Source organism: Triturus cristatus, chromosome 9, assembly GCF_964204655.1.
Source record: "Triturus cristatus chromosome 9, aTriCri1.1, whole genome shotgun sequence".
Classification (NCBI taxonomy): Eukaryota; Metazoa; Chordata; class Amphibia; order Caudata; family Salamandridae; genus Triturus; species Triturus cristatus.
The window spans coordinates 618,875,586-618,947,674 of record NC_140592.1 but is presented as its reverse complement, the minus strand read 5'-3'; positions in this window follow the sequence as shown (position 1 = coordinate 618,947,674).

Below are 72,089 nucleotides of genomic sequence, written 5' to 3'. Positions count from 1 at the left end.
TCTTTAACCTATCACCTCTAAGGGGTTGTTTGGACTGGTGCAAGGTGCCCACTATAACTAGTGGACAGCATATACCAAGCCAACCTCTCACAAAGACGTTTTAATGTCATCTTGACTTCAGTCCATTCTTTTTTCTTCACCACTATCATCATCATTTGGTGTTTCAGGCTCTTCATCCCCTGCGATGTAAGGGATGTTCAGTCGTAGGGAAATGTGGAGCATGCAGCAGACGCAGGTGAGAGGAAAAGGGCTCCCCCAGTCTTGTCCAGACATCTAAATCTGGTTTCAGGAGCCCAAATGCCCGCTACACAGGCTGCTTTGTTCTTCCATGGGCCTCATTGAAGCTGACTGCCCCTGGCGTAGTAGGATTCTTCAGCGGTACCAACAACCATGACTGGTTGGGATACGCTGAGTCTCCTAGATGGAAGACAGACAGAAATGAAACAATGAGTTACACACTTTCAGATTATACTACTTGACATTACCCACACAAAGTTAGGATAGATCACACTTACCTACAAGACATGTCCTATCTGGTAGTAGTTGTGACATCACCTGGGGTATGGTGCTGTTCTGCAGTACAAAGGAAAAATTTGCAGATCTTGGGCACCGGGCTTAGACGTTTGAGATATACAAATCCAGTAAGCAGACAACTTGCACGTTGATAGAATGGCAGTGTTTCCTGTTGTGGTACACTTGTTCCCTGGCTTGCGTGGGACTAAGGCAATCTGGGTGCCATCAATGGATCCATTCACATGTGGGATACAACCAAATCTATAGACATCAACCTTCATAGTGGCTAAATCCTCACGTCTGAGGAACTGGATGTAGCTATCCACGTGTCTCAACATTGCTTCTTAGCACCTCTTGGAGTACATGATTAAACATTGGTTGCGACAAACCACCAGAAATAGCGACAGTGAATTGAAAGGAAACTGTGGCCAGAAAATGCAATACTGACATGAGTTTCACAATTGGTGTGATTGATATAGGATAAGTGATGTCAGGTAGTAGGTCAGGCTCCAACTGATGACACAAATCCAGTATTGCTTGATGATTCAATCAAAATTTCTTGATCACATGTCTTTCTTCCATGGTCTGAAGGACTGAACATGGGCGGTACACTGGAGGCTGGCATCTCCTTCCTCTCCCAGGGCACCTTTGTGAGGAGTAAAAATAAAATTGTACCTTGGTCATAGTGTCTAGAGTAACATATATGAAGAGTAAGGCAAAAGTAATGTGACAAAACATAACAGCTTCATGAACACATATTTCACATCATCATTGTGTAATGTTGAACATCCTCCAATAATCCCTAATGTGACCTTCACATGTCTGTAACCGAACTGTGCACTTCCTCAATTCAGAAAAGTAAATTTTGCACTATATTAAGATTTTCATGACATTTCATGTGAAATACTGTCAACTGCAGTGTAGAGTGCACGCCCACATTTTGCCTATATGTACAGTAATGCACTACACAGGTGATGTTTTGTTCTGGACATGACATGTGAAGGGAGTTTTTCAAATGTAAGCATGTTAGGCTTCATATGTAGTGGTAGTGACACACTTAACAGTCACAATTACGGTTGTTCCTGCCGCTAAAATGGCAGATGCCTGGATTCACATATAGGACATTTGGGACAACTGCCGGCAGCGAAAGTCAACCTTGCAGTGGGTGGTTTCCACCATGTCAGACACAGCCAGAGGCTAACATTGGTGACAGTGACAGTCGTGGTCAAATCACTGTGTGTGTCTACGCTGATGACCGTGTACATGTACGCCGCGGTTTGAAAAAAAACTCATTTGCCTCCTGACACTGCTGCTATAAACACCCCCTCGACTTTAGCTGCTGTTTTCCAACTCTGGGAGCAATCATGCCAGGGTAAGCAGGCGACAGAGCCCATCCTTCTCTCCACAGGAGCTGGAGACCCTGGTTGAAGATGTCCTTCCCCTGCATGACCAAGTCTATGGCTCACCAGAGGAACAGGTAACAGTTTTTTCCTTTCACTTCCCATTGGGTACAATGTGCCTCTGAGCTTCAGAGTGCAACCACATGGTGCTGTTTGGTGAAATGGAGTGGTTCCTATATAGGACATCTTGTAATGGATTATGAGGCACTGTACTTTGTGGAGTTGTAATGTCTGATAATCCGAACATTGTACTTGTGTTAAATGCATATATATGCATGTCTATATTTCATTATCCCTATCATGATTTCCCACATTACATCATGGTATGTGTGCAAAGTAGGCGCGGGTGGAGAGCTCCACTCTGCCCACGGAGTGTGCAGAGATTTTCCCACTCTGCGTTCCGCGGAGAACACTCCGTAGTGGAGCGGAGTTGACTAGCCCCCGCCTCCACCCCACTATTAAGAATGAATAAAAAATATATTTAAAGGTAAAAGAAAAAAGACTTACCTTGACTGCGGCGTCCCCGGGCTGACGGCCTCCTCTTCCTCGCGTCTCAGGGTCATTTGCGCATGCGCGCGCCCGCACATGTGCATTCCTTGTGAGAAATGCGCATGCGCGGGCCTTCATTCTTAATAGGAAGGGTGGAGGTGGGTGGCGGAGCGTAGTACCGCTCCGCCCAGGGTCAGTGCAAAGATATGTATTGGCTTTACACCATGGGATGTGTCTGTATCCTGTTAGGAGCATTTGAGTATGACGTTAGCCATGTGTACAGTCTCACAGATCACTCAGTTCACATCAGGCATAGCACACTGTTGTCTGGGAGGTAGCTATACCTCACGGCCCCCTTCAGAGTACCACACAACCTTATGGTCACATATTAGATGGACAGAAGATTCAGTTTTATGTATTGAATTTCTGGAAATGTGAGGTTTATGTGGAATCAGTATGCTGAGCCTGCAGAGAGAAAGGCCTGCCAACGAGTTGCAGGCAGTCTGAGCCATGGCCCAGGCTGGGGCAGAGTTACTGTGGCATTACAACTGATGCACAGAGTAATCTCCCTGTAGACCTGCAGAACCATAGATGTTCCCAAAATTAGTTTTCTTTATCACTAGTAGCCCTGATATTATGTTATTAACATAACATAACATGGACCATATATGGAATGGTGACTGAGAAAGCCCCCCTGACCTGATACTTCTTTCCATTGATCCACATTGCCAATGTGTGCGGTTCACTTATGTAATGTAAATGTAAATTGATACTTGTATAGCGCACTACTCACCCGCAAGGGTCTCAAGGCGCTTGTACGAATACCCCTGTGGAACCCATCCTGGCTTTCCCTGTGAGGAGTCCACTCCTGGGCACCCCCAAGGTGGAGGCCAGGCATCCTTAGCGTTGTGCGGGCCGTTGTGGAGATTAAGCAAGCTATTGCCCAGAGTTGCAGAGTAGGACTCCATGATTGGAATGGCACCGAGGCGAGAATTATCAGGTCCGTGGAATTTTTGTAGCCCAAGACCCGCCGAGGTGGGGAATTGAACCCTGATCCCGGGCTAGACCGCTGCATCAGGGTCTGCCGCTCTAATCATTGAGCCACACTTCTCCACACTTATGACACTCCCCTTACTCACACAGGTCTGTTGTCACTTTTCCATACGTCATGCTTCCACTGTACAGATTATTGCACATCTGACACATGAACAGTGTAGCTAGTTGGTTACTTCTGAATAGATTTTTAAATGTGATTTGTCAGCTTTGTCACATTAAATCCAATCACAAAACACATACAATGGTATGTTGAATGTCATCCCTGTTACAGTGCAAAAAGGTGTGTCCCATGATAGCAGTACATACCACAAAAACCTATTCTGACGTGGAATGATATCACAATAAGAAGTCAACATGTACTATGGTACTCAGCCCTATGGACCATCTGCAAAGGTGTCTGTACAGTCATGCACAAGTAGTTTACACATCAGAAGGTGAAATGGTGTGTTGTGTGTCATGATACCTCACATCACATTGTAGGATGGCTCTGGGCTACATGATGTTAGTGGGCTGGTTCAGTCAGTGTAGGTCATCACCAGGGTTGAGATGAGTCATCAGATGACCACAAAAGTGTATATTCATGCTTTAGTAGTGTTTAGCATGTGACATTTACACATGTATTGTGTTGACTCTTGATGAATGTTTGTTCTAGCTGTCTACAAAAGGTGTATCAACCATACAGACATCCTAAAACTTTCAGTTACAATCTGTTTCTATTTGTATTGCATCCATACAGGTCCATGCCCATCAGAAGCAGGCTATTTGGAGAGCTATCGTCTGGAAGGTGCGGACCCTGGAGGTCTCCAACCGGCGTAGTGTCCACTGCAGGAAGAGTTAGGAGGACCTGAGACGCTGGACCTGGAAGATCATGGATTTCCAGCTGGGAAAGTCCTCCCTTCATGGAAGGGGTGTGTGCCGAACCCTGGCCCCCCTAATGGCCCACATACTGGCAGTGACCTTCTCGGAGCTTGATGGACAGTTAAGGGCCAGACAGCAGCTACAAGGGAGTGAATCCTGGCTAGAGTCATTCATGCTACTTTGTCAACTTTGTGTGTTACAGGCATGCATTCCCAAACAATATTTGTTGTAGCCCATGTGCCACACTCAAGATGAGCCATTGTTTGTGTAGATCTGGTAGTAGGTGCCTGCTGTGGTTCTGAGACTATTGCCTTTCTGACCAGGAACACAGCAGAGTCCTGGCTGAGTGAAGTGAGTAATAATCTCATGTCCCTAGTTGTTGTGGGTGACAATTGCACCACACAGGCAACTTTTCTTCTTTGTTTGAGAAGTGATGTTACCTCACTACTGTCTCTCATGTAATGGTGGCCCTATAACATGTGACACGACATAGAGTACACAGTGCAACAGTTCCCATTGGTAAGTACTGGTAATACAGAGAAAAGAGTGTGCAACCATCACTGGTGCCATCAGCATTAGTGCCTACATGTTGGCCACTGTGCTTTTTTCAGTTGATGGTTCATCAGCGAAAGTGATTCAAAACACTAATTCGCTGACTGGCGATGTGAGGGAGTGAGATGTAGAACTGCAGAGATAATATGTGAGTGTCTACATGGATCCTTATAAGGCAATTTGCATTTGCAATACCGATGTATGCTGTGAAATGTCAGCCCATTGGGACTCTAATGATTCCACATCTTCGTGTCATAGATATTCAGGGACACCCAAAGGCTTCAAAGGTGTATTGGTGTGTAGGTATACAATCTATAAATGGCGAGATCACCTGTACCAAGCAGGTTGGGGATGTTCATATAGCTATATCAAGTATTGTGGTGTGTGAATTCTGAGTATCTACCTCGCAATTGCTTGGACCTCAATGTTTTCAGGCAACATTATATGGCACATGTGATGCAGAGCTAACTACTTCTATACAGCTTTCAATAGACTTTTTAGGTAGTGGGCATGTGATGTAATTTTGAGTCCAACATCTCATCAGTGTGCAATGAACATTTGCATGTGACATGATTTCTGTCACAACACTAATTGATGGTACATTGGTGTTTAACTTGACCTTCATGATATCATGATGTGCTATGAGGAATAGGCAGACCTGTTGAACTCTGAGACTTATGTGAGCACTGTTTAAACCTCAAAATTGTTATCCATCCTATTTGGTTCCATAATTTTACAATGGTATAATACAAGTGTTAAAGTATGCAAGACAATCAACTATCCTAATATGGACTAAGCTTGGGCGGAGCTGGTGGAGTTTCACTCAGCGGAATTCCACAGATTTACTTAAAAACTCAGACGAATTTCACGGAGTTCCGCCCGCATGCGTAGTATTGCTCGGCGCCACACCCCTTTGCACCAATCACAGGGAAAATGTTCACATATACGTGTGTCCCAGCGTTCGCTTAGCCTCAGCTGCCCTGAGGGTGCAACTAAGATAAAAAAACTCAAGGCAGCACTAAGGACCCGTTTTTAAACTCCACACTCAGCCGATCACTACAAGACAAACAAGACCAGAGCCTAAATTGTTGCACACAGAAGACTCTTTGTGGGTTTGGTTGTATGACCTGACTGGGTCTTTTTATTTTAGGAGTATTGTGGCAAGGTGGACGTTTGGGTGTACTGGGCTCAACTAATGATGAGAAAAACTCCTGGGTCAGTACTGCCTAAAATCAAACTTGTCTGCCTGTTCTAGCTGCGCAAATCTATTAGTCACTGCCACTGTGTAGATTTCCTAAGCCCCTGGGGCACCAATATTATTAGTACTTCAGAAAAGAATAAATGTTCTTTAGGGTTACCTTTATGATTACTCTCGGCAGATGATTCCATACCGGTACTTCTCTGGGATACTCAAAAAATGGAACGGAGGGAAGGAGTCTGTTTTTGGGGTATACTAAGCTTGAGGGACTTACCGGGACTTTAACCCTTGTACCTCTCGCCAGCACTGAAACTCCCTCTTTCTCTTTCTCACTCTTGTTAGATGTTTGTGGCATCATCTGTGCATTGCCTCCCTGAATTTGGTTTGGATTACAAGGATGAATATATGGACGAGACCCTGGTCTAAGCTGGTACCTCCCTTGGGCTCTATTAACCACCGGGGCCCCCGACTTTTCACTCCCTCAGCAGGACTTACAACCTTCCTTGTCCTTCTCCTTTGATTGATTCAGTAAAGTTGTTTGCCAAAAGCTCTCTGAGTTTGCACCCTACTCTATAGGAATGCAACTCACCGGGACAGTGAAGCTCCTACTAAAATCTGTGCAGGCAACACTGCTCTGAAAAGCCCCCCAAACGTGTTAGGAACCACACCACCCTGCTCAGCCGGCCTCACCGTGTCTCCAGGCTGCTCCAGATCATGGCACAACAGGCACCAGTGCTAGCAATGCCACTCGGGAGAGGGTGAATTTTTTAGCAGGTGCTCCAGCGGAAAGGGCAAATTTACATATCCTCCTTGCGTCACAGAATCGTTATCACACTTTGCTCATTCACGCACACATTCACTGGTGGGGCTCATAATACCAACACTCATACGTCTCACTCGAGTCTGCACACAGGAGGAAGGAAATGCTGGACATGTGGGGGTACCTTATTACCTATAGGAGGAAAAATTCTTTATATTATATACACAATATTTCTTAGTACTGATAGACTCCTAACCTTAACATCAAGGCACTCTACCACTTGGTCGATGGACCAATTAGTTGGACTGGTTGATGGTGATTTAGAACCAGCTAAAACACATTTAAAGCCTCAGAACCTTTAATCAATACCTTATTAAAAATCCCAAACTCAGTTTCTGTTAATAAATGTTTAGTTTATCAAATTAAATTCACCTTCATTGGCATAATCAGCATTTTAATCAAATCAGAATTTTCAATAAACATTTGGAACAAATCAGCATTACAATTATATTGACCTAATTTCTGATTCTGGCGACCATTTCCCCGAAACCTGTCAGCCCCACATAAATCAAATCCCTTCTGGTATAATCGTCGGATCAAATGCAGGCTAAGAACCAAATCAGTCCGGAGAAAAATTATTTTCGCTTGGTACGACACAGTCCCAAAGGTATCCAAAGGATCAGAAAATCGTGCAAGCAAATCGACCAACGGAGATTTGGATCACACTTTTGGAACGCACTAGTCTATACTCTCTTCTACAGTTCCCCTTTTATAGTAATTTCTAAAATAATTGGCAACATTTTCTAAAATCTAAACACTCGGATTGGCTAAGCCCCTCAATTTTGTAATATTGGTCATGATTCTCAGAGTTTTCTTGGTTCACATGGAATTGGATAGGTCATCCTTTAGATTGTACAGTTCTCATGCAAAAGGGTCCGAAGTATCAATATGCAGGCCTCTAAGGACAGGTTGCCATTGTCTTTTCTGTCATTCACACTAGTTGAGTTTTGGCAGTCCTCCACGTTCCTATCCTTGACGAGGAACACTGTGCCCTGGTCGTAGGACACCTGGAAATCTTCAGAGCCATCCGAGTCTGCGCAGTAGACATCGCGCTCACACAACGGTGGCCACTTCCGAACTCCATTTTGAATATCATGGCCTAGTAGGCCCAAATGCCAATTTAAGCAAAACTTACATAAAGAAAATAATTAATATACGGAAATGAAGATTCTAATCTTTAAACCCACACTAACCCCTTTTATATATTAGTATTTTCCTAGCTTATAGCAACATTTAAAGCAATAATACTCCCCATTTCGCCATACCAGGAATGGAAAACCATTACAAAAGCAACACAAACCATGCAATTTTCTATATCAACACATTCTAACGTCAATATGCGTACCACAGTTAGTCATTAGAGTTATTTGCATTGCAATTAGCATTTAGTCCCGCATGTCATCCGTGTTTATTAAGGTGTAATGTTGATTAGTGATACCACTGCAAACAATTAATACAGGTTAATATTTAAATTGATTACGTAATTAGTGTTTTCATGCAAAATAGAGAAGGTATACACATTTTTGTTTTACCTGCTCCACCAATGGCATTGAGGTTTATTGCACCAGTGGAGGGAGACGAGAGAGACGGAAGACTTATTTCCCACGGCCAAGGTTCAGCCCGCCGCCATGTTCTGCCAAGTCTTCACCCCTAAAACCCATGCAACTTGTAATAAGGGGCATTGTGGTATACACGTGGTTCACATGCTACGCCATAGGGAGGGACACACTTTCAGAGGAATATAATCCATTTCTCATCAGTGACACACATATGCGAGAATATTTGTCACTAATCTCATCCATAGAAAATCAGCTAAATGAAGAAGCAACCAGAAGGTTTCTCACATCTATCCCTTCATCCCTTTGTCCTGCCATACAAAAGGATCATGAACAGAGCCCAGATTTGTGGTCAGTGTACGGCCTTATGTAGTGTGATACTCTGCATACCTCAACAGGTCCATTAATATTGCACGCTACTTCTAGGAAGTGAACAAGGCGTACCCGCTCTATTGTCAAAGCATCTGAAATCTTGGTGCCAAATTGATGCTCAATGTTGCCTCGTATTTGGATGTGTGCTTCTTTGTTCTGTTCTTGCTTGGAGTGAATGCCCAACAATAAGAAGATATGGAGTGAGAAGAGAGGTGGAACCACATGTGAAAAAATGTTGCCTTAGTCACTGGCTTGCATTTGTGCTGCACTCTTGGGTCAATGACCATGCCGTTGGTTTCTGGTGCACCAATGAATGTGGCATTGACATGTGTAAAGAATCCATAGCCACAGAAGGTGCTTCGCACATTAAGGGAGTGTCAACATTGTCAAAGATGATACACATGTTCAGTCTGAAATGCCATGTGTGCAGTGAAACTGTCCCGTCTGAATTAACTAATAAATGAGGTTGCCCGGGCACCCCAGACTTAACGTCAGTATCTCTTATTTGTAGCTTGTTCCCCACACTGCTGGCACAATGCGAGTATTGAAGATTGACATTCAGACTACAACACTCAAGCTGAATGCTGAGCGTTCAACTGCATTTCCCATCATGCGTTGTGACGCTCCCCACGCAAAGCCACGGCGGGGCAGCGTCACTTCTGGTCCACCCGGAGTAGGCGTACTCCGTTTCCTTACTCCATGACGCCAATAATTTGTTTAAATACCGGCTCTCTCGTCTCATTATTCGCACGAGCCGAGGACCGGGACCACAACAGGTTGAAATGCTGGGTGAGAACTCCAATTGAAGTAAGTGCGCGAACAGCCTTGTGACACGCTCAGTGTCAGTATACTCGATCCTACGCTATTACTTTCGGGGAATCCTTCCCCCATGCTGCTCCACCCCTCACCACCACCTTCATTTTTTCAAAACACCAACAATAGGACCACCCACATTATCGCTCCGGTCCTACGTGAAATGCGCAGCCCTCCCGCAATTGGTAAGTCTAAATTACAGTATGAAGAGATGGTGAACGCAAGTGAATGAGTGTGTCTCTACATGCATGGTGTTCATTTGGTCATTTATACATGCATGATGTTTATCTAGCCATTTTTAAGAAACGGTGCAATTACTACAACAATCTGAGACTGTTTTACATTGGTGCAATACTGTTACTGTTTAAGAAGTTGCGACTAACACGCAGATAGTGTTAGAATGCGAGTAAAATCGCCACCTCACTAGATCTGTCAGATGTAATTAGTATGTCACTGAGCTATACAGGATGAGTGGCACAATGAGTTGACTTCTCCTCTACCGGAGGCATGCACATAAAGGTCAGCATGCAATCACCATACACCTAATGGGTATGACACTGATTGAACGTTTTTTGAATGGTTTTTTACGGTGTATCTATCCCCTTTTGTAATTTTTCAGATGGAGTCTGGCTATACACAAATACACATACACTAATCACACAGCGAGGAGTAGCTACTCTGCCCTCGCCTTACAGAAAGTACAGGGAATCCCCTTTCTGTTAGAGCCCTCACATAGGGGGTCACCGTCTGCCCTGAAGAAAGTCCTGGACCTTTGTTGGCCACTCTGGACTGAAAAATGTCGGCACTAGGGTTTTAGGACCATAATACTCCATAAAGACCCGTTTTTAGATTTTTTACTGACCCAGACAGACCCAAGAATAAAGGGAAACCGGGGGTCTGCCTGAGGTATTTTATCTTTAACCCCCTATCTTCATTTATCAAAAGTGCTCCCAACACTGTGGTTGAGCCCACCCCGACTTATAGGGGTCGGGGTGACCCGATGATGAAGCATGACACCACTAGGGTGTGTGAGGGTAACTAAAACAAGAAGCGTTCTCTCCTTCACACAAGATTGTGCTTAGCACAACTTTTCACTAGAGAGGCACCACGCCATTCCCCCCTTTTTGCTTGTTCACTGTCTCACGACACAAACAACATAGCAACATTCCCGACCATCTACTGGTCAGCTGGAGTATTTTTTGTGTAATATATGCAGTGAAGTGCACCAAGCACATTAGCTATATCATAAAACTGCTGCACCATTTTCCCTGTCCTGCAGCAACTGTGTGATGGTGATGCATAGCTGCACAACTGGTGCAGCCATTTGTCTGGGCTTGGCAATGAGATGTCACCATTGTTGCCAGTGGTCTTCTGACAGGCAGAACAGGCAGCAATGGACCATAATCCCCGGATCGCCTCTGCTTCTAATTATATTGCCCCGAGACAAAGGTCAACTTTCCAGTGGACATGACATACAACCCTCTAATATTCGGAGGAGAATTCAGACATTAAACGGCAAAGTAAAAAATTAGAACGTACCTGGAGACTGCCTACTGCCTGATTGCTAAAGAAAATTAAAGCAAGACCATTAAACAATATAGAACATGTTACCATCTTTACTACCCCTGAGTTGGAGGCAGGGAAACCTACATTAGTTGAATTTGATTTAGTGTCCACCAATTATATGAGAAACATTCTTATAGATGTTAAATCAGGCTCTCCTTGTGATCCCTGTCCACAATCTGTTCTAGCATCTATTGCTGATTTTATGGTAGATTATTTTGTGCAGCTCTGCAACCTCTCACTGACAATGAACACAGTTCACCTTGCTGCCCTCACTCCCCTTCAGAAAAAACTTTTTGTAGATCCCGGTGTACTGAGTAATTACAAACCTATATCTCATCTGCCTTTTTAGTGTATGCCAATGGAAAAATGGATTAACACTCAACTGGTTAACTATTTGGAGAGAAACAATCTGCTTGACATAATGCAATCAGTTTTTACAGCTCATCATAGTATGGGAATTGTGCTCTTAGCCATGGGAGATGAGTTAAGATGCATCTAGGACCAAGGAGGCACAGCCGTCTGAGCAGGGGCGGCTGCTTTGTTAAGGCGAAGGAGTGTCCCCCCACTTTATTTATTAACATTTTATTTTTCCTAACCCCATCCTTAGCCGAACATCAGGATGGGGGGCGGTGCTTTCTGGTTTCTGCTGCTATCAGTTAGGCAGCAGCAGTAAACAGTGATAGGCAGGGCACTTAGATTTAAACTGCACATGTCTTTTTGGCCAGCCATCTTGCGACGGCCAGCCAAACATGCGCAGTTTAAACCTCTCTAAGCCAGCTATCTTAAAACAGCTGGGTTAGAGACCGCATAGGGCTTCAGTGCCTTAGGGAGTGGCGAGAGAGGCCACTCCCTCCAATCCTCCCTCCAATCCTGGCGATGCTTTCATGCTGCATGAAAGCAGCGCCAGGATTAGTTGCTGAAGCTTCCTGGTACTAACGTGTTGGAGTCTGCTAGCCTGCCTGGACCTGAGCGAGGAGTACATTGTGCCAGGGTCCAAGGTAATTGTATTTGTTTATTTATTTGTTAATAACTTATTTTTTCCCTCCCGCCCCACTACCCTCCTTACATGCCAGCCGCAACTGTGTGAGTCCTTCTTGACCTCTCAGCTGCATTCAAGACGGTCTCTCACTCAGTGGCGGCCCGTGCAGGTAAGCACATTGATGCGGGGTGGTGGTGGGGGGAGGGAAGTGACAAATGATAGACTTGGGAAAATAAAGTAAATAAATAAATAAAACCACTTACCTTGCGCTCGCCGCATCACCGAGTCGACGATGTGACGAGCGCAAGGTAGGTGGTTTTATTTATTTTCTTTTCACTATTTCGTCGTTTGGCACTTCAACCCCCCAACCCTGCCCCGCCTCACCGCACTTACCTGCATGGGCCGCTACTGCTCTCACTCCACTATTATACAGTGAAGGGCCTATATATAATTCTGTAACTTGCCATTGATTTGATGAAGATCCCAGTCCCATACTTTTACTTCTATTTGCAGTGATTTTTCTCATTCTTTCCTGAAGCCCAATCTTTTAACATTTATATAACATTGTTATCTGCAATCATAATATCATTTGGTTTTGACGCTATCTCTTATGCAGATGATACACAGCTTGTAGATTCAATTTAAGATTATGTAAACTGTACTCATGAACGCTTCTCTTCATGTATGCCAGGGGTGGCGCGTTGGAGGAACAACAATAGCCTTAAGCTTACCCTGATAAAACAGAGATGCTCTTATTTGGCAAGCAATCCTCCATTTGGTCCTCATCTTGGTACCCGGCTGAACTGGGTGTAACCCCCTACTTGTCCATTGTATATTAGAAACCTAGGGATTCTCTTAGATGCCTGATTATCTTTTGCGCCTCAGAGTATGCAAGCAGCCTCCCTCTGCTTTATGAGAATCAGAATCCTCTGTAAAGTGCTAACATTTATACCACTGTCTTCATGGAACACTGTAACGCAGAACCCAAATCCCAGTTTACTAGAATATCTTATCAACAGACTGCAGGTGGTACAAAATGCTGCAGCTAGGACTGCTCTGAATCTTCCTCGCCAAGAGTCTGTATGGGAACACCTTATGGCATTGCACTGGCTCCTCATTCGAAAACATAGTGGGGCAGATTTACAAGCCCCTTGCGCCACTTTTGCGTCACTTTTCCCATGTTAAAAGTGATGCAAAAGTGGCTCAAGGGGTTTGTAAATCTGCCTCAGTATATTTAAAGCTCTATGTATAGCAGAGCTTATCACAGATCAGGTCCCTCATATTTAAGGAAAGGGCTTAAGGGTCAATTTTATTTGGGCGGACTGAGGTATTGCAGTCAGGGCGACGGAGTAATGCTTTTTGCAGCTGGATGCAGGGCTCCATCAGCATGACCTGCACCAAACTGTTTTCTTTTTCAGTTTCCAAAGCGGATTTCCTTTTTGAAAAATAACAATGACGTCAGTAAGAAAACAGCTGTATGTCTGCCCATCGAAATAGGGTGGACGGACATATAGCCAAATCTCCAACCGGCTCTAAAACCATCAGGCCATCGGAGCAGTTTGGTCATGGCAGAGACTTTACACATGAACTTGATTAAAATATGTTTTTACACATGGTGGCATTGACCATGTGTTTGTATGAATGTGCTGACTAGTACACGCATCAAGCACATGTAACATTCAGTACAGACTGAAAGTTTCTTGATATACGTATTGACGGCCGTTCATCAGTGCACCTACATTCATGTCAAGTACATTTCCATTAGTCAAAGAAATATAACTTATACGGTGGGGACTTTACTCAAAGGACAATGTATTTAAAGACTGCATAAAAATGAGAAATGAGACTTTGGGGCATATGTATGAAAGGAAAAATTAGTCGCAAACGCTGCGAATCGCAAAAAACAGCGTTTGCGACTGATTTTTCGCTATTTCATATGTCCACTTCCACTTCCACTTCCACACCGAAAAATAAGAAATCGCTAAATTAGCGATTTCTTATGCTGCGAAACATGAAAACAGCGAATTACCTTGCGAATACTTAGTTTCGATTTCTTAGCTTAGCGAAAATCGCTAACAAGAAATCGCAAGCTAAGAAATCGCAAACACATGTATGAAAACTTCGCAAATTGCGATTTCACTAATTTCGCAATTTAAGAAATCGCAATTAACACCAATTGCTTGCAGGTGATAAACTGGTGCAAGGTACATAAACCAGCCCACAATGCAACAAACACACCCACAATGGCTGCAATGGATGTGATAGCCAGGAGGCTGCGTATTCGGGCCCTTGCTCACAGGAGAATGAGACAGGAAGGTATATTCAGGCTGCACATCACCCTGTTCCAGAACACTGAAGAGGACATCTATGACAAGTACAGACTGCACCCACAGACCATAATGGACCTGATTGAGGAGCTGAAACCCCACTTGGAGCACCCTACACGCAGGACACAAACAATTCCCACACATGTGCAGGTCCTGTGCTCCCTGCACCTCCTGGCGTCAGGGAGTTTTCAACGGGTCATAGCGGAGGTTGGCGGGGTGTCACAGAGTGCACTTTCGCGCTTCTTCCATGCCTTCCTAGATGCAATGCTACTGAGGCTCTCACATCACATTTACTTCCCCACCACCCAACAGGCATTACAGCAAACGATACTGGACTTCTACCAGATTGCACGTTTCCCCCACGTCATTGGCTGCATTGACGGGACCCATGTGGCCATCACATCCCCAGCAGAAACAGAATATGTCTACAGGAATCGGAAATGCTACCATTCCCTCAACATACAGATTGTGTGCAACGCTAAGTATCACATCACAGACATCGTAGCCAAATACCCCGGCAGTACACATGACTCCTTCATCTTCAGACACAGTGGAATACACAGACGTCTGAGTGCTGGAGACTTTGGGGAGGGGTACCTGCTTGGTAAATACATTGCACACATCAATACATCCACTACATCACTTGAGGGGGGGGACATTGACTCACCTATTGTGTTTTTTTCCATACAGTGCCTATGCTGTGCGCAACTTCATCCTGACCCCATACCTGCATCCTGCAAATGCAAGTGAGAGGAGCTACAACAGGGCACACAGGTCTACACGCTGCGTCATTGAGCGTACCTTCGGAATCCTGAAGAGCCGCTTCCGGTGCCTGCACAAAAGTGGAGGCGCACTGCAATACAGCCCTGAGACCTGCTTTAAAATCGTGGCAAGCTGTGCAATGCTACATAACATGGCAATGAGGAAAGGCACCACAATTGATGTGACCGATACAGACACATCGGATGACGAGCGCCCTGCTCTCCCTGCCAGACCAGCACCAGGAGTTGGGGCAGCTGCTGGACGCCAGAGACGGACTGAGATCACACAAAACTACTTTTAGGTGAGTATGGATGAAATGAGACAACAAAGCCTGATGAAGTGTCAAGTGTTTAATCACACTTGACATGCAAGAAATAGCAATTGTCCCCAGCACATGTTGTACACATAGTGCAGAGAAGGCACAAGTAATAGGGCAAACAGCCGTTTTGGGTTTATGCACCCGTGTTGCAGGCAGTGTCCCCGCAGATGATCACCTCCGTCGGTGCCGTCCAGGGTGAGTGCCCCCCATGGTGCTCCCTTGGCCTGCTACCTGTCTGCCACTGCGGCGTCTTTCACCTGGCAAGGTTGGAGTGATGCTGCTGCGACTTGATGTGTCCTCACTCTCAGCAGAGGCCATTAGTGCGCTGCCACCAGCATTGGCTGTCTGCAGCTGTTCCACAGCAGTGGTCACCTGCGCAAGCTCTCGTGCAATGTCCTGGCAGCAATGTGCCATGTCCACCTGCATTGTTACGCTTCTGCGTGTGAGTGCACTGGTGGTGGTGCAGAGGCGGTTGACTGCCTTGGTATAATTGTGTAGGCGTGCATTGGCACGTCGTCCAGCCCTGTCATTGGCAGCTTGGGTGTCCCTCAAAGTGGCACAGAGCTCATGTATTGCTGCCATGTTCCTATTGTCCTGATGTATGCGGCATAGCTGGCGATTTATTGACCGCATTGCCTTGCTTTGCAGGCGCTGTTCCTGCAGCATGCACTGTTCCAAGCCGGAGAACACGGACCCTTCTCCTTCTGTTGCAGTGCTGCTCCTGGGCCTTGATCTGGATGTGGCCTGTGCCCTTTGCCTTGATGTCTGTGCGTCATGACGGTGCAGTTCTGTCACACCCTGACTACCCTCTCTCCTGTCGGTGTCATCGCCTGTTGCTGTGAATTCCTCGTCAAATGGAGGCAGTGGGGGCACATGTGCGCGCTTCCTGCGCTGAATTGGCTGCTGCTCTGTGTCATCGCTGGAGTCCGCAGGGTCTGCAGGCTCCTCTCCCTCTGCGCTGTCTTCTTGTGGCATGCCATGTGCTGTGGATGTAAATGGGACTACATGAGTTTGTGTTACTGTCTGCATGTGGCACTCAATAAAGTTACAATTCTTTAAAGGCTAACCTCTGACACAGTTTCATTCACTTATCCCCAAAACACACATGTTGCTTTTAATTTTGATGGTGTCATGGACACACAGTCAGACCCAGTACTACGAGTCCCATGATGCATTGCTATGTGTGCTGTAAGACCTGGCCTGGATTGACAATTTGGGAGTTTACTATGCGCATTTGGGGGAGTGTGCAAGGGATGGGGAGGAGTGCAGGTTGATTTTGCATGCATCTTACCTTGTCTGCTGGATGAGGGGTCGGAGCTGTCTATTGCAGCCACACCACCAACGCTCTCAGGCAGGAGGGTAGACTCCACGAGCTCCTCATGGGGGGTTGGCTGCTCTGCAGTGGATGGTCCTCCTCCAGTCTGATTGGCATCCTTGAGTCTGGCTGCCACCCTCTCCTTGGACCTCTGGCGCATATCGTACCACCGCTTGCGCAGCTCCTCGATGGTACGTGTGGTGACTCCAACAGCATTCACCTTGCTCTGTATTTCGAGCCAGATTTTCCTCTTCCTGGCCTCTGGGACTTTGAGTGCCTTCTTCCCAAAGAGGAGCTCATGGCTGCAGACCATCTCCTCAATGAGGACCTCCTGCTCCTTTTCAGAAAACTTGTGTTTTCGCTTTCTTTTCTCAGCATCCTTGCCCTGCTGTTGTTGTTTGGGATCCATTGCTGGTTGCTGTCTCCAGGAAAGCCTCCTTACACTCCACAAGCAGCCTCTGGGTGTGGCTCAGGTGAGCAGGTGCAGGCAATCACTCCAGTTTCCTGTTTGTGATGTCATCAGCTTGCACCAGGCTTGCAGATTCCCGTTTTTGCGATTTCTTAATTTGCAAATTTCGCTATTAAGAAATCGCATAACGGGATTCTGCGAATTATTTGCGACTTTTAAGTAATCGCAAATGATTAGCGATTTATTTCTTACATCCCGTTTAGCGAATCTGAATTTGCGAATCGCAAAATTTCGCAAATTAGGATTCGCTAGAGGGGAGTTTGATACATATGCCCCTATATTTCATGTTGAGTGTGTTTTATGACATACAAACATGTAGATCAATACATTGATTGCATTAAATGAGGGACTCTGCAATGTTGGGAGAGGGCATTACACTCAGTTTATCCACTTACAATAAATAAGCAAAGATTGCAGCAGAGAATGCTCTCCACAACTTATGATTGGATGTGACATATGTGGAATATAGTTACATCTCTTAAATGTTTTTATCATAAACATGCACTTACGCGTTTTGTTGACTCCTGTGCATTTATATTTGTATATTATTTCATGTTGACACAAGTGACTAAGGGTGCTATTGTGGATCAACAATATCTATATCTTATCACTACCGCTCATAGGTCAGGTGGTTTGCACTGAACACAGACAACGGAAAATCATGTGATGGAAAGAGCAACCAGAAGGTTCCTCACACCCAACTTCACCCCTTTGTCCTGCCATACCTTATGAACCTAATGTAGGACACAGCACAGGGCTGAGGTCAATATGTTCTGCCTTATGCAATACAATATTATGCAAACTTCAATAGGTCAATACAGTATTGCATTCTACTTCTAAGAAGTAGAGAAGTGCTTCTATTCTTTTTTTTCCAAAGCATCTGAAACCAGGCATTCGAAATCTTGGTGCCAAATGGATCCTTAATGATTCCATCACTTGTATGTGTGTTCCTTTGTTCCTCTGTTATGGTACAGTAACCGCCAAGAGAAACAGTCAGGAGATATGGAGTGAGAGGACAGGCAGAATCACATATGTGAAAAAAGTAATCCGTTACCACATGTGGGTAACAAATTCAGTCTGATTGTGTTTATATGCGGACATGCTAATAGCTGGTTACTATGCAGATACTCTCAATCAACCGCCACTCTCCATACTCAGTGGCTTTTATTTGTGCTGTAATCTCTGACTTGCAATGGATGACGCTGCCTTGTGTTGCACCAGGGAATGTGCTGTAATGTTGTATACCTGCGGCCACAGGTGTAGTCATCAAACAGATTGAGCCACTGGTGGTATGTACTTTTAGATCTCTGCTGAGAGTGTATGCTGGGAGTTAACATCAGGACAACAAGTCAAATTACATTGAAACCCATTTGGCTCTAAAAGAACGACAGAGGATTGTTTCCAAATCGTGAAGGTTTATTAATGAATCAGTCAAAGTTCACTGGCTGTACGATAGAGGCACGCAAGGCTCCACCACACGTGCCTCTGCCACGCATTCCGAACCAAGAATGGGACTTAACCACACATTCCTTTACCACGCATGCCTTTACCATGCCATTTCAGGATAAAGGCATGAATGGTAAGGATGCATGCATTGCTAAGTTTTCCACTACTCCGACCCCACTCCTCGCTTCCTAAGCCTTAAATTATAAACCCCCTACCTGTCCACCACCCTAAGCCCTAAATTACAAACCCCCTACCTGCGCCCCGCTCTGAGCCCTAAATTACAAAACCCCTACCTGTCCCCACCCTAAGCCTTAAATTTAAAAAAAAACTCCTGCCCCGCCCTAAGCCCTAAATTACAAACCCACTACCTGCCCAACCCTGCCCTGAGCCCTAAAAATGCTCCATTCCTTAAATATTCCCCCAAACCCAGCCCTTAAAGCTATCCCAATCCCCTTCTCCTGCCCGAGACCTAAAAACTTGCCCCTCCTTAAAAGTACCATGACACCCTCTCCCTCCTTGAGCCCTAAAAACTTGCCACCGACCCCCCCTGAAAGCGACCCCCAGATCCAAGCCCTAAAACCTTGCCACCGATACTTCCCCCCTCCCGCCCCCGAAAGAAACCCCCAGATCCGGCTCCAGCCCCACTTACCTGTCTGTGTCCGCTTTCCGTTCCGTTCCTGTTTTGAGTCCCTGCTCATCCAGAAACACTAGAGCGCATGTACATTAACCACGTACATGCGTGGTTTAGGCAAATGCTTTGTTTGGGCAGGCGTGGTTACACTTGCGGACTTCCGGAATGCGGGGCTCTGGCCACGTAGTTCCAGATGTTTCCCAGGTTCACTTGGTGACTCATTGTCAGTTAAAAATAAAATTCCATAAAATTAATCAATCAAACAGAATAGGGTGAAGAAGATGGTAACATAAATTGTTAAAGAGCACGAAATGCAAAGCAGAGAAAATATCAGTTACATAAATACTCTTCCTTAAACTAAATAAAGCATCTAAAAATGACAAGGATAAATTATAGGCAGAAGGTGTCAGTTAGTTCAGTTCATAATGCTTTATTCGGTTTGTTTGCACAACCATATAGCAGACATAAAATATAAAACAAACAGCAATCATATAAGGAAACAGTAAAAGACGGGGAAAATGGACCAAATACATTAAATGTAAACAAATCAGACTAGCTAAGATGCAATCTCCTCTAACATACCAATACATATTGGAATTGTCGATAGAAATACAAGAAGAGGAGGCTCTGATAAACTCAATAAATTAGCATGTGCTAGTTGCTAAAGTGCTAGGTGATGTGCAAAATACGCTATATAAAGTGCAGTGCTCATGTCAAAACATGTACAAATATCACTGTACTTAACAAAAATAGCGAATGCAACTGGCTAAAATACCAAGTGATTAAATAACAATAGAGTTTCTAGCGACCATACATTTTAAAATATAAGTAGCTGCACTTCCCAAAGTAAACATTAACTGCATCGCATTCCTAGTAGACCTGACATTATACTTTAAAAAGATAGGTTTTAATAATTTACAGAACAACATAAAATGACAGCAACTCTGTTTGGATATGTCGTCACAGGGGCATAGAGTGTTACTGTGCTGCCTAATAATAGGGAAGGACACAAGGTGATGTACTATACCAAACCGTAAACGGGTAAGGACAAAACGGTGAGAATTTCTTGAAACTTCCGTTAAATATGGCTGAAAACCTTCACTCGCATTATTTTCACGATAAAAAACAAAAGTACTTTGTTTTGCGCAATCAGGTTCGCTAGATTTTCTTGAATGGCATAAAAAAGTCACCTTGAGCTCTGTTTTAGATATACTGGCAGCTTCGTCCGGCATTAAGAATGGGTCCAGATTAAAGAGAAGCTTATACCAGTGATAAATATATCTGAGCCAAGGAATGTGCAGATGATGGTCCAACCTTAGGCAGTCTCTAATTACTTTTTGGGTAAATATGGTTTCGGTTTTTGACCAAATAGATCGCCATAAGGCTAATGGCCGTAAAGCTACAAGATCTTTAATATAGTCTAAGCCCACTTCTCTGTGAATTAGCTCTGTAGAGGCAGATGCAGGGGCACACAGTAGACGTCTCAAAAATGAGTTTTCGTCAAGTTGAATACGATTGCCACAGAGGGCATGGTGGCCCCATACACCAGCCCCACACAAAGCGGAGGATTGACATCTAGCTTTGTATATCAAAATCATTTCCTTAATTCTCCTATTCCCAAGCTTAGAGGCAAATCTAAATACGCCATTGTTATTCCTTGCCATTTTCAGGCGCACATTCTCGCACTCATGGTCCCATCTCCCATCACCGGAGAATGAAACACCAAGATAACAAAATTTATTGGTGGTTTGAATTTTTGCCTCATCCAGATAAAAGGTCCTTTTTGCCCCAATCTTCCTCCCACAAGACATTACAAATGTTTTTTCTTTATTGATTAGCAGCTTCCTGCTATCAATAAACCGCAGGAAGCTGTCGATCAAGCGTTGGAGGCCGATTTGTGTTCGTGACAAGAGGACGGCGTCGTCCGCATACAGCAGTATTGGGATTGGATCGCCATCCACTCGGGGGGCATCAGCTGGGACCTGTCTAAGGATTATGTCAATTTGGTTGATGAATAAAGAGAATAACAGGGGGGCTAGCACACAGCCTTGTCTGATACCTCTAGACACTCTAAAAAAAGGTGTAGATTCCCCATTAGGCCCGAAACGTACTTTACTGGATAGCCTTTCATATAGTCTAGCCAGAAAGTGTATGATGTCTTTTGGTGCACCCATCTCCAATAATATAGGCCATAAAATTGAGTGTTCGACCAAATCAAAAGCGCTGCTAAGGTCAGCAAAACATAAAAATAGGTTCCCTTTTTTGACCGTAGTGTATTTATTTATAATGAGGTCCAGGTTAAGGCACTGCTCCATTGTACCTAGTCCCCTCCTGAACCCATACTGAACTGGCGATAAAATGGTATTATCCTCTGCCCATATTTCTAGTCTGTTTAGGAGGATTCTGCTCAGAATTTTAATTGATGAGTCCAGGAGGGAGATCGGGCGATAGTTACGTGCCTCTGACCTGGACCCTTTTTTGAATAAGGGGACGATTATAGATTGTCCCCAGGTCAAGGGAAGATTGCCCTCAATAGCAGCATTAAAAATACGGGTTAAGATTGGTGCCCATAAGTTCATCTCCTGTTTATACAGGTCCACGGGAACACCGTCGGGACCCGGGGCTTTACCCCCGCTACTCTTTAACAGCCCCAAATAAACCTCATCCAAACTAATGGATAGAGGTGACGATAACCATACAGAGTTGTGATTCATTACAAAATCTAAAACCAGACTATCTGGGTTAAAAATGTTAGTAAAATGGTCTATCCAGGCATTGCACTTTACGTGCGATGTTAGTTCAGGAATGTTGTCATTCTTTAGGAAGGGACAGTTAATGGTCTCCCAAAATAATCTAATGTTATTTGTGTCTGCCGCTAAACTGAGTTTATGCCATAACTCCTCCTGTATTTCTTTTTTCCGGACTTCCAAGGAAATCTTATACTTGAGGCGTTCGGCCTTGATACGTGTAGTATCCCTGGGTTTGGCGGTCAAGACGGCCTTTAATTTAGACAGGGCCTGAGTACAATTACTGTCAAACCAGCCGACTAGCCTAGTTTTCATTGGCCTACTTCTGCCAGTCAATAAACCCTCAATAACAGTGTTAATTTTATAAAATTTAGAGAGCAATGTGGCGGGTAATATCTCGTTACTTAAACAATAATCAATTTCTGATGTACATTTAGTTATAATCTCATTCAATAGTACAACATAATTGACATTGGCCCACTTAATTCTTGCCCCATTTGGTCTCACTGCAACTATATCTCTGACACAACTGCTAGGGTCTAGATGTATGGGCCCCCAGGTCAGTAATGTTACAGAGATACTGTTGTGGTCGCTTACTGCTTGCTCTGTTATCCAAAGATCAGAATACGCAGTATTTGAGGAGACAAGGGTATGGTCAATGTTGGAGTGGGCACCCCTGCCTTTGAAGGTTGGGCATTTGATATTGCCCTTTTTCATAGAGCTGTCAAGTAGTTCTAGGTCCAATTTGGCTATCAGGTTATTAAGTGCAGTTCCATAATTGTTATGTGTGAAATGGATATATGGAATACTAACATTAAGGTCTGGTTCCCCTAAGAAACCGCATGTCGTATGTTTTGCATGTGGGCAGGGCTGAATATTAAAATCTCCTGCCAATAGGAGGACCGGTTGGCTCCCAGATAGGGCCAACATCTTATCAATCTCTCTCCTAATTTCATAAACTATCGAACCCCTGCGTACATCGAAGATATTATTATAATAATTAATTATAATTAAGTCCTTGCCCATAACATGCTCCAGGCGTAGTAACTGGGCATAGGGGGCCACCTCATGGTAAGTGTTTAGTTTGAACTTGATTAGCTTGGTTGATGTTAGGATTAAAAGGCCGCCTTTCGCCCTTCCTGCTGTTGAGTTCACTGCCAATACCCAATGGGATGTATAACCTTCCACATAAATTGGCTCTTTGTGCCAAGTCTCTTGAAGACATATAATGTCGGACCCTTGCAAAATGAAATCGTTCCAAAAAGGGGTATTCAACTTCGCACTGAGACCGGCTATATTCCAGGTCGTGATGGTAAGCCCTGCCTCTGGTAATGTGGTATTCTTAAATATAATTTGACTAGTTGTCGAATTGACAACACCTACCTCAGGAATGTCTTGTTCTACTGGTAATGTCCTCAGGGGTATTTCAATGGCCTCTGCCTCAAGGATGTTTTGTTCTACATGGGGTTTTCTAAAAATTGCACTTGTTCTAACCCCTGATAGTGCTTCCCTGTTAGTGGTAGAACTATTATGGTTGCCAATTTCCCTAGATAAAATAGATAAATTATCAGATATACAACAACCTAGGGAGGGCAGGGAACTACTTAATTCCCCTTCTCTATCCCCAAGTCAATCAACGGCCTCTAAACTGCTAAACCGGTTTTGCGTAAAAATGGGATCTAGGTGAGGAGGGGGTCTAGACCAACACCCTTGTCGCAGTCCCCTCCTGCCAGGGGGATAAAAATAGGTCAAGGGGAGGGCATAAATAGAAGCACCTGAGTTAGGATGACTCCAATTGCAAATGTAATCAACTATTTTGGGGTCATCAAAGTTGATTAAAATACAATCCCCCCTTATATTTTTCGCCAAATGGCCAACCCATGGCACCCTCCTTACCATGAGTATCTTACAGGTTTTGTGCAATGGAAGTGGTCTATTTTTATTGATCCAGTGCACAACCCTGTTTCTTAGAGTTGTGGGGGATTCAACTTCGTATTTACCCAATTCAGGGACCCCTGTTAGGATTACAAGTGGGGAAACTTCAGGAGTCAAATTGTGGATGTTTTCTCGCCTTGGAGACTGGGAAGTGTGAGGCCTGGCATCCTGTTTGGGCTGAGTTGTATTAGACTGAGCAGGTTGTATATGGTCAGGCACTACTGGGGGTTTATTGGTTACGATTAACACCTGGTTGTTAGAAGACAGTGCTGGCTGATCGTGAAGAGCAGCCAGGGCATTTTCTGCTCTAGAATTGTCCAATAGTTTAGACGCCCTGAGTTGGTCGGTGTTAGTTACGGAAACAATATCACCCCAAAGCCCCTGTTCAATCCTAAGTAGGTGTAGTTCGATCATATGTATTCTTTCTTCTATAGGGTGGAGAAGAGACCTGATTGTATCATAAATAATAGATAGATCAGGAATCCTTCCCTCGTCCCCATCTATTACATTAGACCCCCACTAGTTTCTTGGCGCGCCGTTCTAGCAGGTGATGTATAAACTAGGGGTGCGTCTTTGTTTGCTGGTGCGATCAAAAAAAGCTGCTCCGAAGGAGCGGAGGGCATTCTAGGATTTCTCGGATGGCACACCGGTTTTTGCTTTCTTTTCCTTATCTTGCCCTTCCCGCCATTCATGGGAGTACACCCTTGCTTATCTTTAGGGATAGCCCCAGGATGCCTCTCGCGCAATTGCCTGGTGCTTGGCTCCGGCATTGTGCTATGAACAGACGGCAATGGACAGGGAGAAGTCAACAATGAGTCATAGACCGTTGATTGTTCTTCCATAGTAACAGCAACTGTCCCGCTGGAAAGCAAATCCGGAGTCGAAGAATCAATGTCGGAGCATAGAGTATCAGGACCTATAGGGGCTTGTTGTACAGGGGAGCACACATTGGCAATATGGCCCATAGAGGACCTTCTAGCTGCCGCAAGGTCCTGTGAGACGCGACGTTCCAACAATGTAATTTCATGGTCGATCACACAGTTAACCTTAGTAATAAATTGATCCATAGTTCCGGAACGGTGGATGTTTGGCACTCTACCCTTAATGTCTTTGGCTGGCATAATGAAAGCATGTATTCACAATAACGAAATTAGGCACAGTGGGCTTCACAAGTCAGGCAGGAAGTGAGCAGGACAATTGAGACCAATAATACAATTTTACTCCCACAAAGAATCTTTTGCAAAGCTCTCATACAAGGGCAAAGAAAGCTACGATACCTTAATATATGTGCAAGAGGTACAGCGTTAGGGGGGTCGCCCAGTCCGGTCCGCTCCTGGCAGTGACGGGCAAGGACGGGCCCGCCCTTGGCCCGGGCTTCGCCCGGGCGCTGCCCGCGCGCGTCCCGCGCTGCGGGAGGCGCCCCGGTCTTATGAGGGCTTCCCCCTCGGCAGACGTCGTGCGTGCTGACAGCGCTAGGCCCTCTGGGTAATGTAGTTTTCCATGCGATGCCGTTCCCCTCACGGCTTTGGAGTTGCTGATGCTGGACAGGTCAGGGAATGAAGCAGGTCTACCAGCAGCCAACCGTTCCCCTCACGGTATGTAAAACAGGCTTCAGCGCGCGTCCCGCGCTGCGGGAGGCGCCCCGGTCTTATGAGGGCTTCCCCCTCGGCAGACGTCGTGCGTGCTGACAGCGCTAGGCCCTCTGGGTAATGTAGTTTGCCATGCGATGCCGTTCCCCTCGCGGCTTTGGAGTTGCTGATGCTGGACAGGTCAGGGAATGAAGCAGGTCTACCAGCAGGCAACCGTTCCCCTCACGATATGTAAAACAGGCTTCAGCGCGCGTCCCGCACTGTGGGAGGCGCCCCGGTCTTATGAGGGCTTCCCCCTCAGCAGACGTCGAGCGCGCTGACAGCGCTAGGCCCTCTGGGTAATGTAGTTTGCCATGCGATGCCGTTCCCCTCACGGCTTTGGAGTTGTTGATGCTGGACAGGTCAGGGAATGAAGCAGGTCTTCCAGCAGCCAACCGTTCCCCTCACGGTATGTAAAACAGGCTTCAGCGCGCGTCCCGCGCTGCGGGAGGCGCCCCGGTCTTATGAGGGCTTCCCCCTCGGCAGACGTCGTGCGCGCTGACAGCGCTAGGCCCTCTGGGTAATGTAGTTTGCCATGCGATGCCGTTCCCCTCACGGCTTTGGAGTTGCTGATGCTGGACAGGTCAGGGAATGAAGCAGGTCTACCAGCAGCCAACCGTTCCCCTCACGGTATGTAAAACAGGCTTCAGCGCGTCAGTCTGAAGCAAAAAAAATTAAGGTTCAGGGTAAGTAAGAAGCATAAGAGTTCAAGAGTCTAACTCAAGAACTGAAAATAGGAAATCTCAGCAGTGTTAGGGAAATGTCTTCCCTTAGCAGAGACAGGACAGGATCTCCTAATTACTATTCTAAGACACATACTTAAAACATTGCATTCCCTCTCAAGACTTCTTCCCACCAACTACTCTGAACCGGAACCCATCAGGCTGCTCCATTTCCTTGGAACAGGTAAACACCCCTCGTTACCATTCTTGAACCAAAGTGCTCACAGCTGCATGGCCTTGGATGAATCATCGGTCCAGACTGCATAGTACTGTAGGGCCTTTCTCATTCCCATCCACGGTGTAAATCAGAAGAACTTGCCATTAATCCTATCTGCTCTAACATTTCTAAAAGCTAAACAATAAACTACTCTTCAAACTGGCATAGGTCATCTTGCTCCTGCAACCAGAAGGAAAATGTGAGAGCACATTTCGAAATCAACATTATGTTGGATAGTTAAAGGCTTATGAGCAGCTGACACCCACTCGCATTTAGGACCAACGTTAAGAATACAGATTTGGCTAACATGAATGTACTATAGGTTAAGTGATTAAAGGTCAATCACAAAAAGTGTGGCTTCTTGATACGTGTTTATCTACGCATTAACACATGGATTAACATATGATTAATAACGTTTGTAAGGGGGGAGGAGCCTAGCGCGCAACCAAGATGGCCGCGTAGGCTTGTGGCTCCCGAGGGCCTCCGCAACCTCCCACGTCTATCCTGTCATAATCCTGATTTGTTCGACGGGCTTTTGTCTATGATCTTACGCTAAGGTGCCACTCGTTTTCCAAATCGAAATTGGACTCCGGGAACCTGGTTTTTTGGCGACCTGAAGTTTGCGGCCTTCTCCGGCTTTGGTCCCGGACTCGGGTTGGTGAGGTGCCCCGCTGCAAAGTGAACAACAGCGGCATGCCAGGCTGGGCCTGCCCTGGAACTCTTACTTTCACTTTCGGTTTCGAGTTGACCGACCGAAACTGTTGAGGAGACATCGGGAGAGCTGCACCGAGTGCGGAGTGCCAAGCCTGGACATCAGCTAGCGGCCCGGATCCCCGGGCCTTCCTCCGGGTGCTGGAGGGTGCTGACCTTGCTGATCGCCAACGATGACGACAAGAGTGGATGGCGACAAGCTAAAACCCAAATCTACCCGGAGGGGAGCCTATTCTCAGGCCAACAATATGGACCGCTATGCTCAGCCAAAGGGATCCCCTAGTGGATCACGTAAATCGCCTGAGCCGCCCAAGGAGGCCTCGGGCGCATCACCCGAATTGACTCTGCTGGATGTCATGGGGGCCATCGAGGAGATGAAGGTGACCGTGAACCAGCAACTGGATACTCTGGCCAACAAGTTGGACTCGGTGCTGATCGATGTCACCTTGGTCAGAGCAGACCTGTCGAAAACCAACGACCGGGTCGACTCGTTGGCCCAAGCGGCGTCGAGCCTAACGGTGGATGTGGCCGCTTTGCAGACGACGGTGCGGAGGTTGCAGCTCGCAAGCGACCTGACCGAGCGTCGCCTCGAGGACTCTGAAGGCAGGGCCAGACGGAACAACGTCCGCATTATCGGTGTGCCCGAACGATCGGAGGAATCTGCAGTGGACCTCTTTGTGGAGGATCTAGTGGTGACTCATCTGGCACCCAAAGGGCTGAGCAAATTCTTCGCCGTGGAACGGGCCCACAGGGTTCCAGGGGGTGCGCCTAAGGTGGGTGCCCCCCCGCGGCCGATCATTGCCCGACTTTTTAATTTTCGGGATAGAGACGCTATCCTGCAGGCGTCGAGGGTGGCGGGGCCATTACGATTTGAGAACTCTAATGTTAGCTTTTACCCAGACTTTACGCAAGCGGTTCAAAAGCAACGGATGGGTTTCTCGGCCATCAAACGGCGCTTGAGAGACATGGACTTCAAGTATGCGATGCTCTTCCCGGCTAGGCTGCGAGTCGAGCTAGATGGTCGCTCACACTTCTTCGACCGGCCGGAGGCGGTGGGAGAGTGGCTGGATGCCCTGCCCAAGAGTCGGGAGCCGGAGGGGCGGATGACGGAGAGCGGAGAAGGTTCGCCGGAGTAGGAATGCAACTGTGATTCTGGCGCTGGACTGCTTTGGTAACGTTTTGCGCCTGTGGCTGCACCGGACTCCAGTTGTTGACACTTTGCCCCGTGGTGTTTGGAGGTTGCGGGGGGCTTGCTGGGGCCCTTTCCTCCTTCTGGGGTTCTTTTTTTTTGTCCTTCTTGTAGTGAATTTTATAATGGGGCGACAGGCACACTGCAGGTTGGGGGGGCTGTTTGGGCTCACGCAGGGGTGCAGGGAGGGGGGAGTTTTGTTGGGGTTGATGGGACGGGGTTGGGGATTGTTTGTTTGTTTCACAAGGCGGGATAATATTTCATGCTGTTCTACTATGATTGTGCCACCCGGGAGGGGGATGTTCTGTGCTGGGAGGGATGGGGGGTAGGGGGCTGAAACTTCTTTCCTGGAATGTGAATGGGCTGGGGGACAGGATAAAGCGGGGGGTAGTCCTGCAGTTTCTGAAACGTATCTCGCCAGACATTGTGTTCCTGCAGGAAACACACCTCATAGGGAACTCTTTCCATGCCATGAACAGACGAGGGTATCGCCTTCTGGCCCATTCTGGTTTCACCTCTGGCTCGAGGGGAGTGGGCATTTTGGTCAGGACCTCTCTCCCGTTAGTGGTGGATGAGGTGATCCACGACGACAGAGGGCGCTACGCTGCGCTGGTGGGGAGGTGGGAGGGTAGGTTGATTACGCTGGTCACGGTCTACGTCCCGCCGGGCCTGCAGACGGCCACCTATGCTGATTTGGGACGTCTGCTGCTTGGGCTCCCGGGGGGGGTGGTGGTCCTGGGGGGGGATTTTAACGCTGTTGTTTCCGGAGTTGAGGATCGATACCCCCCTAGGGACCTCCCTCGGGCCCAGAGTTGGTTGGGGGGTTTTCTGGATGCCCTGGGACTGATAGATTGCTGGCGGTTGAAACACCCTGGGCAGGCGCAGTATACCTTCCATTCTGGGGCCCATGGTAGTCTTTCGAGGCTTGACTATATGCTAGTTCCTGCGGCCCAAGCTGGGATGATCGGGGAGGTGAGACAATTGGCACGCGGTATATCAGATCACTCCCCCCTTTTGTTGCACCTGGATGTCGCCCTGGGGGCGGAGGGGAGGGTGGCGCCGATCAACCCCTGGTACCTACGAAACCCCATGATTCGTGCAGACTTGGTCAAGTCTCTTGAACATTACTTTAAGGACAACGTGGGGTCGGTGTCTTCCGCCATCTCCCTTTGGGAGGCCTTTAAAACGGTGCTCAGGGGACAGGCCCTATCTCTCATTTCCTCCACCAAAAAATGCGCTGCGCAGGAGGTTGTTCGGCTAGAAAATGAGATTACTGAGTTGGAGAGTGAGTTGGAGCAAGGTGTAACGGATGACAGATTGCATATCTTGGAGCTCAAGCAGGCCGACTACAAGGCGCTGGTTACTGAATCTGCTAGGAGTGTGAGCAGGGAGCAACAGGGACGTTTGTATGATATGGGTGATAAGGCCGGGAAATTGATTGCTTGGTTGGATAAGAAGGAGAGAGCGAGTCGAGTGGTACCGGAGGTTGAGAGGGTGGACGGTGTGCGTGTGACGGACCCCGGTGATATAGTTGATTGCTTTGCGGAGTATTTTCACGGGGTCTACTCTCCGGTCTCGGAACGCTCGGAGGAAGACTCTCGACTGCTGCTTCGAGACGTAGCTCTGCCCTCCTTGTCCGATGAGGATAAAGTAGTGATGGATGCGGCCCTGTCGCCAGATGAGATTGCTTTGGCCATCCGCTCGATTGCATCGGGCAAGGCCATGGGTCCTAACGGACTCCCCATTGAATTATACAAGTTGCGCCCAGATGTTATTGCGCCTTATCTCAGGGACATGTTCCTTGAGGCTAGGGCGGCAGGCTCCCTCCCCTCTGACCAACGTCTCGCTACCATTGTTGTTATCCATAAGGAGGGGAAGCCCCGGGATCGATGTGCTTCTTACAGGCCCATCTCCTTGTTAAACGCGGAACCTAAAATCCTCGCCAAGGTACTGGCCAATCGTCTGATCCGGGTTGTGGGCGACCTGGTTCATCAGGATCAATCCGGCTTTATACCCCATCGCAATACCGCTTTGAACCTGCGGCGGTTGCATGGCGTCCTTGCTCGCGCGCCATTCCTTCGTGAACCGGCCATCTTGGTGTCCTTGGACGCTACCATGGCGTTTGATACCCTGGAATGGCCATACATCTGGGCAGCATTGGCGAAGTTTGGTTTTGGCCCGGGGTTCATCGGTTGGGTGAAATTGCTCTATGACAATCCGCTGGCACAGGTAGGGGTCAACGGACGGGTATCGGCTCCCTTTGTCTTGGGCAGGGGCACCCGACAGGGTTGTCCGCTGTCGCCTCTCCTATTTGCGCTTTGCTTGGAGCCCCTTGCGGAGTGGTTGCGATGGGAACCCTCGATGCGTGGTCTTAGATGGACGCCGGAATACGAGGACCGGGTCTCCCTATACGCGGACGATATACTTTTGTATCTTGTATCGCCGTGCAAATCGCTCATTGTGTTGGTGGACGTTTTGAGCTCCTTTGGTCGCAACTCCGGATTGGTCATCAACTGGGCTAAGTCCTGTGTATACGTTCTTTCCGGGGAGGCCCCCCCCCTTCCGCGGGGGTGCCCTATCCAGATTGCGACGTCGGGATTCACTTATTTTCGGTATTTTTATAACACTGGACCCAGTGGCCCGCTACGAACGGAATCTTCTCCCCCCCCTCCAGCGCCTAAGGGCGGATGTGGCGGGTTGGCGGCGGCTGCCGCTCTCGCCACTTGGCCGGGCAGCGCTGTTCAAAATGATGTCGCTGCCACGCTTTTGTACGCCCTACAGAACACCATGGACCTGGTGCCGGCCCGTTATTTTCGGGAGGTGGAGTGTCTCCAGCGTCGATTGTTTTGGGATGGGCGGCCGCGGATTGCTCTGGCCAAACTAACCCTGCCATGGTACGATGGGGGGGTCGCCCTCCCGGACATTAAGCGATACTACTGGGCCTCCCAGTTGGCTGCCGTCAATCACGGGATGTATGGCCCCGCTTTGAACCCGGCTTTTGAGATGGACAAATTGCTATTGCCGGGCGGTGACTATAATCGAGCATTATACTCGGGGTCCCTCGATGCGCGGTTGACGGGCCCGACGCGGGTCACGGTACAGGTGTGGCATGCAGCAAATGCGGCGATGGGGTGGAGGGATCGCTTGACTCGGGCTACACCATTGTATACATCTCAGCGCTTGGGCTATCTGTATACTACGAAAGGCTTTGAGAAGTGGGATACGATTGGTATCAGCACGGTAGGGGATCTCTGGACGAAAGGGAAATTCAAGACGTTCGACATGCTGAAAACTGAATATCAGTTGAATGATAGGGAATACTATCGGTATGCTCAGGTTCATCATGCCCTGTGCTCCGTGTTTCCGGACGCGGCGGCTATTCCGGAGAATTCCCCGTTGGAGGACAGGGTCTTGGACGGCCATGTGCCGGATAGCACCATTTCGCTGATTTACAAGAAGCTTATTAATGATCGGGTGGGTTTGCTGGCCTCATTGCGGGAGACTTGGATTGCCGACGGTTTGGAGCTGGACGACGAGGATTGGGTGTCAGCGGTGGCCTCCCCGAAAGAGGTGGCTATCCCGGCCCGATTGCGGTTCGTCCAGCTTAAAATACTCCACAGAGTGTACGTCACGGGGCCTGGTTTGATGCGTATGGGATATTCGGTGGATGGGTTGTGTAAGCGAGGCTGTGGGCTACTGGGGAGTTTCCTCCATATCCTGTGGGAATGTCCGGAGGTGACTCGGTTTTGGTGCAGAGTGCATGCGGTGTTAGAAGAAGTCACGCATGTGGCCTTGTTGCCGGAGGCGCGGCGATGTCTGTTGAATGTCTGGGAGCCTACTGATTACAATGCGACGCAGACGCAGTGGGTGACTCTGGGCTATATGGTAGCGAAGTGTGACATTGCACAATTGTGGGGCTCCCAGAGGCCGCCCACGGTCAGCGAGTGGAAAGAACACATGGACTGGTGTATGTTCAGAGAGAAAACGGTGTACGTGGCGAGAGGCAAGCCTGGCAAGTGGAGTAAGGTGTGGGGTCCTTGGAACTCCTATCGCGGGGATATATGTGCCCCGCCTCAGACGCGTGAGATAGATGCCGCACTGTCGCCCTAGCCCGCGCATTCCTGTACGCTCCTGCGACATGCGAGTTTGGTTTCTTCGGCCTTGCCCCCCTCCCCCTCTGTTTACTCGGGTTGGTTTACTCCCTCGACACGATGGGCACATGCTACTGCTCTAAAATTCCTTGCCTTGTGTGTTTGTTGTTTTTCGTTTCTTAAAAATATGAAACCTTTGTTTGTTCATGGACTGCAACTGCGGCCGACGGCAAGGATTTACTCTCCAGTGACCCCCTTTTATGGCTTCATCGACGTGAATGTTCCAGCTGTACCTAGGGTCACACTGCATTTTAGCGGCCGGCCTATTGGTTGTAGGCCCATACTTGTATTTCTCTGAAATTGTAATAAAGGTTTTTCAAAAAAAAAAAAAAAAAAATAACGTTTGTAAAGCATACATTTTTTGCTGCTCCAGCGGCATTCATAAGGGTCAAGCATACAACGCTATTGCAAGTTACTTGCACATTGATGGATTGTGAGCAATGCAAGTTATGATACAGATGTTCAGTCTACCAGGCGGTGGTAGAGCAACATGTGCCCAGTCAAGTGCAACAAGCTGACATGGAAAATGAGCAAAAGCTTATCCCCCCCTAGCGCCTTGAGACTCTTGCAGGTGAGTAGATGCGCTTTGCCAACCCTGATTGATTGATTGATTGTTTGATTGATGCTGTGCAAAATTGTGCCTGTCCTGCAGGGCCTGCTGCATGGTGATGGATTGCTGTAGTCCTGGGGTTGGCATTTGCAGTGATGTGACTGTGAGAGGTCATTTTTGATGCCAGTATCCCCAGAAACTATCTGGGTTCCAGGGAATAGGGGAGCAGCACGTACACAAGCATGGGAGGGGGAAGTTAATAATGTCAGCCGCACCTCATATTTTCCCACCATTTTTCGTATTCCTGCTTCACTGAAGGAGAGGGCCGAGAGGGCTGGACAGAGTGGGACAGGGTGCCAATGCGCCTTAATTATCATATTTACTCAGCCAGGGCTGGTTTGAGATGAGTGTCTTCTGTTTTTCAATTCTCAGTCTCTTTGCGAGGTACGTGGCTGGATTTATTTAATGTATTTATGTCATGCCTCTACACTCCGAGTAGTACTAATTCTTTGGAGTTGTAATTGTATTCAAGAATTGTTGAGTCAAAACGTTAAGGATTGTGAAGGGGTGGATGTGAAGGTCTGGCTGCTTCTTCCTTGACATGATTTTCCATTTGAGTTCTGCTAACCATTTGCATGTATGCATCAGTGATGAGAAACAATCTCTCCTTTATGAAATGATATATGTTTGTGTTTGGGATTAATAAAGCGCATGGATACACATATAAAGTGCATGTGAGTCAACATAACATGTGAGTGTATGTTCATGAAAATAGTCCAAGCAATGTAGCTACAATCCACATATGTCACATCCAATCACATGCTGCGGCAGCATCTTCTGCTCCAATATTGGCCTATATACTGCAAGTGGATGAACTGAGCGCTATGCCCACATGCACCAATTTGTACTGTATTGTATTGCAACATTTAGATAGCGCTTACTCCCCTTATGTGGGGTGTTGAAGTACTTGCTTATATGGGTAGCACACAACATAGTGGAGGTTGTGTGATTGAAAGTGTTGTGTTTGGTTTGATCCTAGGTGTGAATTGTGCATGTTGTGCATGATGACCACGAGGTGCGGGTATCGTGTTATGGGATGCAGTGCTTAGCAGTGTAATGGATGAAGAAGAGTGAGAGATAGGTGCGCAGTATATGGTTTTCAATAAGCTGGTAGCTTTGAGCATTTGTTATGCTCCTATTCCCCTTAGCTGGTTACTACACTGGGTTGTCCATTCAGAGCTGTTATGTTTAAAGTATATTTCCCAGAGCAGGCATAGGTCAAAGGGGGAAGTGGTGGAGAGATCAGCTGGGATGGGCTTTGTTAATATCATCCCAAATCTGATTGTCATAGTGAGATGCCAAGAAGTGTCTGTAGTATGCTGGTAGTGGGGACCTGCAGTGTTGGACTAAAGTAGAGCCTTACATTGGCCAGCGGTATATGGCAGATCTCTTCATCTATTCTATTCTTGTTTAATTTGTGATGGGTGGTTTATTGATGTGGACTAGTACAGTACTCGGTGATGGATATGACCATTAGCAGTTTTGCCTTATGGGAGTGTAAGAGTGGCAGGCAGTAAAAGGGAATAATTTGGCAGCCTGTATGAACTACAATCGACTTTCTGGCTGCTTAGTTTTATGGTATTAGTTTTAGTGTGGGTTATATAATGTATAATGAAGTTGCATTATATAGCACTTACTACCCCTCACAGGCCTAGTTATTTTTTGGTAGTTATTATTGGTTACTTGAATTTGTTTTGAGCTCTACAGGAACCATTCCATGCCTTTACTCCAGTTTCTATGTTGTAGATTACATTAGTGGGAGTTAGGTGTGATCTTTAGTGGGAGAGGGGATGTGGGTATTTCATGCATTGGTTGGTATTATTAATAAATGAGCGAATTACTTTTAAAGAAGAGGTTGTGATCTTTGAAATAAGTTTCGGCCAATTTGCAGAGATACAATAGTAATTGTTAAGCAAAACATTTAGCGTAGGCTGTGCTGAGAGAGCAGACGCATGCAGAGGATGGAAAGGAAGGTAAGATGATTTGAAAGAAAAACTGAGAATCAAGAGTTGGATGTTTTAAGGCGGGTAGTTTTCATGCAGTGTTCTAAGAATATTATGGAGGCTTTTGAAACAGCATGAAAACCTACAGGAAGATATGTCAGAGCCAAGTTATGTAATGTAATCAGTGTATTAATTTTCATGTTTGTTTGTCATGAAACAGATGGTTAATGTCCCATTTAGTATAAACATTCTTTTAAAAACAATCATGCATACAATTGTTATGTTTATGTTATGTTATGTCATGTATCACAGACTTGATGACAAATGTAAAATCTGGCTCTCCTAGGGATTTCTGCCCCCCTTGGATCCTAAGGGAAGTCTTTACTGCTTGCCCGAGTCCAGCAATGTCCCTTTTAAATGAGTCACTGTCCCAGGGCTATGTACCTGACACCTTTAAGGAGGCTTCTGTCATCCCCATCCTAAAGAAGCCAGGAGCGGACCCAAAAATCCTAACCTACTACTGCCCTATCTCATTGCTACCTTACCTGGCCAAACTACTGGAAGCCCATGTGGCCAAAAGTCTATCTGCTTTCCTGGAGCAGTCCGATTATCTGGAAGCACATCAAGCAGGATTACGCCCAGTTCACTCCACAGACTCAGTTATACTGACAGTATTGGACACCCTCCGGGATAAGGCAGACAGGGGCTCTCCGCAAGCCTTGGTGTTGCTGGACCTTTCGGCAGCATTTGACACGGTCAACCATAATATCCTGGTCGACCGTGTCAAGGATGCAGGAATTCATGGCTCAGCCCTTGAATGGATTAGCTCCTTTTTAACAAACCAGGCGGTCCGCCTAGGCCAATTCACGACCCCCAAGATAAGAAGTACATACGGCGTTCCCCAGGGATCTTCACTTCTCCCTCATCTGTTCAACCTATATCTTCTCCCTCTGATCCACGCCCTGAAAGAAAGGAAAGTTCACACCTTTAACTACGTGGACGACTTCCAACTAGTGTTCTCTATCAATAACTCTGCTACATCCGTCCATGAATTCCAGACTACGATGTTGTTCATCCGTGACTGGATGAACAGCATGAACAGCAACCATCTGAAGTTAAATCCATATAAGATGGAAGTGATTCTTACGGGAGTATCCTTAAACCCCTGGAGTTCCCAGTTCTGGCCTAATGAGCTGGGACAGCCCCCTACTCCTTCCATATCTGCCAAAACTTTGGGAGTCAAAATTAACAATGATCTTACAATGAAAACTCAAATAGGATCCGCAATTTCAACATGCTTTTTCCAACTAAGAAAAATAAAGAAAATTAGCAGATTCCTTACACAGGAAGCAAAATACAGGCAGTTCTTGCTATGGTGATATCCCATATAGACTACGCCAATTCTCTATACTTCAGCATTCCTGACTATTTCACCCACCGTCTTCAACTAGTACAGAGCCAGGCAGCCAGACTGATTCTTCAGCAAAACAGGCGTCAACATGTCACTTCTCTTCTGAGGAAGCTACACTGGCTCCCCATAACCCAGAGATGCGCTTTCAAGGTGGGATGTATGATGTTTAAGTCCCTGAATGGTAGAAACCCTAAATTCATCAACAATCTGATTGAAAGATACATTCCGACCCGCAACCTGCGATCTGCCCATATGCATCTTCTGACTACACCTTCCTTTAAACTGAAAGGGTTTGGTGGAACAAGGTTCTCCATACTAGGCCCCAAATACTGGAACTCCCTGCCTCTAGAAATTAGATCCTGCACAGACCTCATGAGTTTTCGTAGACTCCTAAAAACATGGCTATTTAGACAAGCATACAAGTAACATCTCAGACCAACATCGCTAGAGTAGCGCCATGAAACCAATCTGGTGTACGTGCGATCTATAAATAAAGTATAACATAACTCTTTCACTCAAGTTGCATACATTTATGTGAAGTAAACATTCTCAAATATCAATCAGACACAAGAGTAAAGCCACCAATATGAGTCATCCTGTGGCAGGGAAACTTTATCTACCCTCAATTTGCTTCCATCTCAACATCTTTTTTTATTAATGGCTGATGATAAAACTACCAATGCCTCCACATTCATCCATGATTATTCTTATTCTTAGTGGAAGTTCTTAGCAAAATGATCTCCGCTTTATGGAAAGTAAGATTGGCAGATGGGCAAAGAATGCTTGAATGCCCTCGACTTACTGGGGCGGCTCAACCATTTGAAGCAAGTCACTTCTACTTACATTGCCAATACATCAGTGTAAAGACAGCAACCACATACTACTAGTCCTGAAACATCTTGACATTCTTTACACATCACCCTCAAAACCCTTTGCCAACCCCTGAAAAGGAGAAAAAGAGGCAATAGAACACATCAAACAAAGAGATGGTATAAGGTAGATTTTCCTAGTAATTTATGAAAGAAAGTCTTAATTTTATTAAAGACACGGAGTCGAGTATTATGCTATCTTAACTTGCTTTAATTCAATAGCCGCAGTCAACAAAAACAATAAAAACTACAAATCCCACGAGGCTAAGCACAGTTAGCCAATGGGAACAACAAACATAATGATCATCCTCCAATAGCCTAAAGGTATATCATATACCGTCCTGCTTGACTGCGAACAGCCCTCTTTTCTTAAGCGAGAAGCTAGAAAGGACCAGAAAATAAAGGAAACATTGATAATACAATAGAACAAGCCAGAGTAAATATAAACAGTTCCTGGTAAAGGTTCATGAAAGCAAATCGCCAAGAAGGATCCAAGGAAGCCGGACCATAACCAAGTGTCGATGCAGAAGAGTAAGTAGCAGTTGAAGGTTCCACTTGAGTTGAAACGCCTTTAGGCGGAAGAAGGTTGCAATGCAGGAGACGCAGTCAGGGTGGGAAACACATATGTTACTAAGTGTTGAGGTGGAATAGTACTCACCTGCGTGTCTTTAATAAAATTAAGACTTTCCTTCATAAATTACTATGAAAATCTACATTTTATGTCAAGACCGGAGGCTCCTATTAGGCTTGTTTAAAGCATATCAATTACTACAGCAGCTGCAATGAGAACAGATCTACAATAAAAAGTTTTAAAAACTTTATCTTTAGATCAGTCAACTGATCTCAGAATGTCCTCCAATCTGGAACCCACCCAAAAGGCTTTGGAGGCCGTGGCACCCCAGGCGGAATGAGCTCCCAACATAGAAATATCAATACCTGCCAAGGACATAACCCTACTGACCCAACAAGCCAAGGTGGCAGAGGAGCCAGGATTGTGGGGTTTACAAAAGGAAATAAGAAGCTGGGAGTAAGAGGACATTCTAAGATCAAAAGTATGTTCTTCGTACACCTTAAGACATTGTCCAACACAGAGTTTAGTTTGATTTGGAAAATAAGGACAGAAAAAAATGAATTTAAGTTAGTTTTGGTAAGTTTATTAACTGTAAAGATAACACCCGTGGGTGTGTATTGGCGGGAAGATGCATCTAAAGCTTTAACATCAGATAAACGCTTAATAAAAATAAAACACAGTAACATAGTGAGCTTTGCAGAAAGCATCTTTAAAGAAAGCTGCATTGTCAGACCATGAGAGAAACAAATTCAAAACTAGATTCACATCATTCAATTTAGTATACTTTGGACAAGGAGATTTAGAAAATGTCACTACCTTCAAGAAACGACAGATGAGGGGGTGTTCTCCTACTGGTTTACCATGGATGTGGGTATGGTTCAAAGAAATAGCCCTGTAAGACTTACATTCACTTGCTTCAGCTGCCAGAAAATTCACAATGTAAATTATATCAGTTTAAAAGGGATCAATATGTTTTCCCATACACCAGTTTGGACATAAAGCCCATGCAGATTTGTTTAGTTGTTCCTGTAGCCCAGGCATTGCTCATTAATTCTGATGCCTCTGGTGAAATGAAGTGGGCAGACTGGGTTGACAAGCTATTCTCCAAGCGGAGAGAGTGAGTGAGTTGTTGAGAAGTAGATTGTGAGGGTAACCCAGAGGGTTTAGTAACAGATTCTTGAAGGATGGAAGGACTGGGAAATCGATAGCCAGCTCCAGAAAAGGAAGGGCATTACATCCATGATTACCAAAAGGGGACCACCAGTACTAGCGAAGCTTGTTGGTGTCGACCTTGAGCAAGAACTCTGTTGATCATCAAAAAAGGGAAGGAAAGTGTTGTTGACTGACTGAGACCAATCCTGCAAGTAAGCATCTGTGGCCAAGGCTAAAGGTTTCAGGCGCAAGCTGGGAAAATGTGGCAAATGGGTATTGAGACATGAGGCAAAAAGATTGATACTGAAATGCCCTCATTTTTGGGACAGAGACTGGAAGACCGAAGGATGAAGTTTTTAATTGCTGAAGTCTCAAAGATGACAAGAGTGCCAGTCTGCGATGGGGTTGAGGCTGTCTGGAAGATATTCTGCATGGACAGAGATCTTGTTGAGAAGACAGTATTCCCAAAAGCCTTTTGCTAACTCTGCTGAAGGTTTGAATTTGGTGCCACCAAATGATTTATGTAACGGACAGCAGACACATTGTCCATGCAAAGAAGAATAGAACGTTGGATTCTGTCCTTTGCTAGGCTTTTTATTGCCAGCATCTTTGAACAACTGATGTGCAATCTGGACTTCTCTAAGGACCATGTACCTCAATTTGAGTTCTAGACATGATTCTAGATCAGAGGTCTTTAATCTGTCAGGAGTGACTTTCGGGGGGGAGGGGCGTGGAGTCATGGGAATGGGGTCTCGCATTCCCCAGCTTCACTTGTCCCTGCAATCCAAAACTTTGCTTTCCTATTGGAAAAAGACAGCTGTCCTGAGATTACTAATATAATTGTTATCAGCTGCTTGCCTAAATGAAATGTAAATGTGCCTATCAGTTAATCTGCAAGTGTAAAGGATGCTTGGGAGCGTTCTAGCTTTCATTGATCAAATCACTCCAAGATTCATGATGACAAAGAGTTGGTTTTTTGAGTGGAAGTGCAAAGAGTTAACAACTGGGCTGGGAAGCGCTTGTTTTTAATTTTAATTGCATTTTCACAGTACTCAGTACCCCTAAAGAGGTGTTGAAGGGACAGTTATGTAAAAAAGAATTGCATTACATACTCTCTGGTAATATTAAAATCTATATTTTGGAAGCACCATTTTATCGAAAAACTATTTGCACGTTTTGCAGCATTCTATTTTATACTGTGTGTAATGCAAGTATAAAATAATGACTTACATATCCACAGTGCTTTCTGTCACAGGCTGTGACCTCATTGAACTAAAAATACATGTCACTATTCTCCATTGCACCAACCAAGATTTAGTTATGTGGCTCTCTGGTTACACACAGACCTCTGCAGTGCATTAACTAGCAGTTGTTTCATAATGTACTGCAATGCATTTCCCACTAACAACTTTTTTTTTTGTTTCATTTACACTGCCCATTATTTTACATGTAGATACCTGATGGTGAAAGACCTAAAAAACGTACAGAATATTTGAGTGCTTATTTATGAGAGGCTTACATCACCAGATCATTGCTTTTTGTTACGCTCTGGTGGCAGAAGTGTCTCAACCATACCTATGAGGTGGTGCAAAGTCACCCTGCATGGCTTTGCATGTCCTCATAGATATGGAGTAAGACATAGCAGCACAAGTCACTGTGTTGCATTACTCTGCATCAAGGAAGTGTTCCATGGCTTTGCCACGTAACACCCATAGATTTTGATGCTGCCCCATATTTACAAAAATGCGTAAACCTGGGGCAGCTACAAAAACGGACGCCTCCCCAATGGAGGTGTAATGAGGAGAAATGTTTTCATTTCTTCTCGTTTTTTCCTCTTTCGTTCTCCAGCTCACATAGAAAGAAGAACGCCTCTCTGGATTGTTTTTGTGAAGGAAGGTGCCCCTTCCTGTATAAAAACAATCCTGCCTATGTTGGTGCTAGGCAGAAACTTGCGCGCCAATGCAAGGGAAAAGGACAGGAATGCACCGTATTTCATAAATACAGTGTATTCCTGCCCTTTCACATTGGCATAGGGCAGTGCAGCAAGAAGACTTGCAGCGCTACCCTAAGCCAATTCCTCATAAATGAGGCCCTTTGTTTATATCTAAACCTTTGGATACACCCACATGCTCACAGACCTTTGGTTTGCTAAACACTGTTTAATATTATTTCCCCACCATAAAAAATTATTTGCTGTGGGAACTGGGGGCATTTATGGTTGTCGATAGTTGTCGATGGTGAGGTTTAAATCAGTTTCTATAATTTTTTGTCAGAAGGGGGTCCTTACGCTTAAAAAAGTTTGACAAGAGGGTGTCTGCTCTAGATCTATGTTGACCAAACCTGGGTAAGCTAGCCCTTTGCTAAGATGGCGAATCTTGAGGCTTTGAAGGGCACTGCAATGTAAAGACTGGACAAAAACGCCAGGATGGAAGAGGAAAGAAGACCCACTACACATGCCAAGGGTCTGAGAGATATTTGGGAACTGTGAAGAGTATGAAGGATTACTGATTTAATTGCTTTTACCTTTGAGAGAGGAAGATGTAAGGTGGCAGTTGACGAATTAGGATGCCGAATCAGCGTGGTATCAAACATTGGAGAGCCCTTAGTATCCAGCACGTCTTTAACGACCACTGAATCCATTTTAGATTTTTTGGAAGAAGGAGGGAAAGAAGGTCTTTGACTCCAAGTATATCAGTAATGTCATCTGGACCCCCTTTTCATCATCAGTGTCCAAGATGTTCAAAATAATTATTTGTTGAAAAGTATCTTTGGTATTCTCGGTCTTAGATTTGCACTTAGCAGATAACTTGGTATTTTCCTCCACGGAAGGAGGCCTGGGAGGAGCTCTGACCTAAGTCTGGTGTGAGGGAATCTCACTGTGCACATGCACAAAATCATTTTTGGGGTTTATAACTTGTTTTGCTTTAACAGGAATAATTGAAGATTTATGCTTTCTGCTTTCCCCTGCAGAATGGGCCAGTAAAGTCTTGGAAATCATGCTCATCATAGAATTTTCTATGTTTTTTTTACATTTTCTCCAGAAGAGCAGAGACTGCTTGCTCAACTGAAGAATGCATAAAATAATTCAAATCATTTTCGAAAGCTTCCACATCGTCCATGTCATTATTTGATGAGCTGGAATCATCTATTTTCATTGTAATGCTAGGAGTCAGTGAGAATCAGGCAAATAATGGTTAAACTGAAGTAGTGGAGAGCCGGTGCCTAAAAACACCCCCCCCTGGGGGTGGGGGACTTAGCTGAAAGCCCATAGATCCGAAGGAAGAATGTGGAGAAACATACCACGCCGCTCCTGACCGGAGAGAATTCAGGCGTAGATACAGGCCACTCCCCTTCTGACGTTGTGTCAGCACAGCCGAGCAGGAAACCACCACCAGAACTGAGGAAAAGAAAACAGGGAGTGTGTATAAACACAGCAACCTATTCAACGCCAAGCCAGTTATATCCCAAAATGGCAGATACAAATAAGTTGAGGGGAAAAGAACACCGCGCGTGTGGATGGAAAGGACAAGGACATAACCTTGATAAAATTAACGTTAAGTTACTATGCATGCAATAAGTGAATGAAAAGGAACTTATCTTGAATGCAAGCAGCAAGAAAAGAGGGCTGTTTGCATTCAAGCAGGATGTTACACAATATACTGTTAGGCTATTGGTTGATGATCATTACGTTTGTTGATACCATTGGCTAACTGTGCTTAGCCCCATGGTATTTTTAGTTTTAATTGTTTTTCTTGAATCTGCTCTTAAATAAAAGCAAGTTAAGATAACATGATTGGAGCCTCTGGTCTTGACATAAAATTATCAAATCTCCTAATGAAGAGGGTGCAATAGTGATTCAGAATGTAAAGTCCAATTAATAAGAGTGTTTCAGACTACTTTCAAATGAGACTAGTTCCATCAGATTTACTCACGATCCTACCACAGATATCAAAGTAGAGTTACAGTCCTTCATGATGATGGAGGGTTTACTGGGTGGACCTCCATGCAAGAAGTGGAACATCTAGTGGTCCTATTTCAAAGAGTTAGCCAAAATTCAGAGAGAGAGGACATCACTCTCTAAACATATAGAACCTATGCAACCAAAACTGAATCCTTAAGCCCAGTCCAAATTTTGAGATCACTTTCAAAGGCTTGAGTTAAGAAAAAATGCCCACCTATTTGAAAGACACAAAAGATGTTCTCAACTTGACCAGAGAAGTTCATGTCAGCCTGAAACTGGAGGCAATATATACTAGTGTACCACAGAAGGTCACAGCCAGAATAGTAGAGAAGGTTCTCAGAGTGACAGAATGACCATGCGTTGCTCTAATAACGTTCAGAATGAAATGTGAGTAACTGACCTCACCAGCAAACGTCTTCCACTTTGAAGACAACATTATGACTGAGTGTGCAGGATGACTATGAGCTCCTCATTTGCGCTAAGTCTGACGAACCTTTAGATCCATACCTTTGAGTAAATTAAGACACTTAGCATCATCCATCTGCACAGGAAGTAACATCTCTGGTTTCATGACGAAACCGTCTTTATGAAGACGTTAAGCAAAAGGGCTTTATTGCCTGTCACTAGGGGTGGGCGGAATTTGCGAAAGTGACTTTCGCAAATTATCACGAAAATGTTAAAAATCTCCGCAACACGCGGAAATATCGCGAAGATGCAGAAGTTTTTTTCCCGCCCGTTCATGGTATTTTCTGCGTGGTCGCGGCTCGCCAACTTACCCATGCGGTTGCTCGCGGGCGCGGCCATCTTGTTTTCATTCTTCTCGCGGTGCATGATCGCGAGAAGAAAGACATGATCGCGTGACCAATGACATTACTGCGGGCGCGCACTGTCGCGAGACAGCGCAAATGGCTACCAACAATCCAACATCTCGTGGAGAACGCGACCGGATCGGGAAAACTTGTCGGCGAACGCGGGGATTCAGGTAAGGCGATGGCGCGCGCGCAAGAATGTATTATTTTACAGCGCGAGCAAGAAACAAATTATCGCTAAGCTGCGGAATGCGGAAATTTTTACATTTTCGTACTCGCCGTGGAACGCAAAAATGTCAAATTATCGCAATTTCCACGAGCGGAACGGAAAGTTAGCCCAGGCCTACCTGTCACCCATCCGCACAGGAAATGACATTACTGGATTTCCCATCATCCAGCTGCACAGAAGGTGACATCATTGACTTCCCACCCACAGCACCATGTGCTCCTCTGCTTCCCCAGAACTTACTTAATGCTGGCTGCAGTGAGGCTGAGTGGAGGATGGATGCAGCAGGTGCAACACTGGGGTGCCAAAGGCAAGCTAATCTGCTCCATCCTGCGTCTGGACTGTGTCAAACCCTGGTTCTCACCCATACCCCCCCACACCGCCACGTTCCTCAATTAATGTTCTCAACCCCAGCTGATGCATGCTGCATGCTGCATGCTGCTAGCTGCACTGCTGCCACACCACACCACAACATATGGAAGGAGTGGAGGAGTGTTCACATGTGTCTACTGCAAGTTGTCATGCACTTTCCCACACCTCAGAATCACCACTTCCACACCAACTGCACCCAGCATCCTACTCGCTTACACTCCTACTCATGCTCACAGACCAAACAACCCACCACACTCGCATCCATGCTCTTCAACACACGCTTGCTCACCAAACATGCCATGGACATATGGGACCTGTTACACAATCATGTTTCGTACCTGCTCTTCTTTATGGAAACATGGCTCACCAGGCAAGACCATCAATACAAGCCATGATATTCAAAGATATCATTAGCTGCTCCACCTATATGGACACCCCACCTGCTACATGGAAGATCTCATGTTAAAGATACACATCACACTTCTCTCTGGGCAGAACCCTCATATACAGACCATCAGGACCCATCACCATTTTTGTCAGTAATATCACAGACTTCATTGCACCACTTGTTATCAACACCAGCACCCTCAGCCTCCCGAGAGACCTTAACATTCACCTAAACCGCACCGACCCAAACTCTATGGCTCTTCTAGAAAACCTTGGAAACCTTGACCACACCCAGCATGATACCAAACCTACCCACACCGCCAGACACCTATTGGAGCCAGGGGCAGCTCCTCCTCGATGGCAGAGGAGCATTGCCCTACTGGCTCAGAGCCAGCTGCTACAAAATAAAAAGATATTTGATTATTGTTGTATTTTTCAGCTGCTGGATGTACCAGCTTGTGTAGGGAGGGGCGGGCCCGGGTCATGGGCGGAAGGAGACATGAAGAGCTATGTGCATTTCTGAGTGTGCATGTCTGTTTGCCTGGCCGTTTTATACATGCTCATTTAGGTTTATCTAATCAGGTTGTATTCTACAGCCGGGTGGAGGGACAGCACAGACTACCGGTGTCTGAGCGGAGTGTCAAACCAGCCTGCTGAGCCCAATAACGGCACTGCTCTCATAGTATGGATTGCATGGGGAGTCTGTCCCAGGGACTGCCAGGAGCAGAAAAAAGAACTGAGGAGCACCGGAGGGAGCGCGAGGTGGCTGCAGGATCAGCTGTATTTTTATTATATACATTTTTTATTCAACCCTCCCCCCCGCCACCACCGCTGTTGCCTGTCGCCCCGCCACTGCATATTGGCAGTGCCCGCGACTGAATGGACCTGATTTTCTCCTCAATCAGCAACATCACAGACAAAAAGTCAGCAACTATGACCTGCACATACCATACGTTCATCAGTTTCAACATCCCATTCTTCACCACCACAGACCTACTGCCACTGGAACTGCCCACTTCTGCGGATAGAGCATCACAGAAGAGGAGTACAATTCTGCCCACTCTGCAAACAAGCCTGAGCACTCCAGCAACTTTCTGAAAGCTGAGAAGAATCTCAACAGCTGGATCACCGCATGTGCCAACAACTTTGCCCGCCTCAACTGCAACCCAATGGCTGGAGACTGATGACAGGCCAGTTGGTACAAAGAGGAACTCAGGCTGAGGAAACACCTTTGGAAGAAACTGGAGTGCAAATGGAGAACAAGTCAAGACACCACTTATAAAGACATCTTCGAATCGGAATGAAGACGGTACCACAAGCAGATATGGAACAACAAAGCACAGCTCTTGCAGGTCCTATTGACCCCGCCAGTAACAACAGCAAGGAATTCTACATGATCATCAAAGATTTCTATGTGCCCACTACCACCTGCCGTAACATCACCCCCTCACAAGACCTTTGCAGCAAGCTCTCAGAAGTCTTTTGTAACAAAATCACTTCCAACTTTGACTCTCAACTGGGCCCCTCCACACATACAATTCAACTTCGCATCATTGCCAAAGAATGAACCCTGACCTTGTGACTCACCGTCACACTGTCAAATTCACTGGTACTATGAAGTCCATAAACTCGGTGAGCCCATCTGACCTTTGCCCCACCATGCCTACACCAAAAGATGCCTATTGATCAGAGAATCACTAATACCCATACTCAATGGACTCAGCCACATTCCCGGACACTGGGAAACATCAAGATGCCACTACTCAAGAAACCATCCACTGACCCAGCCACACTTTCCAACTACAGACCCATCTCCCTCCTATTATATGCAGCAAAGGTCTTAGAGAAACTATTCGACCAACACCTCAATGACTGCCTCAGCAACCACCAGCTCCTCAATGCCATGCAGTCCAAATTCAGGCCCAATCACAGTACAGAAACAGCACTCATCGCTGCCACAGACGAGATCCGCATGATCCTTGACAAAAGAGACACGGCAGCCCTCATTATCCTGGACCTCTCTGTAGCATTTGACATGGTCTCACACCTAGTCCTTATCAGGCGCCTGCACCTGGTTGGCATTGAAGGACCCACTCTCTCTTGGATCTGCTCCTTCATAATGGATTGAATAAATTGTTTTTCAACATATTTTAATGGCATTTTTAAAATAGTACAGTGTACTCATATTGCTTCTACATTCCAATAGCTGATTCAGTATATTGTGCGTATATATAACCAACAGCATTGGGGCCATGTATAATCCATGTTGTTCATGCCAGCCTACCATTCCTGCCCCTATACGCTTGCAGCTGTTGTATGGTCTAAGGTAGGCCAGCTGCTTGCAGGATTGTGTAAATTCCTGTGGTCCCTACTGATTCGGGTCTACAGTACGCAGAACGTTTTAACTAGGTTTATGAGTGTACAGTCTAAAGGTGAGGGACTCTATTTTTTTGCCAAATACAGAAGGGGGTCAGGTAAGTATTAGGCACTCATTAATAAACAGGTAATACTAACACTAACAACCTAAAAGTCTCTGGGGGCTGTACCCCGGGTAATTCATTGTTAAACATCGGGGGAGGAGGAATCTGGTCCCACCGGGCTGCAAGAGTGAGTTGTGCCCAGTAACCTAGAAGCTTCTATTTCACAGTTGTGTAGGGGGGTGATGGCACAAATTATATTGCTCTACATATCACAGCTGGAGCCTGCTAACAGGTGATAGTTTGGCATGTAAAGTGTGTGGAAAACTTTCTGCTCGTGCCTGGTCCTAGTCCTGGACCTGTGCTAAGTTGTTCCCATCTCCACCCCACTCTGAGTCTGTCCCATCGCCATCTCTATCTCCGCCTTCCAAATCATTTCATTCAGGGCCAGAGTCCTCGTCTGGGTGTTCCCAGCTCTCCAGTACCTCCACACACAATTCCGCTATGGACATCTCCGGAGACCTCGGGCGTGTCCCCTGTGGAATATGCTTTTCTCTTAATGGATAGAATACATGCTGTCAGCCTACCACCTACTCCTCGAAAGCCTGCAAACTCATCTGCAGAGTGCATCAAGATTTATCACTCAGGCCCTCCCTCTTCAACACATGCATGATCCCTCTGGTTAATGTCATTAGCACACACAGTATCAACATCCTCTACTAAGCCAACGACACATAATTTATAATCTCCCTCTTAGAGAAGACAAGACCTCCTACACAAGACACAAATTCACCACCTGCATGACGGAAGTTGCTAACTAGGTAAAAGCCAAATGTATCAAGCTCAACACTGACAAAACTGAAGTAGTGATCTTCATCAAGAACACCTCTCCATGGGATTCCCACAGGCGGCTGACCGAACTTGGACTCACACCCAGCACCAACGCCAAGAACCTAGGCAGAATCATCAATAGCAAACTGGACATGGCCACACAAGTCAACACCATCACTGCACCCTGCTTCCACATCTTGAAGATGCTGAGGAAGATCTTCAAATGGGCAAGCAACACAAAGAAAACTGTAACACACCCTAGTCACCAGCAAGTTGGAGTACAGGAACAACCTCTAGGCCAAAATTACCAAGAAAAACACTAATAGACTGCAAAACATCTAGAAACCGGAAGTCAAACTCATCCTCAATCTCCTACACAGAAACCACATCACACCACAGCACAAGCAGCTCCACTGGCTCACGATACACAAGCAGGTTAATTTCAAACTCCTCACACACACACACACATTCAAGGCACTACATAACTTGAGCTCCACCCACCTGAACAAACACATCTTCCATCAACCACCCAGATGCCACCGAATATGCAGAACCAGATCAAGAGGATGGGCGTTCTTTTACATCGCTCTTAAAGCGTGAAACAGCCTCTAACTCCACATCAGAGCTTCCATCTCTCTCCCTGAATTCCGCAAGAAGCTGAAGACCTGACTTATCAAGTAATCAACATACCAAAAGGCAGGGCTAAGCACGCACACCTGCTAAGCACCAGGGTACCCTCATGGGTGATAGTGTGCTTTACAAATACACATAACATAAAAACATAAGGTGACACGTAGGGTCCATGTGTCAGAACATAGTAGTAGTAGTATTGACTGTTCTCATTTAACCACAAAGTTGATTATCCATTACACAGAGCTTGAAAACCCTCAAGATAACATTCAGTATGATGTACTTGAGAAAGTGCCACATCAGTCACTCATATCCTGCCTGTGAAAACAACAATGGGTAGTTAAATATCATACACACATCTCTAGGCGACTTAAACCTCTGATTTGACAAACCTCAAAGTCCTCAACCAAATGGCATCACATCAGACTTAGCCACACACTACTTAATCCAGATTGGCCTCAAGCTGATCCAGGTAGCACGTCGCACATTAGACCTCTTATTCTGCAAGGAAAGCATTATAATAATCCATGGAAACTCTCCACTCAGCGTGACCGATCATCACCTCATCTTCTTCTCACAATATGATCCCTTAAAGACCCTGTAAATAAACTATATGACTGGAGGACATCACTTTGGCAAAACAGTGCCTCTAAAAACATCAAGAAGTGTCAAAAACAGAAAGAAAGCACCGTAGATGGATTGAGAGCTAAAAAAGATAAAAGATTCAATATCAACACTTTATGCACATGGCATACATCAAAGAACAAAAGGTGTCTACAAAGGCACAACAAATGTACAAATCATACATCTAAAGGGAAAGAAAATACATTGGGGCATATTCTCAAGAATGTGTGATAACCAGAGCAAATTTAGCTTAACGCTACTTTGCATATCCCAATCCATAGTGAGAAAATAACACTGTCTTAACGTCCAATTCCCAACCCGGCGGTACCATGCGATAGCAGCAGGATAACGCGCCAAATGATCGTGTAAAAAACCAATGCGACAAACAAAAAATACGAACCATTAACGCCCAAAAAGTTGCGATGCCAGAAAGCGTGATACCAAAATCAGCGAAAACCAGAAACAGGCCTGCAATTCCCAAGCGTTATGCGGGAAAATGCACTATAAAAGCAAAAAAATACAAATACAAATCTATTCAAACTGCGTAGCACCATGGATGCACCCGGACCAAGTGCAGAGGACAAGACGAACTCCACAAGCCCCACGGAGGACCAGCCAGGAACCCCGTGGTCGGGGAAGGGCAAGGAGAAGAGGAAGACGGGGTTCAGTGCTCAGGAAGACCGGATCATCGTCACGGAGGTGATAGAACACCATCAACAACTGTTCGTCACCTCCACTGCGGCACTGGCAACTCAAACAAATATGACAGCCTCTGCACCCCACCCCCAGGAGCACGGCAGGCCAGCTGCCTCGAGATGAACCCACCACTTGCACAGACCACACAGCAGGAAACACACACCACCATGGTTGTCTCCCAGGACCCCCACAAACAATACATGGAATTTCAACGCCGTGTGTTGGGTTGTCAGGTGGAGTTGGCGGATCAGCTGCGGGGGGGTTTTGAGCTCGTGGCAGTCAAACTCGAGGTCATACGTGGGTGTCTGAGCCCCATCAGGGACCACATACAGTCCCTTACGGACACCCCCTGTCCGCACCATGCTCACCGACAATCCTTGGCTGACCTCGCTAGGGCCATTACTCGGATACAGGAACTGTCCAGTCAGACAGGCACCAGCGATGACAGCACAGAGTTGGCACAGATGCAGAGGACAATGGAGACCATGGAGCAGATGCAGGCTGGAAGTAGGGCTGCCACGACTGAACACCAGGGAGATGTAGATGGGATCTTCCATGCCCTGCAGTTCATCATCTTGCCATTGCTGCCACTGAGCCAGTCCCAGATAACTGCAGCAGGAACTTTGACACACACATCTCCGACCCCTGATGTGTCAGTGGAACACAGTGATGCAGCCCCATCACATTCGCACCCTGATGTGTCAGTGGCACCCAGTGATCCAGCCATTACACTGCCACACACACCGGACACCGAAGAAGTATCAGAGGAGTAAGATGCGGATGGTAATTACTGTGTGAGGAAGGAGGTGGTAGCATCTATCACCACCAGATGGCCTGTTCCTGCCTGGTTCAGCCCTATGCATCATGCCCTGGGACAACACCTCCCACTGTCCCCCGGAATACTCTGCGACATCCACCCGGACCCCGACATGGACTGCCACATCTTGACTGCTTGACAATTACACAGCAATCCTGCTGCGGATTGCACTCTCCCTCTTCCCAATCACTTTTCAATCTCCAAAGGACTCTTGTTGGCCCACCAATGGGCTTCCATGTTATGTGGGCTTGGATGGCCATGTACAGCTTCAGCTCCGTCATTCACCAGAATATGAGTAAAACATTAGAAATCACACAGATATGTCATGAATATGTTCACTCATGTATGAAAGTGTGCCTGGATGTAGGGACAATGATTGCACAAGAAAGTACACCCTGGTGACTTACATCAATGCGCATGTTTATCCCTGAGACACATGGCCAATTGGATGACTGTGAAGGTGAGTACTAGTTGTGTCCCCATTGCACATTAACAGCAATCTCAGAACCCCCTAACGTAGGCACATGTCCATGTATTGAATAGGGCTGTGTGTTGGAATGACCAAATCGGTAGCAGGCCAGGAGTGGTGTCCTACATCACATGTGACAACAGAACTTCAAGTCGCATACCTACTCACACACATCTGTGTGGACACATTCTGTTCTGATTTATGACATTGCTCCACATGGTCAGAGGTTGGACACCATACTCACATTGCTGAAGACTCGTAAGTGCACTGGTCTGCCAGCAACTATCCCAAAACAATGTCTGGCTCACAGAGGTGGAGCTGTCAAAATAGACCCACCCCCATTGTACATGCGTCAGTCAGACCCTCCCTGTGTAGGGACAATGCTCATTGTGGCACACAACTGGTCAATATAATCAACACTCATCACAGTTAGACACCAGTGAAGTTGCGTAGACTTTATTGGCATGTGGTGTCAGTACGGACAAGGCAAGGGCCTCAATAGGCAGGGACATGTTTAAGACACTTGCACGCAGCATGGGAACCTTTTGAGGTGCAGATAATTGGGAGGCAGAGATGAACACCAATCATTATGGATGGCAACAGTCTCAGCCCCCCCTGCCTTGCTGGACGAGTCATATGTTGTTTGGCGTCTGCCCATTGCCCCGTGTGAGGGGGCATGACTTACAGCCTATGGGATCTGCATAGTGCTCTGCCACCGTACTGTGCTGATTGTCAGCTCTGCAGACAGTGATCAGGGGAAAGGGTCCGACTAGGTCACATGTCGTGCTACATTGCCATGTGTGTGCTCTCCCCCCAGCAGTGTGTCCGAATTGGTAACGTTGCCAAACGACGCTGTGCTGCTCCGACCATGGAACAGCATCACCTTGCAAAGGTGTGTGTACACATGCGTAGTTCCACGCACATGCATTCAGAGTCCAGGCGAAGGCAGACATGTCCTCTGTTGTGGTGGGATATGTGAGCATTCCCCACGATGCAACAAATTGTTGGGACCTGTGCTGTGGGTGACAATCCGATGTGGCTGCAGGAACGTAGTTACTCGTCCATGAATTCCAGCGCAGCCTCATGTGCAATGTGTTTCAAATAATATGTCGTTGTCGGGTTCAAGGAACACCAGCGTGAGCCAATCCATTAACTGGTCCAGGCAGATGTGCTCAGTCCACGCCGTTTCCACAATCCGCAACACTGCCCAATAGGGGAGCGCCTCGATGTGGTCACTGCACACGAGGAGTTGTTCAATCCCCCATGCGCAACTGCCAGCACATACACCAAAGATCAGTGCATCCCATGCACGGCTATCCCGGTGACACTCCTGTTCGTGGGCCAACGGGGGGCGCACTGTCAGGTCGCAATCCAATTCAGCTACCGTTGTGTTGGATAGGCAGACCTCCATGGGCCACTCGAATGTGCATGATCGACAGTGGAACCAGGGCTGGACGCAGGTGACGTAGGCAAGATGGAAACTCAGACGGTAACTGATTCGCAACACTGCCATTGGCAGGGATCCCAACAGATGCAGCATTCGTGCACGGTACAGTTCCACGTGACAGGGGTTGTGCATGTGCCTGGGAATGCCTGCCATCGCGTTTGTTGGGCTTGTGGCACCGGCACTCCTCAGACCAGCGGAAGTTCGGTGGACGATATGCCACAGCTCTGGGCAATGAGTCGTATGTGTGTGCGATGTTTGGACGTATAGGTAGTTTTTGACTTATGTGACAAGGGCATCCTTTTCAGGTGTAGGTCGTGCAGGGACAAGTGTGTGTGGGGTGTGGACACGTTGGTGTTTCATTAGCGCAGTTCGTGGTGTGGGAGTCGTCGGAGCCTGGTATGGTATCTCACACAGGGTGTGCCAGCAGCATTCAGGACCAAGATCGGGAATTGGGTTGGCTTTCAGCCTTGTGTGTTGAAACAAAGGGGCTTTCATTCCTGATATCAGTCTGACTACTGCTTGCATTCCTTGAATGTGATGTAGACTTCGCGCTGACTTCGATTGCCCGGCCTGTGATTTGGGGTGCAAGATTTCGAGACACACGCGGCTGTTGGCATGTTTGCATGAGTCAAGGGTCCGATTGGCCTTGCGCTCCTTATTCAGTCTCTCTCTTTCTCTCTCTTTCTTTCACTCTCTCTTTCTTTCTCTCTCTCCCCCTGTCCTTTGATGAGTGCCCAACACACCTTCTTATCTTGGATATTGTCTTGCAGACTGTGAGTCACATATTGTCCAGGGATGCCCCGCCATGACTCTTCAGAATAATTGTTTGGTGACAAATTTGAATGTGACATTTTGTTTGGTCTTTCAATGGTGAATGTATTTATTTATTTATTTTTACAATTTATAAAGCGCGAACAAATGCCCGTAGGCGTCTCGGCGCTAGAAACAGTGTGTGAAGTACCCACAGAAGCTAGGTCGGCAGCTGTTATTGATCGAAAAGCCAGGTCTTTATTTTTCTGCGAAATTGCATCAAGGACGAGCTTTCTCTGATGGCTACTGGCAGAGAATTCCAAAGTCTGGGGGCAGCCACCAGGAAGCGCCTATCGCCCCACATGACTGTTTTGGTACGCGGTACCAGCAGAAGATTTAGGTTGTTAGAACGAAGAGATCTAATGGATGAGGAGTAGGGCCGGAGCTGGGCCTTCAGGAAATGCGGGCCTTGATTATGCAGTGCTTTGTATGTTATACAAAGGGTTTTAAATGTGATCCTGTTCCTGATCTTGAGCCAGTGAAGATCTTTTATAGTCTCCGAGATTGGCATGAAGTTCGGGATTCCCGACAGGAGACGGGCTGCCGATTTCTGGATTGTCTGTAGTTTATTTGTCACTCTGGCCTGAGCATTGATAAACAAGCCATTACAATAATCAAGGGAAGACAACACCAGAGCACTTACCAGGGTCTTTCCAGCTGCAGCTGGCAAGAACGGCATAATTTTCTTGATCAGCCTTAATTTATGGTGGGCAGTGGCTGCTATTTTGTTTGCGTGGGCCATAAAATTCAGGTTATCATCAAAAGTCACTCCCAGGTTTCTGACAGTAGGGACCGGTTTAGGGGGGGTCCCATACGTGGGCGGCCACCATGTAGTAGACCAGCAAGGTGAGAGATGTCCGAAAATGACCACCTCCGTTTTTTCGGAATTTAGTTTTAGGTAGTTGGAGGCCATCCACTCTCCAATTGCCCGCATACCATCCTGAAAGTTTTCTGCTACCCTCTCTCCATCACCATTAATGGCCAGCACAAGTTGCGTGTCATCTGCGTAGGAGGTAAGGCTCATCCCATGTGCCTTGATGACAGATGCCAGGTCCGACACATAGATATTAAATAGTGTCGGACTTAGGGATGAGCCTTGAGGTACCCCACACGGCAGTGACAGCTTGTCTGATTGAAAATGCCCCACTGTGACCACCTGAGTTTTCCCTGCCAAAAAGGAGGAAAGCAAGTTCATTGCCAGGTGGCGAATGCCCATCTTTCTAACACGGTCCACCAAGGTCTTATGGTCGACCGTGTCGAAGGCTGCGGATAAATCGAGTAGAACCAGTACCGCTGTTCCTCCCTGGTCACGGATCACTCGTATATCCTCAGTGGCTTTAATTAGGGCAGTCTCTGTGCCATGGTACTTGCGAAAGCCAAATTGGGTGTTGTCCAGTGATTGGTGCTTCTCTACAAACTCTGAGAGTTGTGTATTCATAGCTTTCTCGACTACCTTGGCTAAGAAAGGTAGGCTAGCTATGGGGCGGTAGTTTTTTAATTGCTCCTTGTCCAGATTGGCTTTCTTTAGAAGGGGCTTGACCAGAGGGTTCTTCAGTGAATCCGGGTATATCCCAGTTCTGAACATTGCGTTACAGACTGAGGTGATCTCCGGAGCCCAGCAATCCATCACCGGACGGATGACCTTGAGAGGATAGGGATCTAATGCAGATCCAGATTTAATAGTGGCGATGATGTCCTTGATATGTGTCTCTGCGAGGTCTGTGAACTGAGACAGTTCAGAATCCTGAGTCGTGCAGTCAGGCATGGGCAGGTGAATTACAGTATTAACGGTGAGTGCCTGATATATGTCATTCACCTTGGTAAAGAAGAAATTGGCCAAGGAATCACAGAGAGATTGGGATGGAGGCGGAACTAGGTCTGGAGTGTTTCCCGCTAAGATCTTGGTGATCTCATATAGTTTTTTACTGGAGTTTTTTGCATTATCGATCTGATCTGTAAAGAACTTTTTCTTAGCTTCGACAATGAGGGCTTTATACAGCCCTAGTGATTCCTTGTAGCTAGCTTTTTCTTCAGAACAGTAAGATCTGCGCCAATGCCTTTCCTTATTTCTGCAGAGTTGTTTCTGTTTGCGCAGTTCCTCTGTGAACCACGGGGCCGAGGGCACTGTTCTATTTCTCGAAGGCTGTTTGATAGAGGCCAATGTGTCTGTAGCAAAACCCAGCCACTCCTGAAATTGACATGTGGCAGTGTTGGGATTGGTGGAAAGACAAGGTCGGGTTCTATCCAGAAGAGCAGTTAGCTCCAACTGATCAATATCTTTCCAGACCTTAAAAAGTTCTGGTCTCAGTGCAGGGTCTTTTCTAGTCCTGCTCGCCATGACTGAGATTCTCATTAAAATGACATAGTGATCAGTCCAAGGCATGGGCAGGGTATCTATTATTTTTAGGCCTTCCAGGTTGGAGAAGATGCCATCCAAGGTATGGCCAGCCTTGTGAGTGCGGATGGTGACCGATTGCCGGAGACTCAAGGTATCCATATCTGATATCAAGGTGCGTGTGTCATTATCAGAAGACTTCTCGAGATGGAAGTTCATATCACCCATAACTGTAAAAGAATCTTCCATCGCCAATGCTTCGAGTATTGAACCAAGATTGGCGATGAAACCAGTGCGGGCGCCTGGGGGTCGATATAAGAGCATACCTTTAAAGTGCGATGACGGAGTGAGCTCAAGGTCAAATTGGTGGGCTTCAAAAAAGCTGGAAGGGATATGTGACATTCTCACACTTATGTTATCGCGAGCTATGATAGCTAGCCCCCCTCCACGCTTCCCGACTCTATCTTGACGGTAGGCTTTATAGGCTATGGGGGCCGCGACTGCCATATCTGGGTCGAACGCCTCATCCGCCCATGTCTCTGTTATAAAGAGACAGTCTAAATTATTATCCAAAATGAGGTCGGATACTTCCTGCCGGTGCTTTACCAAGGAACGTGCATTTATAAGTGCTACTGAAAATTCGATGGTGGTAACGGCTGTCTTGGTGTTCATCTTGACCTTATCATTAGCTATATGTAGCCTAGTGTTGCAATGAGGGCATGTGAGTTCTGTAGTTTCCCGGACTCTACATAGACTATGTTGGACACATTGGGTAGTAGCCGTTGTGCGCAGTTCCAACAAGGTGGATTTCGAATAAGTGAGTAGTCCATGTCGGGGATTCTGGACAGGGGTTCTGGCCCTAGGCCCGGTGTCGGCGCGGACGGGCACAGACGGGCTTGCCTTTGGCGCGCCGCCGGCGCGCCCGCTGCGCCCGCCCGCTGCGCCGTCTAGGAGCAGTGGTCATTTTATGGAGGGAGAGGAGGGTGGGAGGCAGCCGCAACTAGAGCGCTACCCCTGCCTACTCCCAAGATGGCGGCCACCCTCGGCTCGACCCAATGGCAGGGGTCCCGAGCAAGGAGGGAATCCGGCCGGTAGGGGAACCGAGCGAGGTGGAAGCAAGCGGATGACAAGGATGTCAAAGTGCCAGGTAAACAGTGCGCAAGAAATGCGTTTTAGTTTAAAAACAGATAAGGTGAGCTGGCGTGTGCAGAGTTAAAAAAAGACTGACAAAGCGCACCACACAGCGCACAACACAGAATTAATATTATTAAAAAGCAAAGACACAGCGTTGCACTCACACGGCCCCCGGCTTCCGCCTCAGGGGTGTTCACACAAGAATCTGTGCGGGAGTGGTTGAAGGGGAGTTAAGTAGTCCGGGAGGGCGGGAGGCAGCCGCAACTAGAGCGCTACCCCTGCCTACTCCCAAGATGGCGGCCACCCTTGGCTCGACCCAATGGCAGGGGTCCCGAGCAAGGAGGGAATCCGGCCGGTAGGGGAACCGAGCGAGGTGGAAGCAAGCGGATGACAAGGATGTCAAAGTGCCAGGTAAACAGTGCGCAAGAAATGCGTTTTAGTTTAAAAACAGATAAGGTGAGCTGGCGTGTGCAGAGTTAAAAAAAGACTGACAAAGCGCACCACACAGCGCACAACATAGAATTAATATTATTAAAAAGCAAAGACACAGCGTTGCACTCACACGGCCCCCGGCTTCCGCCTCAGGGGTGTTCACACAAGAATCTGGATGTATGAATCAGGATTTCAGTACTCGCATGTATGTTGATTGTTGCAATTGTGCGACATCAGGCGGGTGCTTTTGTTCATGTTTTCTTGCCATTGATGTGCAGTGTCTTGGTCCGGGGGAGGTGGGGGGTGCCTGGGGTGGGGCCCGGGGGGAGGGTGTGTGGGGTGTGGCCCTGGGGGTGGTGGCCGTGGGTGTTGTGGCCCTCTTGGGTGTCCGGCACGGATGTTCAGTGGCTCCATGGCATCTGTTGTTCTTCAGGTGAGGCTCTGGGCAGGTTGTAGTCCGACTTGGCACCAGGTCAGAGCAAGTGTTAGTTTCCTGGTGCTAACGCGCCTTATCGCATATTTTGTGATCTTATTGCCGATGTGGCTGGTCGTTGAGAATGTTGTGGAGTGGTGTTGTCGCTGCCTTTTGCTTGGGAATGCCTACTCTGCATCTCATTAGCGATAGTTGCCGGGGTCATCTGTGGCGATGTTTTTTGCGGATGCTTTTGCAGGAAAACTGGTGGTATTGGCTGTTAACACCAGCTTGTAAATGGGGAGATAAATTTATCGCAACTTTGGCTGAGATAAAGTGCCGTTAACTCTGCGATAGCTCCTTGAGAATATGGCCCTCTATTTGTTTAGGTTTTACAACACCAAATGCCCAGCCAGGGAACCACATAAAATACTAATGGATTTCCAAAATTCTGAAAGCAGTCAAATAACTATTCCTCTTGCTTAAGATTTCAAAAACAAAATGGCGACTCACTACACATTCAAAGCATACACTGAAAACTCATATGTCACAAACAAGCGAAACAGTCCACTTGGAGTTGCCACCTAAAAAAAGTAGTTGAGAAAAAATGGATGCAGGTTTATAGCCTTTCCTGGAAATAGCAATTACCACATTTATATACCCTAGGAAAGCCAGCAAAAATGTACAAGAAAATTATGCCATCCACATTGGCAGCCATACCAACATTTAATATAGCCAATAATTCTCTACCACATGAATCTTTCCAATAGAATTAAAAAAACATACATATAACCTTTAATCAAGAAGGCAACCTGAACCCAGAAGACCCTAATAATTATAGATCAATTCATAATGAAGCCTTACTTGGCTAACTAATTGAAAGAACAGTAAGATTTCTAATTCTATTTCAATTACTAGAACAGGCTTCTCCAACTAGTAGCTTGTGAGCTACTGGTATCTTTCCAGCTACCTGTAAGTAGCTCTTCTGTATGCAGCCAGTGAAATAAATTGGAAGCATGTGGTTGCTTGAAGTGATATATGTATACCAAAATTGAAAAACCTCTATTTCGAGATGAAAATGTGTGTTTTCAGAACTCACAAGTTGATGTTTGGGAAAAAATGGTTGAATTTCCAAAATATATTTAAAGCTGATATTTGAGTGATAAAAAGCAAAAGGTGCTGGGAATACTTATTACTAACATTATTAACTAGGTGCTAGGGGCAGTGCCACTATGGCTGTCATGTGTTACACGTGTAGAGGGATTCCACATTGACAAAACATTTTTACATTACTGTTGGCAACCATGCCTCTTGCAGTAAGGTAATCACAGCTGGTAATCTTGCATATGGTGGCCACTGATGTATTTTTGTCTTATGTGGGCACTATTACAGCTTTAATATGGATCGCCCTGGAGGATTCTCATTGAATATAATTAGCTCTTATTACAGAAAAGGTTGGAGACTTCTGTACTAGAATAATGCCACTTACTCTTAGGCCACCAAACAGGATTCCTCCTGGGAATTTGGACTGAATTCTGCACTAATCGCCATTTAAAATGACTTAAAAAACACAGCTGATAAAAAACTGTGTAGCAGCACTGCTCCTTCTGGATCCACTGCATCTTTCACCACTGTTTATCGTCAAATCTTAATTCTCAGACTTAAAGAAATCTGCATTGATCATATCTAGACAAATGTTGGGCTGACTTGAAAGTACAGGGTCAGGAGAAATAATATTCTCCCTCTTTAAATGCTCTGATAATGGTACTTCCCGCCTGGCTGTCAACCGACCAATCACAATTGTTTAAAAATCATACTTGGACCTATAAGGTCTATTTTTGCAGTGGTAAGTCTATAGTCACCTACAATTGGCTGATTCTCTTCACAGCTCCCATAGATAGGTGTTCTTGCTTCGATCATTTTGATATGTCAAAAAGCACATTGCACTCACATAAAATGACTGCACCAAAAGACATCACATATAAAAACATCACAAAAGTCTCATTCAATAAGCAGCTTTGACTGTTTGTTCATAATTTGTCATTACTAATAATGCCCCAATAGGATGACTATTTGATATTCAAAACAGCTTTTGCACAGCTTCTTATTAATAAACAACAGCCTTCAAGAAAACAGCCAACACTAGTTTCATGGTTCAAACGTTCTGTGCCTCAGGGCTTCTTTCAAAATCATCGATCATAAAAGCTAAATATCTTCAGTATTTGCGCTTTAGAACCAGAAGAGCCACTACTTCCTACTATAAACATTTTATTGAAATATTTGTAAGCGCTTAATTTACAAACTCTGGACTAGAGACTAGCGCAGGGAAACATTATGTTGCCTGAATTCAACTTACTTAGCATTAGGGGCAGTTTTGCTGTTATATTTAGTGTAAAAAACACAACTGAACCTGTGAATAGCAAACACCTGCACATTTCACATTCTAGGGGAAACTGCAGCATTTCCTGAACTTAAAGGCAAGCCCTATCATAGGATTACTTCGGATTTATGAAAATGATGAAGAAATTGTAAATAAATGTAGGCTCCCCACTACAAGAATGACTCTGCTGTTCCCCGTATAATTTTGGAGAAAACACACAAATAATACTCAAAATGGTAAAACCCAAAAACCTACAAATCTCAAAAACCGACTCAAACTTGTGGAACCAATGTATGACATGGAACGATCTTGAACTAAATGCATCGAAAAAGAAAATGCTCTGTTGTGGACATTAGGAAACACTCTGGTCAGACGCAACCATGGCCCGTGGAGGTAAGAGGGGTGGGGCCGGGTGTGGGGGATTTCGACGGATGAGGACGAGGTGAAATTAGTTATTTATTTAATTTTCCCTCATCATCGTCTGTTGAAATCACCCCTCACCCGGCCCCAACGCCCCACCACTCTTACCTGCACGGGCCACGGCTGGTGAGACGATATAGGACCACTGCCAAAAATTCAAAATGAAATATGAAACCTTGGAATTTTTTGGGGACTCAATGAATTCCCAAGAAGACAAACTAACTAAGTCAGTCATTTACACTATGCAGACTCTCTGTTGCATCAATTACATCAAGTACATCACTTGTGAGTCCTCAGGCCTCGTCCCAGGACATTGCTCATCCTCCCCGGCAGCTCCACAGTGCTCTGTGCCGCCTGGTATCCAGCAAGCCACCTGTTAGAGGGTTCGAGTCCCCCTGACTCCGTTTTGCCGGTTTTTGTTTTGCTGATGTAGAGTGTGCCTGGTAGTGTTTTTCTCGTGTGTCATATCAGGGTTAGGACTGCTACTGTTATTTTGTATTTTTTCCTCTTTGCTTCCACTCAAATGCCGACCGCTGCGTGGTCGCGCCGCTATTGCGCCGAAGCGCTCCTAAGGCAAGCCCGTCTGCGCCCGTCCGTGCCTGGACCGCACCCAGCGCCAGACAGCCTGGCCTCCACGACCCCCACAGGACCGATGCCACTACAACGCAAACACCCTCCGCGCACTCAACACCGGCCAAAATCCCACCTGCTTCCAGGCCACCCTGAAGCTCACCCACGGGCCCATTACCTGCCGAAACTGCAGCTACACCAGCCGGCGCACACCAGCACATCCTGCCCATCCCAACATGGAAGGTAATAACCACCTCAGCTGCATACTACTCAATACCCGCTCAGGCCTCAAGCACGCCATAGAACTCTGGGACCTGCTCAACTCCTCCGCCCCGGACGTCGCCTTCCTGACGGAGACCTGGATGAACACCTCCTGCACCGGAGATAGCCATAGCCATCCCAGAAGGCTGCAAGGTCACACGCAGGGACCGGAACAACAACAAACAAGGAGGAGGCATTGCTATCATCCACAGGAACACCATCAGAATCTCAACCAACACCAAAGACACTCTCAGCATGGCCGAACACCTACACTTCCAGATCCACGTCGATCACAACACCACCCTCAGAGGAACCCTCGTCTACAGACTCCCGGGACCCCGACCACAGTTCAGCGAAGCCATCGCCGACCTCATAAGCACGCATGCCCTCACCTCCCCAGCCTGCATCCTCCTCGGAGATCTGAATTTCCACCTCGAGAACACCAACGACAACAACTTCACAACACTGATCGCCAACCTCGCCAACCTCGGACTCAAACAACTCGTTACGACACCCACCCACTCCACCGGACACACGCTCGACCCCATCTTCTCCGCCAGCCACCACGTCACCTTCAGCCACACCATCGAACTCCACTGGACCGACCACCACTGCATACACTTCTCCTTCAAGAAACACACCGCACACAAACAACCGCAAAGGATCCCACGCCGCAACTGGAAAAAAGTAACCGAAGACCAACTCATCACCACACTCGCTCGAGACCCTTCACCCGAGCCCACCAAGACCAATGCAGCAGCCCACAACTTCAGACAATGGATCGATTACGGCGCCAACACCCTCGCCCCGATCAAGAAACCCTCCAACAGGAACACCGACAGAAGAGCCATCTGGTTCAACGCAGACCTTTAGAACTCCAAGCTCACCTGCAGAAGACTCAAGAAGCAATGGTGCAATGAACAGACACCAGACAACCACGCAGCTCTCACGAACGCCAGACGCAAACACCACCAACTCATCCGATCCGCCAAAAGAACCTCCTTCAAGGAACACATCGACAACAACGCACACAGCAGCAAAGAGCTCTTCAACATCATGAAAGAACTAGCCATGCCCAGCTCCAGCTCCAATGACGTACCACCGTCACAAGAACTCTGCGACTCCCTGGCTACCTTCTTCCACCGCAAGATCGCAGACATCCACAGCAGGTTCGACACCCAGACACCAACAAGAGACGCCAACCCCCCCCGACCCAACACCGACCAAACACACCAACCTTCTGCTCTCCTGGATCAACATCAACGACGAAGACACCATCAAAATCATGAACACCATCCACTCCGGCACACCTTCCAACCCCTGCCCCCACCACATCTTTAGCAAGGCAAGCTCCGTCATTGCACCCCAACTCCGAAAAATAATCAACAGCTCCTTCGACACCGCCACCTTCCCTGGGAGCTGGAAACATGCCGAGATCAACGCCCTCCTCAAGAAACCCAAGGCGGGCCCAAAGGACCTCAAGAACTTCCGACCCATCTCCCTGCTCCCGGCGAAAGTCATTGAGAAGACCACCAACAGTCAACTGACCCACTTCCTGGAGGAGAACAACGTCCTGGACTCCTCCCAATCAGGCTTCCGCAGCAACCACAGCACCGAAAACGCCCTCATCGCTGTCACTGACGACATCAGGACCATAATGGACAAAGGCGAAACCGCAGCCCTCATCCTCCTGGACCTCTCGGCCACCTTCGACACCGTCTGCCACCACACTCTGCAAAATATTACAAACGGTTCTGTCGGGTAAACAGTATTGCTTCAAGAAAAATCATCATTTTTATGCATATATGAACACACATGGAGACCATAAATAATTTTTCAAAAAGGCTTTATGAATTGCATCATTCATAAATAACTAATGGCAATGGCTGTCAAATGTAAAACATAGTTGTGACAAAGTGGCATGAAGTGACATAAAGTGCTCAGTGCTCTGGTGAAAAGTGCGTAATTCCCCTACGCGGATTCGTTCCAAATTTGAACGGAACTCACGCATTTTCAAAGGAGAACAGGATACTACTTTTCTTGAAGCAATACTGTTTACCCGACAGAACCGTTTGTAATATTTTGATTACCCGCCCAGGTTCTGAGGGATACTGGGTTACCCCATTTTGATATTACCACACTCTGCACACACGCCTCCTCGGCGCAGGAATCCGAGGCAAAACCCTGGACTGGATCACCACCTTCATCACCGGCAGAACCCAGAGAGTCCGCCTCCGCCCGTACAGATCCGAAGCCACCACGATCACCTGCGGCGTACCTCAAGGATCATCGCTCAGCCCGACACTCTTCAACATCTACATGGCACCGCTCGCCAACATCGTCAGAGCACACCACCTCAACATCGTCTTGTACACCGATGACACCCAGCTGATCCTCTCCCTCACCAAGTACCCGAACACCGCCAAATCCAACCTCCATGAGGGAATTAAGGCCGTCGCAGATTGGATGACGACCAGCCGCCTAACACTGATTTCAGACAAGAAGGAGGTCCTCATCCTCGGCTCCACCCCCTTCGTATGGGACGACTCCTGGTGGCCAAACACGCTGGGAGCTGCCCCGGCACCTACTAACCACGCACGCAATCTGGAGTTCATCCTGGACTCAACGCTCTCTATGACCCAGCAAGTCAATGCTGTTTTCTCCTCCTGCTTTAACACCCTCCGCATACTCTGCAAGATCTACAGATGGATCCTCACCAAAACAAGGAGGACGGTTACCCAAGCACTCGTCAGAAGCAGGCTGGACTATGGCAATGCCTTCTACACAGGAACCACGGCTACACTCCAAAAGGGACTCCGACACATACAAAACGCCTCTGCATGCCTCATCCTCGGACTCCCTCGCCACAGCCACATCACCACCCACCTTAGAGATCTGCACTGGCTCCCGGTCAACAAGAGGATCATCTTCAAACTCCTCACCCATGCTCACAAAGCTCTCCACAATGCCAGACCAGCATACCTCAATGAACGAGTGTCCTTCTCCACCCCGCGCCGCCAGCTTCACTCCGCCAACCTCACCACCGTCCCACGCATCCGCTAAACAACCACAGGCAGAAGATCATTCTCCCACCTCGCAGCAAAGACTTGGAACACCCTCCCCACCCACCTGTGTCAGACCCAGGACCTGCTGACCTTCAGGAGAGTTCTCAAGACCTGGCTGTTCGACCGGTAGCTGCCACCCATCTCCACCCCTCAGCGCCTTGAGACCCTCACGGGTGAGTAGTGCACTTTACAAATGCTTGATTGATTGATTATTCACTCATCCTCTCAAATGTTGGTTGTACAAATGGTCTGTATTGCTGGATTTGTCCCCCAATTATGAGAGGACTTCAGAGAATTCAGGACTCAGCCGCAGAATGACTTTTATACCTAAAGATATGCACACACATTTTCTTTGCCTTGAGGGCTCTCGACTGGTTATTGGTTGCAAGATCTTCAAACTATTATGTATCACTCACAAGGCAATGCATGATAAAGTTTCTGAATTCCTCTGGATGAACAGCAATTACTTTTTCCAACCTAGGAATTTGACTTCCAGTCTAACACCACAATTAATCATTGAAATCTTGAAAATGGAACATGGTCAGTAGCACTACTTCCTCCAAATAGGCGGCCGCATTTTGGCATTTGCTCCCATCAAAAATAAGAGCCACTGACTACGATTTTGGAATTGAGAAGAATGGTTATAATCTGACTATTCCCAGTCTTACCATCATGAATAGCCTGATGAGCTATCTTCTACAAAATAGGACACGCAATGAAAATGAAGACTATTCTGTCCGCAAACAGAGGCTCTGGCCAGCTGGTAAAGATCCCCTACAAGAACTCAACCAATCGTACCTGCTGACAGATCTTCATGTCGACAGATTCCTACATAATTAAATGTGAAATAAAAGTACTATTAAACTCTCAAATACTCCTATCTTGTTTCAGTTATCACAATTGTGTACAATTCCAACAAGCTTCTTCCCACTATTTTGCCTGCACAAAACAAAAAGGACTTTGATTTATCACCATTGAATACCTTCCATCCCTGCATCTCTTCTCACCATATTCGACTACTATTCGAAATTACATTTCCATATTCATCTCCTACACAAACCTGCATGCCCTCTGGCTTACTTTTCCATATGTCTTGGTGGGAATTGCCCATGTCTCGACCCACAGCCCATAACCCCTCCATTTTCACAATTTGATAATGGCTTGTCTGCATCCTATCAATCTTCTAAGCTTTCCTTACCTAGCTATTCAAACCAACAATCAATCATACACACAAACACCCCCAATCCACTGTCAGCACTCACATCTAACTCACTAGTGGGAGCCTGCTCTATCCTATCCATTCACCCCAACAATCTCTTGCACAAACAAACAAACCCTCAACCCCCACTAGGGATGACATCTAACTCCCTCTGTTTCCACCACACACAAATCAGAGTAATAAATGTAAGGGTTTCTACTCAGAAGACAAATCTAAACTCACTAACTAAAAACCACACTAGATTAACCACTAACCTTAAGTTCTGAAATAGTATGCTGCTCGTCATAAATCGCTTCAATGCCTCGTCAGGGGTTGTAAATGCTATTTAAATGCAATTAAATTACAATACATCACACTAGTCATTTAATAGTTTTCATATAGGAACAGGATCATGCATGTTAGGCACATAAAGGCAAACCCATCAAAAATAAAGCAAGAAGCTACAATATGTTGGTTTGTGCATTACTGTGTCTAGCATCAGAGAGGAACATGTTGACCAACCTGATACCCATCATGATACTAGATGTCCCAAAAATGTACAATTAGTTCTACTCCAGGGAGCTTGTTTGTTGGAGCTTTAGCAGATTTGGACATGGGCAAAGCCTATCTTTGTGTGAATATATGTGTATTTTTCTAGCTAGCTTCAGAGTGATTAATAGTGACCTCCCCAAAGTACAAACTGTACCACTTTCCTGGTTGCCAGTAAACACAGATTCACCAACAGCCTTAAAGTGTCTGCTCCCAGCTCTAAGACAATTGTGGTTGCCTTGGTGAGTCCTAAAACGTCTTCAAAAAGAAATCAAGAATTGGCCCCTCGTCATCAGCATGTAAGCCCCACCCATTTATAATAAAGTCACAGCCAGGCCAGAAATACCCGTTCCAGTGCTTAATTGTAAAAGAATAAGCTCTGAGGTTTATCTTTTTCTGAAAAGCTGCCTGCCACTGTCGAATGTTGGGTAGCCTAACACCAAAGCTGTATAGTCTTAATTTCACTTCTGCCCTTTCTTCCACCAACATGCTCTCCCCTACTGCTTTATCTAACCTTTGCAGGTTCTTTTTTTATCTCTGCTTTCACCCTTTGTTACTGTTTTCCTCGCCCTCCTTTTAACCTTTGCTGTCGTTTTCGCTCTTGCCATGGGTCAAAGTCTGATGAGTAGAAATAAATCCAGGTCCTCGAAAATGAGTGTCAGAGGGGCCCACCTGCAACCACGGGCCAAATAAAGCAAGGACACCGAAAAACCTCGAATACCCAACATCTTCAAACTTTCGCCCAAGGAAACTCTGAGGAGAAATTAACTTTTATCCGGGTGGCGGAATGCCTCTTCCCTCTAAGTAGCTTCAAACTTGAATTCTAAATTGACTGCAGAGTTTGCGTGCAGGGCTTGTCGTACACCGGCCAGGAATTATCATTTATAAACACTCATCATTTTGAGAGTGGAGAATACAAACAGGCCTCTGAAAGACTGCAGTTGAAAGTGGCTGATTGTTGATTTCTTGGCCGAGCGATCGCGGATTGAAAATTAATTACTGTTGTAATTTCCTCGGTGAGACTTAATAGCCCCGGCTTGGTCTTGTAGCTAATTGTAAACAGCCTCCTAGCGGCCAATTAATTTCACCGGAGAAATCCCCCTGTGCCACCCAGACAGACAGCCTTGCGCCTTCCCCTGCCGAGAAGCATTAATGAATGAGGCAGGGAGTGGAGAGGGCAGGTCGGAGGGGTGCAAAGGCAGGAAGAGTGAAGTGGCGGTGGCAGGGGAGAGAGGAGAGGTGGGGACCCGAGGCGGAGCTGTGGTGAGAAGGAGAGGCGCGGTTGGAAGAGGTAGGTGTAGAGAAGGACAAAGGGGAGAGAGAATGAGACAACAGAAAAAAACGTTAGGTACTGTGACGCAGTAGGAGGTGTTGTGGAAAAAAGAAAATGTGTTACATAAAAAGTGGGAGAGAAAGGGGCCAGGGAATGGAGACTGGTTGATAGAGGCCAGAATGACAGGGAGACGGGGTAACTGACGGCACAGGGCAGGAAACGGAAGAGGTGGACAAACAAGGGTAGTGCAATTGTTCGAGAACAAAATAGAGAATGGCCAGCGGATTAAGGGGTGGCAGTCCAGCTTCTACTTATCTTCGCGGAGCAGTTCATGGCTTTTGGAAAAATGTTGCCATTTGTTCTTGCTTTATTGAGCAAAATAGGATTTAAACCCCCACGAAGCATTTTTCAATTGTGCTTTGGAAAAGACCATCGAATATGTATTCCAACCTGGTTGTCCTAAACTGTAAGGAGGGTGATACAAATGAGGGTTAATGATGCCAATAGGTGAATAAAGAGAAATAGATGAAATAGTTGATATGGAAAAACAGAAGATAGATAAAAAAAATGAAGAGAGGACTACGAAGGCAGAAAAGGGACAGAAAAGAGGCAAAATAAAGCAGGGGGAGAGTAAAAGAAAATAAATGAAGAAGCTAATTTACAGGTCAAGAAATTAAGATCGTCAATGGAGAAAGAAGAGGGGGATCTTGGGTCACATCAAGATGGAGGAAGGAGAGAAGAACAGAGAGAGAGTATTCGTATATGAGGAGGAATGGGAGGGATGTGTCTTGGCTAAATGCAGAACAGTCATGTGCACTTTCCCTGTTCTCCATGCAGGCTGCATTCCATCCGGCTTGGAGAACATGCCTAGGCCACCAGTCCCTGGCTGAGCGCCAAACCACGGCACTCAGACCAATCACAACGCTGCATTGCAGCATTGTGATTGGTCAGGGGAGCCTGGTTGCTTACCAATCACAACGCTACATTGCAGTGTTGTGATTGGTCAGTGGAGCCTGACTGTGGTTCCTGGAGTCCAAGACGGAGAAGAGCAGGAGCTCGGCGGCAAAGTAAGTGTATTTTTTTAAAATTTACATTGTGCCCCGCACCCTCGCTAACCCCCCTGACCACCCTGTCACCCGTGAGCCGTGCTGAACGCCACTGCCCTCTTCCGCACTATGTTAAAGAGGAAAACCTATGATATATCAGTGCCTTAAACCCAACCTTCAATGTTTCAATAAACAGATGAAATCTAGAGATGTCATGTACTTAGACCACACCTAAAAGATCCTTTTAAAGGAGGAACACCTTTGGATGTGTCCTCCTCACACAGCAGGTACCATACATTTCTTACAAGCAAGGCATCTCAGGTTTATCAGGACCTCAAAAAACTGACCATCTCCAGAGTTGTAGTGCTGCCTCCTAAAGGATGGGCATCTTTTACCATTAATACCTTCACGCCTCAACCTCCCACAATCCACCTAAAAGAGAGTAATCTCAGTAGTGTCCTTAGCTTTTTTTAAAAAAAATAGTACCTCTGTGACACTGGGGCCTCAAAATCCATCTGCCGTGCTCCTCCTAAAAGACAAGCATCTGCAGGCTATATGTTGTCCGTTTCCCTGTCTCTCATAGATATGTATGGTTCACATCTGGTTGTTAGACCAAACATAACCAAGGTCCATGGTATTTTACTCGAGAAACTTCTCTAGTGGGATATGATTGTATGTGCTGCACTCCTCTCAAGGAGCCCCTCTCATTTCGAAAACATGGATGATTTTTCTGTGACCACAACAGCTTTTTTATACATGTATTTTGCATATTTCATAATATATGCTGATGATGGAAAAATAAACGACCATGATAATGTTTCCAGACTGGGGGCTGAGTTTTTTACTCCATGCTTGAGGACAGAGGGTAATCTTTGACTACATAGCTTAATTTTTGTCTATAATAAACTAGCTGTTATGGGTGAAGCTCTCACCCAGGACACAGTGGCATAACATTAGCCCTCGCAGCCCCCGTGGTGTGGGGGCCCTGAGCTCTATCCGACCCCCTAAGCACAGTACACTGGTCTGGGACCAAAGTGGCAAGTGGTTGGCCCGGAAAGGTGGGGCCCCCTCCATGTACTTTGCAGGTAGGCGCTCAAGTTTCCTTATGCCTCTGCAGGGACGCCCCTTAGGCAATGAGGAGGCTTAAAATAATTCATTGTTTGTTGGTCACACCTCTCAAGGCATGAATAAACACAGAAAGTGTGCTAAAACCAGCCCCATCAATCCCTTTCCATAGGCAACATTAATCGACTGGTTCACGTGCATTCTACATTAGCTCCGGGCTGGATGCACCCGTGTTTGTGGGACACTAAGGAACCGCACGTGCCTTTCTGCACCTAATTTGCTGAAACCGGACTCTCTTGCCGATAGCGCTGACAGCCAGTGATTCAGGGACGGCTGCAGAAGGAGCAGAGCTTCAGATCCTCAGGGGCTTGCACTTCATGCACAATGCAGCGCCACCCGCATCCACTGCTCTGGATTACAGCTGAGTGGGTATACCACGTGCAAAGGTTTTTCCACAATTTAGGGTGGAACTAGGCATATCGGACTTGCTGCGATACTAGGATTGTTTTGCACCAGATAAGCCTTATAATTCCTCCCGGCCTCACCATAGCTGTGGTTTCTTGTGTTAGACCTGGTGCAAGTTTGAGATTCTTGTGTCCTCCTTCTTTTATTACGTCCTGAAGAGGCCTATATTGTAAAGGCCGAAACGTGTCGACACCCTACCTCTAAAGTCTCCTGAAGGCCTGGTTTGTTCAATGTACTAAACACACTGTGTGTCTTGTTAAGATCTAAAGATTTTGCTTGTCAATACACACTGACCCCAGAGGCAATCATTCAGAGTGATTATACAGGAATTTTATGCACAACATCCCACAAATAGATGCGTGGAAGATAAGAATTTTCTCTATAAGGATGAGATTCGATTATATTTTGAGTTTTGTAATGTCTTGTCCTACTTTGTTGAATCTTTGTACATAGCAAAATTGTACGTTTTATGTTTAATGCATCATGATTTGCAGTACCTCCATTTTATTCTGGATGAAATATGAATACTTGAGAGATCCAATAAAAGAAAGATCTCAAAACATTCGAGCTGTGTCTATGATGAATTAATGTAATAATTAGAACTCAAAATATTTGTATCTGTCCCTGCTTCTCATCTGTTTTCTTCGCCTACGTACTAGCCCTTGAGAAGTAGGGTGACTAGGGCTTTCCTGTTTTTTTGCTCCTTGCTCACAGATAATAGCATCATGATTCACCAATATGCCGATGATGAACAACTCTGCTTGAAAGACTCACCTGTTTCAGACATCCAAAGCCTCACACACTGCTTGAATATCTTCTAGATCGGGATGTCCTGTGCTTAGCTGAAATTTAATCCAACTAAGACAGAATTCCTGTTGTTTGCCAAGAAAAACAGAAAAGAAATACTACAAACATGAATCTTGACTGCTTCAAACCCAACTTTCACCGAATGTCAAGTCATTTGGGTTCACCCTGTACACCAAGATCACCCTCAAGGAAAACTTTGCAGAAAGACAAAGATGGCCTATTACCAGTTCACTCTTCTAAAGTCAAACAGTTTCATCCAGAAAGTGAATTCAGAACTGCTGTTCAAGCCACCGTACTCTTGCTTCTGGATGGTGGTAATGCTGGGCTCCGTGGTCTCCTAGATTCCACACCGGCATCCCTTAAGGGAATCCTCCATGCCGTACGTAGCACCTTTCATTCACGGCCTGAAGAAATAGGATCTCATCACCCCTATGCTGATGGCTCCCCTTTCTGCCCACACCATCTTCAAAACTAGCTGCATCATTTACAAGGTCATCATGACTAGCAACCTCACTTATCGTGCTGACAAGCTCACCATCTCTGATGGTTCTCGGCAAATCCCGCAGCCAGGACAACATCAGACTTTAAAAAAAAAATGTATGCCTTACTTGTTTCATCCTTTTCAGTTAGCAGATAGGGGATGCTTTCATTTGTATGAAAAATAAAGGATGGTCAAATGTAGAAATAAGTGGTTTCCCTTTGGACATGTGTGGTACTGGACTGAGAAGTCCGAACATGTGCAAACTTTCCATTTGTGGCATCTGGTTTAACGGGAAGCAACACTTTTTAGACACCAGGAAGTGAACAGGTAAGTGAATTTGACTGTGTTTCCAATCAGCATGTGGCAGCACAATACAAAATGACATCATGTTCAAACCTCTTCC